A 59,117-nucleotide genomic window follows, 5' to 3' on the forward strand; every position below is an offset into this window, starting at 1 on the left:
AAAATGTGGCTTAAGACAGGATTTAATAGCAGGACTGTTCCACAGCTGAGGTGCCTACAGCAAATCCTCGATTATCCTTTTATATTAACCCAGACAATGGAACAACTAGCTGGCCTAAACCAGCAGATTTCAGGTCTTTATGTACAGCAGGAAGTTCACTGATGTACTCTGGCGCCTGTCCATATAAAGCCTTGTGAGTCATGAGAAAGATTTGAAGTGATTTTAAAAGACATTGATAATTAGTGCAGCAAAACTAAATGTAAGAGTGTTTGGTCTTAGTCTGGCTGCAGAGTTCTGCACAATCTGGAGTTGAGCTACATCTCAGGTACAGAGACAGGTAAACTTAGTAACAATAGTCCAGGCGTGAGGAAATAAAAGCATGAATATTTTTCTCTCTGTTGCTTGAAGATAACATTGCTTTGATTTTGTAAAAGTTGCCAAATTCTAGGGAGTGAAAATAGTACATAATTTTAACTACTAGACCACTATTTTTTTTTTTTTCCTGTGCACCTTTCTCTATTGCACATCTGCCGGTCCTGGGAGAGGGATGTAAATGCTCTGTATTTGCCTTTCTAGTCTTTTCGACCACTCAAAGCGCTTTTACACTACATCTGCATTCACCATTCACACACTGAATCTAAGTTCAGTGCCGGGATTGAACCACCGACCTTCCGATTAACAGCCAACCCGCTCTACCTCCTGAACCACAGCCGCCCCTCCTCTGTTGCTCCTCCTGAGGTTTCTTCCATTTTTCCCCTGTTGAAAGGGGTTTTGGCGGGGTTAATTTGTCATTTGTGATATAAATAAAATTGACTTGGCCCTAGAATTCTCTATAAGCTCAGATTTTGACATCTTCATACAAAACTGACATGCCCATATGTACACTGGAAGAGTTCTTGGTCGCTATAATTATTCCTCCTCCCCATTCTTTGCCTGAAAAGATCCCTTCCCAACATAACCCCAACATAATTCTCATTTTGCACAAAAAATACATTCTATAGTTCAGCTAAGGTGAATATGGACGGTTTTGATCCTTGTTATTCATATTCCTCTATACAGCCCACATCTCAGCCACTCATTTCTCCACCAACAAAGTTCAGAAACTGGATAAGATACCACATTAAGCTCTATCCATGTTTTTGAAACCTCACTATAGTGGCGTTACAAAAGGGTCACTTCAGTGCCAGTATGTAGAGAAGAATAACTGCAGCAAACAATAACTTATATTGGGATTTTTTAAGATAGACTTCAAAAAATCTGATTATATCCCTAGGTCCTAAAAGGGTTCTTGGACCCCACCTCATGAATAGAAACTACTGTATCTGTGTTATAATAATATTACTATTCAAGTTAATAAAACTCAAGCCCTTCTAGCTACTTGCTTCCAGAATTAAAAATGTAATAAAAACTGACTATATTCAAAGACAATGTAGTAAAAAGTGTATTCTCTATAAATATCAAGTAAAGGTTCTGTGACATGTTCTTCAAATTAGTTTCAGAAGTGTGTTCAATAGCTTGGCTTCTTTAATTATCTAATTTAATTGCTGCCTTTGTAAACTTACAGGTACAATCAAGATACAAACCATACATGACCTACTCGTCAAAACATAGTTCTAATTCCACTCATTTACATTTCACCTTATTTCACATGTAAAAAAAAACAAAAAAGTATTTTAACCCTAATAAGTTTTAAATAGTAATACATAAATAAAATGTCTCCTTTTATATTTATTATTCATTTTATATGTATTTATTTATTTATAAAGTGCGGTTGTTCTGTTTCTAAATTGGTAGTCACAATTATCATTTTCCTAACAAGGCGGACCAGGCTTTTTCAAGTCTGTCCAATATTTCACTAACTCTTGTGCAGACCCAAGAATGTAGGTGATGATCTTGGAGTATTCACAGCGATCATATCTTGTGTTATAGGCCTTGAACTGGGATGGATTTGGCGGTGATGTGGGAGAAAGTCCTAGTTTTTTCATGCACATTCCAATATAAGCGTCCTCTATGTTAAATGGTTTGATTGATTTTGAGATCTCCACATATTTGTTTGGAAGATCGTTGGAGAAAATGTATCCCATGCCCAGAGTGTAGGTCGGGTATGTGGGTTCTGGGTACATTTCCTCAGAGACGTACCACTTTGAGTTCTTTGAACGCAAAACTGGCCTGTTCCACATGAGCATCCCTGTCAGGTAGTTCACCCTGGGGATTTGTGGCTTCTGTAGCATGATCACTAAATTGTCAATGTTAAGGAACATGTCAGAGTCAATCTTCATGGCATATGCTGCTGTAGGGCACCGTGTGGCCAGCCAGTCCATGATCACCATGGTTTTGATGGTCAGATTGTTGTAAGTGTCCATGAAGTCACTCTGGATCAGATCATTGTGCTTCAGATTCTCCTGTTTGAGCTTCTCCTGCAGCTGCTCAGCATCAGCTTTTCCAGAGATGCCCAGGGATGAACAGAGTAAGCACGACCTCGCCCTGAACCAGGCTTTCTTTGCCCCATGTCTGTCGGATGGCGTCCCGAGCTGCTACGTTATTTGGTGCCACTGGAACCATCAGGACAAGGAAAGGGGTCTTGGTCTTGCACACCTCACTGTTATCCATAACAAAGTGGTAGTTGCGTGGATAGGCTTGGTGGTACTGAATACCTGTAGCTGGTACAGTAGGGTGTTCTGTCGTTTCATGGATCTCACTTAGTTTAACTTTATGCTTTGGATGGATACGATAAGAAGGAGCCTGATTAACCTTGTTAGTCAGATTGAAAAACCTCTGATAGTGGACATGGAGTGGAAGGTTTGTCCACCATAACAGAGAAGTGTCAGACACAGCATATAACAAGATGAAGACCACTAGACTCAGCAGGAGCAGGAACCGGAACCAGGAGTGAAACAAAGTCTTCTTCTGATGAGATAGGCTCTCGCCAAGTTGTCTAAAAGAACAAGAAAGGCAAAGTTAACAACTTAAAAACATGATGATTCTCATGCAAGTTCTATGATTATCTTCCTGTTCCTGTGTCACTCATCTGTTCCCTCTGCCATGGACAATAGACAAGATGAATCAAAACAAGAATATTATATAACACACTGTGGCAGAAACCTTGAATCAGAATCAGAAATCACAATCTTTTATTGCCAAGTAGTTTTTACACGTACAAGGAATTTGTTTTGGAGATAAGGTGCTACATATAGACAAAGAAAATAAAAATATACAATTGACATAAATAAGTTTAGAAATATATAAATATGGGATAGATTGATAAAAACATGAAATATAGAAGAATTATGATTAACACTTAACAACAAACAACAAATACTGTATGTGCAATATACCGGGTATGTACAATGATGTGAAATTAAATAATATTTACATGTGCAAAGATATACAGTATTTGAGAGGGAAGGGGGGAGTGTCAGTGGGGGACCCAGGCCTTGTTAATGAGGCTAGCTGCAGAAGGGTAGAAGCTGTTTTTGTGGCGAGAGGTTTTGGTCCTGATGGACCGCAGCCTCCTGCCAGAGGGGAGTGACTGAAACAGTTTGTGTCCAGGGTGGGAGGGATCTTCTTTCCTGTTCACCTCAGAGTCCTGGAGGCATACAGGTTGAAGAGATGGGAGATTGCAGCTAATCACCTTCTCTGCAGAGCAAATGATAAACTGGAGCCGGTCCTTGTCCCTGGCGGTGGCAGCAGCGTACCAGATGGTGATGGAGGAGATGAGGATGGACTTGATGATGGCGGTGTAGAAGTGCACCATCATTGTCTTTGGTAGGCTGAACTTCTTCAACTGCCGCAGGAAGTACAACCTCTGCTGGGCCTTCTTGGTGTGGGAGGCGATGGGGTGGTGGGGCTGGGCTCTTTCTGAAGTTCACAACCATCTCCACTGTCTTCAGAGTGTCCAGCAGGCCTGAGTCCTGTAGGCGGACTCATCCCCACCACAGATGAGCCCAATGAGGGTGGTGTCATCTGCAAACTTCAGGAGCTTGACGGACTGGTGACTGGAGGTGCAGCTGGTGGTGTACAGGAAGAAGAGCAGAGAGGAAAGAACACAGCCTTGAAGTGAACCGGTGCTGAGGGTCCTGGAGTCAGAGAGATGTTTTCCTAGCTTCACGTGCTGCTTCCTGTCCGTCAGGAAGCATGTGATCCACCTACGGGTGGTGTCAGGAACGTTCAGCTGGGAGAGCTTGTCCTGCAGCAGGGCCAGGGTGATGGTGTTGAAAGCAGAGCTCAAGTCCACAAACAGGTTCTTGGTATAGGTTCCAGGGGAGTCCAGGTGCAGGAGGATGTAGTGAAGGGTCATGTTAACTGCATCTGCAGGGGGTCCAGGGGTGGATCTGTGATGGATTTAAGGTGGGACAACACAAGGCGCTGATGGCAGGGCGATGGTTCTGTAGTCATTTAGTCCTGTGGTCCTTGGTTTTTTTGGGGACATGGATAATGGTGGAGGCTTTGAAGCAGGTTGGCAGATGGCATGTGGTATTGAAGGAGAGCCACCTCAGCCCCTGCCTGAAGATTGCTTTGACCATGGAAGACATCACAGCCTAGAGTCTAGCAGCTGGTCACTGCTGGGACCAAATACACCCCACGCCCCTTCCCTCTCCCTACTCGCATTTTCTCTCAGCATCCTGAGGGGGATTAAGGGGAGAGAAAACAAAGTTTTTAAGGCCTCAGCTAGTTTGGACACATTTGTCACAGTTACGACAGCCATGCACACTAAATTTATCTTTATTAAATATCAGGTCTTCCGCAGGAAAACATTTGGTTAACAAAGATAAGAGTGCAGCTGTCGAGTCTAACGCTCCCAACTTCCGTTTTATGAGTAAAGTTCGAGTGCATTCCATTTTGTTTAATGACTACCTTCAATGCAAGACAATGTCTTATTGAAATTTTGCTTCTTTTGAATATGTGGCTCTTCAGTTGAATTCCTCTTCTCTGACAATATAAATAAATATCTTCAGGTCACCTGAATATGGTGAAACATTTTTTTTAAGACTTTACTGAATTGCTGTCTATAATCTGTATTGACTTTGACTGTGTAGTTATTGTTGGTGATTTAATATCCATGTTGAACACGACAAAGGGACAGGACAAAAGAACTATGTTGTGTTCTTGATAAACCTGAGATTTTCAGGCAGGGGTCTCATGTCTCTCCTTGAGACCAGGCTGAAATCAAAATGGTTGACTTTCTGCTGTTGGTTACTGCAATAGCATTTTTATGGACATTAGATGATCATCCAAAGTCCTTAATAAACTACAGTACATCCAGAACTCTGCTGCTTGTCTGCTCACCCATACCCGCTCCCGTGACCTTTACAGCTTCCACAACTAGGTCTCTTCCTCTGGAACTCTCTGCCCACACACACATCTGAGACTTTACTGATCCGTCCATTTTTAAATAACTAATAAAAAACATCTTTGCAGAAAGGCTTTAAATTTGTGATTAATTGTTTTGAGTTTTGAATTGTGTGTTTCTATGACCTTTTTAACCTATGCATTTTAACTTATGTGAGCGCTTTATAAATAAAATGTATTATTATTATTATTTTTACAGAGCTTTTGCCGTCAGGGCCCCAAGGCTCTGGAATGGCCTGCCACGAGAAAACTAGGCTGTCTTCTTTTTGGTCTCTTCTAAAAACTCACTTTTTTTCTGAGCCACCAGTTCATTTTGACGTCTAACTTTTTATCTCTTATCATTTTCTTTTTCACATATTTTGGGGTTCACTGTGGTATTTTATTTCATCCTACTCTCTGTGTCTCTGTAATGCACTTTGCTCTATAAAGTTTATTATTGTATAACACCACACACAACAAGGGCCAAACTCTGGACTAATAAACTCCAACAGTCTGAACATTTCCAAGGTTGTGGTGACTAATGTGTCTCTCTCTGATCATTCCTGCGTTTTCTTACGAATAATAAATTACAAATATATTAAAAATGTTATTTATGCTATTGCACCCACTAAGGTGAAGGCAGTCTCTGGTAAGAAAAGATCTCCATGGAGAAATGCCGGGCGGTAATAATAGAAAAAAAGCGTTGAAAATGGGTGTAAATGAACAAAGATCCAGGTCAAAGATTTTATAATTAGGGCCCGAGCACGAATTGTGCGAGGTCTCTATTGAAACTGAAGGGATTTTTTCATTTTTCCTGCAAATTTACCTCAAGTTTGGGGAGCAAATATGCTCCAAAACTCACCAAAACCGGTGAAAAATTTTGCATTTTAAGGGTTTGGCAAAATGGCTCGCTAGCGCCTCCTACAGAGTAGCCCCCGGACAAAGTTTCACCCAAGTGCACAAAATTTCTGTGGTACGTGTATCCTGTCCAGACGCACAAAAAAGCCTCCTGGAGACATTGCCTAAACCTAACTGGAAGTTGGCCATTTTAGATTGGCGTGTCATCATAAACCAGGAAGTTATTGTAACTTCAGTCTACATGCTCAAATCTGTACCAAATTTGGAATGTACTATAAAAGTCCAGGTCTGAACACATCCACATGCCAATATTCACTCAAAGTCAGAGCACCACCTCCTGGGAACGGGAAATGACACGTTTTATGTTGTAATGTACTACTCCTTGCAGGTTGGACGTATCAACTTCAAAACTGTCCCAGAAAACCCATAATGCATTGATGGAGCCATGTTTTAAAACTTGTGACTTTGCAGTAGACTCTTCGCCATGACACAGGAAGTTGTAGTAACTTGACTGTACATGCTCACATCTGTACCAGATTTTACACGTTTGAAAAGAGTCCTGCCCTAAACACATGTACAAGACAACATTCACCCATAGTCATAGCGCCACCTACTGGCAACAGGAAGTGATCTTCAACGCAGCCCCCACGGCACGTTTTACCTACATGTACAAAATTCTGGGGCACATGTAGGATGTCCAGATGTACAAAAAAGCCACAACAGGAAGTCGGCCATTTCATATTTTATGGTTATTTCAGGATTTTTTACAAACTTTAACAAACTCCTCCTAGAGAATACTACTCTAAAGCCACTGACGATTAAAAGTTGTACAAACGGTTAGTTTTCATGAAACGCTGTGCCTATGGTATCAAAAATCAATGAATGAACTGCATCAAACTTTATGTGCTTGATAAGAGTCCTAACAACATCTACATTTTCATTTATAGGCGTAGTGCGAAGTGCTATGTAGCACCATAAAGGGGACAAAGGAAGTGGTGATTAACACGTTTGTTCAGCGTCTGAAGTGCGTTGGAAATTCACAGCCACACTGGCAGAGCTCCAGAACTTGTAATGCGGCCGCCTCACAACTCGACATTTATTATTTAGAACTGAGATATGCAAGGCAGTCCTTCTTTGACATCATCACCAAAAACAATGATAATGCACGTGCCTTGTTTGCTACTGTCGACAAGCTAACAAGCCTTTGCCAGTAGCCTCTGAACTTCTATACCAGGGTCTGCAATGAATGTTCCCATATCAAACATCCTGTTTTTAAATAAAGTCACTGAAAAGGCAATTTTTCCACAGCTAAGCAACTTCCTGGCACTTAACCACTGTTTTGATGTCTTCTGGTCAGGATTTCGACCACACCACAGCACTGAGACTGCTCTTGTTAAGGTCTTCAATGACATTCATTTAAACACAGAGAGTGGCAGAAATTTAGTCGTAGTAGCCTATTATTGGATCTCAGTGCTGCAGTCAACAACAACATATTACTAGACCAACTGGAAAGCATGAGAAATGTGATTTTTCGTCGTTCTTTCTTTTTTGTGCCCATGTCCCCTTAGGGGCTCCATATTTTATTAGGCTACAGTATTTTGTCTTTTCATCAAAATGCACAAAACACTGCATAAAATAATATAAGAAGAGATCATCAACATGAAAAGACCAGATGAGTACAATAGCAGCCAGCAGGTCACAACACAATCCCCAAACAACCCCCTGCCTGGACACCTGCTACAAACAGGCATCTGCAGCAACCCTTAAACTAAAACAGCCACTGCATGGGCTTAAAGCTGTGTGAAGCAGTGATCCCCTGCTCTTCGGTGGAGAATAATCCCAAGACTTGCCGTCAATTTTACAACATGGGCAGGGGCCACAACAGGCCCATGTTGCCCATCATGGCCCCTGCCTTAAGCGCCATGAGGGATGTTGTTGGTGGACAAGTTTACAGACCTTTTAGCAGCATTGATAGTGGGATCTCAGGAGTGGGCATTATCAGAGGTAAAGTTGGCAACGCTTGTTGTCTTAACTGCCTCACGAGGAAGGGTGTGTTCAATAGACTATAGGCCTTTAATGATTAATTATGCGGTATGTGTGTGATGGCAGGTGGTTGGAAGAAAATGCCATTTAAGGGCCATTTCATTAAACTGAAACAAACCTGACAGAGACGTCCCTATTGTTTGCTAAATTCAATTTAATTTCATTGTATTCATTTCAAATGAACATACTTTTAAGGGGCATTTTGGGGCAAGTAGTCTGCAAAACAACACATTGAAACTATGGCAATGATATTAAGATAAAAATGTATTATCATTCTCAACACCAGCAGGTACAAGGCTTTGCTTTCTGTTACTAATGGTGAGTTCCAGTACAGCTGAATAGTTAAATTGGTTAACTTAAAGTAAAATATTAGCCAAAATGAACATTTTAACCCTGACACTGAGCAGCAAAAGAGAGCTAGGAGAGACAGTGACGTACTAAAGGTCTAGCCTCGCTCATTACCATAAACAAGAAAGAAATGCATGTATGAATGTAGAAATAAATCCAAAGAGAAATATGCAGAATAAAACTAGAGAAACCTATAAAAATATTTGTTTGTTTCCCATTAATTAATTTAATTATTTGTCTCTTTTTATTTAAAAGTGCATGTTTATGTATTGATTTATTTATTTCTGTGTCATTTTGGGGTCCTTACAGAGTCAGTAGACAATACAAAAGGTACAAGATTAGCACCTGGTATTTTCTACACTATTTGTTTAGCATTAAGCATCAAAATAACCTGAGCAGACAAGTTTCCAAGGCTGGATTACTAACTAGGCGTGAGAAACTGGCCCAGCTGGTCCTACATGCCCCAACATTCCAAAGTTCACTGCATGTCATTTTGTAGAGAAACCCTGTGTAAAAAAATTGTTTAAATGATCTTGGTTCATATTGTGTTTATATAATGCTATATATTCCTAAATAAAGTTGTGTTTAATCAAACTACCACAACCTAAATCGCTGCCTCCAAGTTCCCAGTAAGTCATCCAGAACTCCTGTGCTGAAATAAAACTTAACATGTTTGTATGTGTACACTGATATTGTACTTTAGTGGTACATGTGTGACTACAATTAAGTCACCCAGTTGGTTATTCAGCCTTGGGCATAATATCAATATCTTTAGCATAGTGGAAGAAGACTACATAAAAAATGAAAATAGGCAAACAACAATAATGAATTTTATTTTAGTGTCAGACACCCAAAGGTGCCCAAGACACAGTAGCTTATTTAGTAGGGGACTTTTACAGTGAGGCTGTACAGTAAAATGCACAGTAGGCCTAAATGGGAAGGAAAGGAAAAGTAGCTAAAAACCTCCATAGACTCTGGAGGGACCAGGAAGCTCGGCGCTTGACGTTTTTTTTTTTTTAAATTAAAGATAAAATGTTCAAAATAAAGCCGCATATAGGCTATCGAACAACAGCACAAACGCGTAGTTAGTTTGAAGAGTAGGAAGTGAAGCGGGTGTTGACAGTTGAACTGACAAGCAGAGATAAGCGGGGATAGGCTATAATATCGATGTTTGTGGCTACAGAGAAAATTATCATTTGGCTGCGTGTGCCCTAATATAACCTACGGCAATATATATGAAACAGTTTTTTTTAAATCTAGGCAATTTTTTCATCAAACTTATTAAGATTATGAACAATAACAAGTGTGTCTCTTTGTATTTAAAATGGGTCTACCTGTTGCTTTACTCATCAGTCCGGTCAGCTGTTAAGCAGTCGGAAATAGGATCAATTTAATTTTACCAAGGTAAAGTTCATTTGTCTTATCTGAGTTGTGACTGTGGGATGGCCTACTGGTATGGGAGGTTTCTACAATGTTTTTAAATCCTAAAAACTATGGCACCGGCTATTCGCTGTGGCACATTTATTGGGCATTATATTTATGAGCCAAATAGGTTAATAATTAATAAATAACTCAGTAGCCTACTAAGGACATTGTCTGCACTGGCCAAAGGGTGTGTTTTAGTTTGAAGGGAGTTCAATGATTTTAAGTCCTTACCTTTCCACCCCGTCCACACCTGAGCCAGCGATCCCCATGGCTGCTGCGATACCTCCTTCCTGCTTCTCCGATCTTCTATTGTAGTCCTTGGCTTCCGCTATGAAGTTAATCATTTAAGTAGCCCAGCGTGCGACGGGCTTAGGCTGCTAACTAACCATAACTTCATGAATCACGAACTTCTCGACTGCCCATGGTGACAGGACTCAGACAGTTTGGGACTGTCGACGATTTCAGAGAGAGAAACAGAGGGAGTGGTGATGGAGCGGGGAGAGGCTGTGTCAGAGCGCTTGCTTCACGAATCGCTCCTTCCTTGAAGAGCAAGGCTTTCCAAAGGTTCACATGGCGCGCGCGCGCGCACACACACACACACACGCAATCTACCCCCAAGTTAAAACCAGCGCATCCTTCGTCCAACTCCACTGCAATCTGAAAATTTACTGCATGGGGTCATGCGGTTTGTTCTAGCTTATAAGTGTGTGTGTGTGTGTGTGTGTGTGTGTGTGTGTGTGTGTGTGTGTGTGAGGGGGGGTGTTGTCACCACAGTTCTTAAGAATAAGGGAGGAGACACATTCCTGAAACTGGGAACACCAAACTTTTGTCTATCTATCTACTGTGAAAGCTGTTTAGAAAAGTAGCCCACTGTAGATTGATAGATTGTTTTGCATAGGCTATAAGCTCAATAATGTTTCATCCAAATATTTTGGTGACAAATTGTGAAAATTAGCTCCCTGTCATTTTCCATACTGATGTAGATGGTGATGTTGCAAACTGTCAATGGCAGGTCTTTAGGCTTAGGCCTACTAACTGCAAAGGGAATTTGACCATATGCAAAAGCTCTGATAAACTTCTTTTCAGAGGAAGTAAAAATGTTTATTGTAACGGTTGACTTCCTCAATACATTACTCTTTTATTGTGCATAAGCTCTTAGCAGTGCTGTTAACGCCTTTATTTTTGCGCACCAAATGATTGCATCCTTTGTGATCAAAGGCTTATGTTGCAGTAGGGTCGGATTTCACCAGGCAAAATATACTCACATGACATTGCAAAAAACTCAATACTTATATACCCAACAAACTGTGTAGGGTATATAAATATAAATTATTAAAACTCTTAACTCTACAGTTCCTCCTTCCTCTACAAAACCTGCTCTAGTACTACCATCCACCTCCCCAACTGAGAAACCAAAGAATCATGTCAAGCAAGAAGTTTTGCATTTTTATATGGAACTGGTTTTATGTGAAAAACCTGTTTAACACGTCATAATACCATTTCTATCCCTTCTATGGGTGACTTGACTTGTAACCATGTTTTTGTGCTCGCTGGAGCTATTGACATCAGTCAGTTTGTCGCCTTTTAGTTCCAGTAAAGGAATAATTTGACATTTTTTGGAACATGTTTTCACTTCAGGGTGAGCATGGAGAGATTTAACTCTCAAACAATGCATGCTAGAAAGTCGTCTAATATGGTAACTGTTTTTTTTCCAAATCTTAATTTCAGATTCTAATGAACTCTCAGCAGTAGTTCAACTCATTATTGAAAAATGTAACACTTCAGGATAGGATGGCAGATTTTATTACCTTTGGCCAGAGCCAGGCTAGCTTTTTACCTGTGTTTCCACTCTTTATGCTAAGCTAAGTTTACAGGTTACAATGTATGAGGTTGATTGTTCTTATGTAGTATGTATGATGCTTTGGCAATATTGTTATTACACATTCATGCCAATAAAGCTAATTTGAATTTAATTGAATTGGTTGCTGGCAGTAGCTTCATATTCAGTGAATAGATATGAGAGTGGTTTAAACTGACCACAGTAGTAGGTCTCAGTCTTTGGAAAATGTTGAACTTTAAAACTAGTAAACCTGAAACTGAAAAGATCAAATCTAGAACCAGCCACTGAAACTTGAGACGGAAAATGGACTTAAATTAAATAATGGAAAGAAAACTTTAAATTACCAAGACTTAGGGGAAAAAATCACATACTAGCCTACTACAAATGTGTCTTAGGCCAATGAAAGTGAAACCAAAAAACAAACAAAACTAATGCATTAATTCACATTAATTCATCGCACAACTCTTACCTATTGTGAGTTTATATTTGCTACAACATCTGTGACATAATTTCTCTAAAGTTCTACATGCAGTTGAAAAATCAAATAAAACATAATCTATAAGGAAAGTTTTCCCAGACACGCACAGCATGAGATGTAGACTTTTAACATCAAAAAACAACAGGAGAGAGACAAGAGTTTTATTTTCATTTGTTTGTGTTTATTGACGGAGTCATTTAGAGATATTTTCAGTCAACAACACCGGTGACATCCTTGGAAAATGTTGCATTGGCCCTGATGTACAAATCACATCTGTTGTCAAGTTATTAAATTTAAGTTTTCTAAAATTTAATGAAAAGTACATTTATACACTTTACATTTGTGTAAATATTTTTCATATATTGTGTGATATATCTCAGTTGAAACACAAGGCACTTGGACACCTTTTGAAATACTGATTAGGATAAGTCAATGTGCAAACAAGAATACAAGATAATTCAACAGAGATACTGGCCACATGCGGCCATTGTCAAACATTCGCCCTTCAATGATACATCAAGACAGTTTTTTAAACCATTGTTTTGCTTCTTTTTGTGTTCATTTTTTGTGTTTTACCATTCATATAAAGCAAATGTGTACTAATTGGCTTATACACACCTTTGTCTATTGTGTTCCTACTTGACTGCTGTCCTCAGTTTGCCTTGTCTAAAATGCAGGGCTGATCCTGTCTAGATCATTGTCTTGGAATGATTAATAAAGCAAAGAATTACCTAAGATTACCGGCAAGCAAAGGAGTTAACCTTAAACCTACATTCAGTTGCGTCAACACAGTTTTTCATCTTTCTTCTTGTGACTTTTAAAATCACATGGTCAAACACATTGCTCTGTGTGGATTATAATCTTTCATCACACATCGTAGTGTGGTAAATATCCTAAACTAATCTGAGTCAAGGTCTCTCTGAGCTAAAACAAACAACTGAGCAGCTAGCAGTGAAATGTAGATCACAAATGATTAATTGGCATTAGGGCTTAGGACGTTTCCGTTTTCCATTTTCCTCAAGGGGGCTGATTATTATGTAAATTAAGAAAATGAAGTAGGTAAAGGGGTCATCTCAGGAGCACCTGTTGCACATCACAACTAATGTACCAGATTAAATCCACAGAAACCATTTTTAAGTTTAAGTCAGACATTGAAGGGTTTGATTGTAAATTGCATTAAATCTATTTTGTGACCAGAGGGCCGTGTAAAATCTGTTTTAAAAATAACAATAGTATCTTCTCAAACACAAATATTTTGTAAACAGTTGTACTATAATAACAAAAAAAGTTGTCTTCATAGTTAGATCTCAATAGAGTCTACAATGCATATTTTTTTATGTTAAATTTAGTTACTGTGTATGGACTATATTTCTCATTGCTCCCCACAATCGTGCTTTTCCCCATATTTATGTGAGTAGAAAAATGGGTCTGTGGAGGCAGTCAGTGGGGGTTGTCAAACAAAAAAACTACAACATGGATAGTGCACCTGCTATTTTCATGACCTGGTTGAGAAAATATACAGGTGATTGTCCATTGTAAAATGTTTTTTGACCATAAAGTCAAGGTGTAGATGAGTGTGAGGAGGTGGGTGAATCAAGGAATATTAAAGGGCCAATTCACCCAAACTGCAAATCTTTTTCACTTTTGTGGTATCAAGCCATACCGATATATGTGATTTTGTGTCTCGAGGTAAATATTCAAAATATTGTCATTATACATTGTCATTTCTGTGGAAATCTCAGAAGAACTCCAAAGACAGTAGCAACCATGAATGTTGATACAAAATTAAATGGCAATCCATTCAATAGTAGTTCAGATATTTCAGTCTGTACCAAAGTGGTACAGGCACAGGCATCAATATCCCTAGCGTGGCTAGAAATTACATTTAAAAATCTCGAATAAAGAAACCTAGTAAAGCCTGTGGATCATCCAAAATAACAGGGACTTTGTGGAAAAACAAGATAAAGTTCAAACGTCCTTTTTAATAATGAGAATTAAAATGTCATAAAATGAATCTCCATAGCCAGATACGACTATAGGTGATTTAATTTATTTCTTTGTAATTTGGGTTAACTGACTTTTTAACTTTCACGACAGCTGAAACATAATGGTGCAAAAATGTCTTGTAAGCCAACACTCAAAGGTCTTGTTTAGGTTCTGTACACTCAACACAAAGGCTTCTGTACTTTTCAGTCTTTCTTCACTTGTGTCTCGGCTGGAATGACTGAAGTTGCTTTTTATGGCTCTGGAGGTGAGCCTTTCGTTGAACCCTCACATGCGCACACAGACACACACACACACACACACACACACACTCACACACTCATATTCATGCTTGTATGTCTATGTGAACACACACACAAAGACATACTTGTATGCAAACAGAGACACAGCAAAACCACAAACACACTCCCTGGTTCTATGCATCCGGGAGTGCACACCCTAGCTGACAATAGCTGGCTTGAGGAGAAGTGACCGTGGGGGAACAACCACCCAGGAAAAAGGGTCACTTCGCCTGGGACCTACCCCTGCAGACAGGTTCAACACTTCCCCCTCCTCTTCTTCTTCTTCCTCTTCCTCTTCCATGTCCTTCCCTGCCATTCGCCCCAGAGCTCCAAGTCCCAACATCGATGCAGCTGAAAGTCCAAAGTGTATCAGAGGGGAGTCCGAGAGGCTGAGCGGCCCCATGCTATTGCAGCCTCCTCCGCCCAAGGAGAAGAGTGGTGCCCCATGGTGGCCCAGGGCTCTGGCATGGCAGAAAGCAGAGAGAGGCAAAGAGGTCCCAAGGCCCCCAAGAAGAGCTGCAGCAGCCCCGGGGATGATGATATGGGCCCCGCCTACAGATGGCAGTTGAGCAGCGCTCTGGTGCCCATGGAGGCTTAGCCCTGACCCCTGTCTGCTCAGAGTGCCTTGCTCCTGGGTAACAAAGTGCCCGTGGGCTTTGATGTGTTTCCGTAGTGAGCTGGGATCTGTGTAGCGCTTCAGGCAGCCCGCCATCTTGCAGTAGTATGGCTTGTCAACGTAGTGGGTGCGGGTGTGTTTGAAACGATCACTTGAGTTGGAGTAACGTTTGCTGCAGCCTTCATAAGGGCAGATGTAGGGTTTTTCACCTAGAGGAGGAAAAAGAGCGAGACAAGGACAAAAGAAATGAGAATCACAGGAAGGGAGAAAGAATAAATTACTTGATTGCAGTATAATTGAAAACACAGCCAGAGAAGGCTGCTTTGAATAGGTTTCACTGCATGTGTAAAAGCCACAGAAAGCAATATTCCGTCATTTGTTGTGATAAAACAAGCTAAAGTTAATAGGCACAATTTTATCAGGCTTCCCGTATTATTCTACAGCTGGCCCGTTGAGAGAAATATATATTTGCACAAGGTGTGTACTGTGTAAAGGTAGTTCCATCGGTGTGGAAATAATCACCAGGATATTTCAGTTGTCTCACAATGAGTAGATCCTGTTCATGTTGCAATGAATGCCTTATTATCATTATGCCACTGCTGTTGAAATACAACTTCTGTTCTGTCAGTAACTACCTGGTGGCCTGGTCAGAAAAGATGACATACCATAAAAGAAAAAGGGAGTCTCCTTTTGGAGCCTTATGACCTTTTTGTATGCGTCAGACAACTGATAGTAAGCAGGTGCTGAACAAAAAAATTTGAATACACTTAATTTTTCAGTATAATCTTTGAAATTGGAGTAAGTAACTGATTCCTGAAGATTTATCATCTGTCACTGCTTTACATTCCTGAAGATTTATTATGTGTCACTGCTTTACAAGGACTTTAAAGTGGTACAATTTGGTATCACGCTTCCATAAAGTGAAAGATAAAAAAAGATGAAAAAGAGATAAAAGACAGAGAAACATTTTCTGGCCAAATTATTCTAGCAGAGGCGGACATGTCTTGAATTTTAGTTACTCCCTATTATGGGTCAGGCTCAAAAACATCTGAATCCTAGTCTGTGAAGATTCTCAGTCATCCAGGTCATATGGCCCTTTTCCACCACATGGAACCAGCTTGACTCGCCTCAACGCTACTATCCTTTTTTGGTTTTACATTGGGGAAAAGTTGTACCTGGTACTTTTTTTCATATCACCTCTGTCGAAGGAGCTGAGGTGAGAGAGAATCATCACTATTCACTGCATATTCATCCAGGCGTGTGCCAGCAACAGAATATTTTATGTACATGCTATTTCATCATTAAATCCACTTTTATAATATAATTATATAATTAGTCATTTAGCTGACGCTTTTATCCAAAGCTACTTACAATTGCTATATATATATATATATCAGAGGTTGCAAGCCTCTGGTGTGTCTTGCTCACGGACACATTGGCGGATGTCGTGATGGAAATCGAACCCCAATCTCCCACACTTGGGGAGACCATTTTCTTCAACTGTGTAGATTAATAATATCGGCAGTTTTACGGATCAAAAATTTGCGTAAACGTTTTCGGAGTTGGAATGTTCATTCAAGGCTGAGAGAGAACATAGAAACCTAGACTGTGTAAATGATGATGCATCCCTTTGCTCAGTGCCAGACGCCCGATGCTGCCCTAGGCGGCAGGTCTCTGGACCAGCTGTATGTGTTTTAGTACTTCTCTGTTTATTCTCTTTTGTTAAATAAATTCTTCAAAGACAACAGTTGGTTGTTACTCAATTCTTTGCTCAACCCCTCACCAGGAATATAATTTCCACGACAGTACCCAGAGATAGTACGTAGCTTGTCGTCATTGCAACACTACACACAACTGCCACGACGTAATGTTCAATGCGACACACAAACCAGTGATCCACACAGCTTTCTCTTTTATAAGTTAAAACGTTTCAACATTCCTCAGAATGTAAAGACAGATAAGCGGTATGAAAACCTTCCAGCTGTGTTTTCCTCTGCCGTTGTTGCTGCAGCGGTCTGTGTGACGGCGGGAGCAGAGGGCTCTGTGAGCGGGCGGCTGGCCTGATGCAGTGGCACAGGCTTCCCCCGCAGCCACTTGCGGAGCTCCTCAACTCCGAAAATATTCACATTGCACATTTTTGTTCCGCCATCACTTTTCCTAAAACTGTCAATATTCGAAATCTACACAGCTGATTTCTCACCTCAAAACTTCTCAGAAGTAAATTTAGTGATGAAATTCCATATGAAAACTGTCAAATATAAAACCTTCTGTTGCTGGCCTCTGTGTAGTGCAGCAATGATGATGCAGTGAATAGTGAATATTCTCTCTGACCAATCAGCAGTCTCGTGTTTTCACGTTACATTTTAGGATCGCCTTACCTCAACGGAGATGAGGTGATACGAAAAAAAAGCACCTGGAAGCAGCTACAGGTACAACGTCTCGGGTTATGTCTGTAACCCTTGTTCAATGAGGAGGGAACGAGACACTGCGGGGAACTCTATGGTGAAGCTCCTCGAGCGTCTGCCTCTGAAGTATGAATGAAACTAATCCAATCCTAATTGGTGTTGTGCCATGACGCATCATGTGACGGCAATAGGGAGCGCCCGGGGACCAACTCCAGATGTATATATCAGTGTCTAGTCAGTGGCACTGACTGGAGTACCTAACATGTTTTGGATGGTGGGGGAAACCGGAGCACCCAGAGGAAACCCATGCAGTCACAGGGAGAACATGCAAACTCCACACAGAAAGGCCGGGATGACCAGGGTTTGAACCCACAACCTTCTTGCTATGAGGCATCAAGGGGCGTGGCAAGATGACGCAGTGTCTCGTTCACTCCTCAGGGAACAAGGGTTACAGACGTAACCCGAGACGTTCACCTTTCGCAGGGAACTCAACACTGCGTCGTTGAAAACGACTCTATGGGGATCGAATACCCACTAGGCCACGCCCCGAAAGACCTGCCCAGGGTGAAACTAACCCCAGGGCCCAGTCAGGACGCGAGCACTTGTGTGCCAGGCGTACTAGGGAGGTGCAGACTATAAAACCTGATAAAGGTGTGCGGGGTAGCCCAACCAGCCGCCTCACAGATCTCACTGGAAGCGGACAGCTCGAGCATCGGGTGGTCGCCGCGGGCAGAGGAAGCCGCAGAGCAGGCCTCTGAATCCTGAGCGGGCGCCACAGAATCCTGAGCGGGCGCCACAGAATCCTCGGACGATGAACGAGGAAGTGCCTCAGCAGCCTCGTTCACATCCGCGAGATCCCTTTACTCACACTGAGTGTACAGCTGTTTCACACTCGCCATTCAAAAAAGTCTCACGACAGACAGCTCACCAGAGAAGAGGACAGTTTCACAGAGAGCGCTTGCTGAAGAGCGAAAAGCTGTTGTATGTGTGTGCCAGCGTCCTTTTATGCTTCCGGGTATGCCATCACATGATGTGCCACAGCACGACACCAATTAGGATTGGATTAGTTTCATTCATACTTCAGAGGTAGGCGCTCGAGGAGCTTCCCCATAGAGTCGTTTTCAACAACGCAGTGTTGAGTTCCCTGCGAAAGGGAAAATTTCTACAATGAAAAACCAAACATAGGCGAGTCGAGCCAAAGGGCCTCCGCTCAGACTAGCTTGGTTTGAGGGCGTGCCTGACCCCGCCAGCCGCTTGGCAAGCTTTATGATGCGTTTTCATTGTGACGTCACAAGTAAAGGAAGTGATGGTTCAGAGCAGAGCTTTCTATGGGAGATGGGAACTCCCTTTGGACTGGACTCTGGGCTTTTTCACTTTGCAAACCTGTTTACAAAAAAGAGATATAACTCAATAAAGGCGAGGTGAAAAGCCAAAAAGCATAATACCACCTTTAACATTTGCAAAGCTGAGGCTCATGAAATGTCATTAGCTTTGTAGATATGAACCAAATATATTGGACAAACCTGATGATGGCTGTTGATGAAAAGGTCATGGGATCATAGTCCTCTTAGGACCCTGAATGTTTGTAAGTATGTATGTATTTTTGTAAGTTTATATTTCTTTCATTAAATGTCACCAACTGTATCTGCTCTGACTTAAGTGTCTGCATTTGGGCCCATCCCTTTGTCTAAGATTGACATCCTGTAACCAGAGCTGTCAAGATATTTCAGGCTGGACCAAAGTGGTGGACTGACTGACCAACAGACAAACAGACTGACCAACATTGCCAACCCTAGAACCATGCTAATTGCATGGCTAACAAGCAGTTGTAGGGAATTTTAGTGTCTTGTTACGTCAGGAAAACAGGTATAAAGGGATTTTGGGCTCAAACGCAGGACAGAACAAATACAGTTTCCAAACAAAAGGTAAACAAGTTTTCTCAGTGTGGAGGCAGGCCAGGGTCCAAAACAGAAGTACAATCCAAACAAAAGATAGTCCTAAATCCATAATCCAAAAGACATCCAAAAACACAGGTAGGAAACAGAAGACTGGTACAGTCACAGACTTAAAGGGGCCATGTGTGGTTTTCAATGGCCTCTAGGGTTAAGGTTTCAGATTGCAGCCACTGCGTTTCTTTGGTGGAGTGTGTCTTACACTAGAGAGGCTCAGCAATGTCAGCATGGCTATTGGCTGATAATGAAAACGGTTAGTGACCTGAGACTGTTGCCAAAACAAATCTGGTGAAAATCCAATTCCATGACAAATACCATGATTTGGAGCTAACAACAACACAGCAAGTAATGTAACTAAAGTTAGCTATGTTGTGGGTTAGCAAACTGTCGTCACAGATGCTGCTGCGAACATGCAGAGAGGACGAGACGGCCCCAGAGCCAAACACACCAGCTCCAGACAGTGATACTCACAACTCTCCTGCTACTATAGCTAACGTCACAACAGCAGTAACCTATATCTTAGCAAACTAGAAAGTAAGGTGAATGTCTTTGGGTAAGTCGTTGAAACGTTAGCTGACACACAAATCATGGCTGGAATGAATAGAATAGAATAGTGTTGTGTGGTGAGGCGTGGGCCACTTTGTTTGTTTCCTCTTTACAGAGCCAGAGCTGTGTACAAACACAGTGCACACAGAATGGACAGCTAAAAGGACCGTGAGAAGATATTTGCTGAGTTTGACACAAATATGTGATTTGGATTATTATCGCTCACCCTACCTTTAAAAAATGACAGGACAAAAACATAATCAAAAATATAGAGCGAGAGAACACAGAGACAGGAAGTGATTTAAACAGACACAAGAGGAAGGGTTTAACAGAATAAAACAGGAAGCAACACTAAACCTTTTTGTCTTTACACTTGTTAAAGCACTTTGTAACTTGTTTTTGAAAAGTGCTCTACAAATAAAGATTATTATTATTATTATTATTATAAACCCAAAACCATGGCAAGTAAGATCCATTGTTCTTAGAGTGTCACCAAACCTGGAGCTAAAAGTCAATATAGTCAGTATATTGGTTTTGACCATTCTTTTAAAATTATTATTAATTAAAATTTGTCCCCAGGAACAATAATAAACATCCTTTAAAAATGCATGGTTGCATTTTCTTTCATTGTGAACTCACCTGTGTGTGAGCGGGTGTGTATCTTCAGGTTCTCCAGACGTGAAAAGCTCTTGTTACAGGTGGGACAATGGTGTGGCTTCTCATTGGTATGCGTGCGGATATGAATCAGCATTTTATACCTATTAAACATCAAACAAATTCTTTATAGAATACACACACACATACATTACTTTTCAAATGTTAAGTATCTTTTCTGAGGATGTGGCTGCTGATATTAAAGTATCGTAGAACCAGTTGTGTTCTACAAGCCTACGGACAAGCCTGCCGGAATGGTGACATTGTATCTACAAGGTCATGATCCAGTCTAACAACCTGCCTACCTCAAAGCCGTAGCCTTATTTAACACTCATTTCTTTTCTCTCTGTCATACTTGCTGCACAACAATTGCCCTCAAGATAAAATTGTGCATACTTTTTTATTTATTATTTACAGTGACCCAACAATTCCCACCACGAGCAAGCACTGGGCAATAATGGCCTTTTTAAAGGCAGAAACCTCAAGCAGAACCTAGACTCAGGATTGGTGACCAATTGCCTCGAAATAAAATTAATAGGGGGGAGAGAGAGAGCAGGACGAAAGATGTAAATGTACAGCGCCTTTCTAGTCTTTTCGACCACTCAAAGCGCTTTTACACTACATCTGCATTCACCAGTCATACACATTCATACACTGAGCCTAAGTGCTCAAACGGAAACTAACATTCACACTCACTCATACACTGGCGGAATAGCCACCAGGGGCAATTCGGGGTTCAGTATCTTGCCCAAGGACACTTCGACACGCAACCAGGGGGAGCCAGGGATTGAACCGCCGACCTTCTGATTAACGGCCAACCCGCTCTAAACTCTCCCGCAGCATGTGTTACACATGGCATGCAGCCTGGCATAATTTACATCGAATGACTATAACGCAGAGACCTTACATTATAATACAACAGGTGTGTATTTAAAACACACCTGGTGAAGCATATAGGAATAGCATGCTTGTTAAGACTCTAGGAGTGGTTTCAACTTGTTTTTGTTGGTTTAGTTTGCAGCATTGTTATGCAAATATGTTTCAGTTGGTGTTCCTCTTCGCTGATTGAATTTCCTGTCTTCAGCAAATGTCCTAATGATTTGGATTTTAAACCTGTCACATACCCCAGCTATTGTGGCTGCAGTTTGGTCATTTTATGCTAAAACTCTCTAATAAAAATAGTGACTGTTGAATCCCCATTAATGTTGATACATACGGATAATTTGAATTAAGTTGTGTATATTTATGTGAGTATACAGGTCGGTATATGTATGTTTGTATTTATGAGTTTAAACTTGTAAGTGCTGTATAAATAAAATCTATTATTATTATTATTATTATTATTATTATAGTTGGTGTTGTTGTTGTTACGAGTTATTTCCAGACAGAATTTGGAGTTCTGCTGGTGGACATATTGTCTTGTTCATGACATTTTGTAAACTATAATATAAATCAGTTTATCAAAAAACTAATCCACCAAATTTAATTGACAAAAATCATTAGCTGCTTATAACTGTGATTCACAGAAGTTTTGCTCAACATTTTCTTAACAAGACTGAAGCTTAACAAATAACTTCAAATAAAACATAACACATTTAAGTGAGAACATTATGAATATACAGTACCTGGCATTGAAGCCCCTTCCGTTACGAGCACAGCCCTCCCATTGGCAGCAGTACCCAGAATCCTTTTCAGGTTTGACGTGGAAGTCGTTGATGTGATCTACCAGGTCCTGCAGCGAGTCAAACAGCAGGTGGCACTGGAGGATAGAGAAGGAGAGAGAGATTATACAGTGACTGAAGTCAGTCGATAACATGGTGATCAACAATACTGCAAACATAATTTTTTCATTTAATAGTTACAACAGTTTACATCATACATGTTTTATGTAATTTCAAATTAATAATACCACGTTTTATTAGTAAAAAGAAGTAGGTCAGAAGTATTTTGACCTGAATGGATTTTCCTCTATCCATTAAAACCTCAACACCATTTTTACTCATGTGAAAACACTTTAAATTAAGACCTACAGTAAGTTGTTTTGTCATAGTTGGAACGTATTCTAACTTTTCTTACAGTATGTCTAATTATTTGCTACTTGAGCTTTTACACTGTGAAGCACCTTGTAAAAGTGAATCATATAAAATTTCAGAATATACTGGAAAATCACAATTTTATATAACAACAATCTACTTTTCCACATTTCAGCACCAATTTTTCATATTCTACAGTAAACTTGTTGTCTTGATTCATTATATTTTTTTCTCAGCACCACCTAGTGGTCAGGGTAATAGTTGCCGTCTTTTTCAAGCAGCCCTCTATGATATTCTTACAGTATGAAGTGCATATGGTCCTTATTTATTAATTATTGTTATTGATTGATAAGGGCTGGATGCTCAACTGAGACTTTTTTGTGTATTTTGTATGAAATCATTGTAAAGCAAACCTGATGAAGCTTGTGGCAAAATGCATAGTTTGCACAACTGATGTAATTTATCATCAATTGAAAAGAATACTGACACAAGCCCCTCAGTGTATGCTGACTTATTTGTATTTTTGGTTTCATAATTATATTTACCTTCCTCCAACGACAGGCCAGCTGACCGTCCAATGAGGGCTCTGGTGAAACGTGCTTCTCTCTGTTCTGACCTATGAACATGGAGGAGGGAAAGCTGTACGCCCTCGGTGGGCTTCCAATCGGCAGATAAAACGGATAACCCTGTGGTGAAGCTCCGCCCTCCACACCTCGATGACGAGCTGGTTCCTGGAAGAGGAAGGTCATGTCAACCATGTTGCTGTGTTGACATCATTCACGATGCCATTATGAGAAGTGGAAAACCTGTGATTATCAACATCCGACTTGGGATTCAGAGGGGATATCTGACAACGTGGCTAAAAAGCCATCATTGCTGGCAGATAGATCCAAATAAAATCCAATATTATCCAATACTAATAAAATCTATTCAGTTTATTTACTAGGAACAATAATGTTTAGGCTTTTATTTTATAATTTTGCTTAAATATTTGGGGGACATTTTTGTCCAATTCACCCTGCAATAACAGGAAATATATCTGGTAGCACTACCGTTCTTCTCCAGTGGAGACTGACTTGACATTGATCTTTTGTCTCTGGGAAATTTTCCTTTACTGTTTTCTTTCTCTGGCTATTGGCTATCATCTACTGTATAGTATAGTAATAAGTAAAATGTTTAAACAAATTAGCTTTAAACTGGTATTAAAATATTTTAGTTTTAGAAATTACTGGACTTTGGAAGATGTACAGCAAAATAAAAAGTTTGATTTATCTTATTAGAGATACAGGGTTGTTGTACCTTCCTTTGTTTGTCAAAAGTCAGACAGTATTCATAACTTATGCCCCTGATACTGGTTATACAATACTGGATGAAAGAAAAAGATCATTTCATGTTTACATTTTGTGTCACTAAGTTATAATAAAACTGTAGCATATCCATCACTGGCAGAGAAGAACACATTTTAAAGTGATGTTTATTTCATTGGCTGTTAGTGGGAAAATGTCAGGATAACATTGGGATTGCAGTCAAATTAAATGACAATCCACCTTGAGATGTGAGATAACAACTAGGTCTAGTATTGAACTCTTGGTAACCACCTTTGACCTTACTAAAAAGAAGGAGGCTTTATTACTAGTAATTTGAGAAGTTGATAAAAAAAAAAAGAATACCACTATATTTATTTAACAACTTGTTCTTTAGGGATAAAGAAATCAATGTGTTTTTAAAAGGTGGTTTGAGGTTCTGGATGTTTAAAATTGGAAGGCAAACTCACAAGTGAATTATTATGGACAAGAAGCTTCTGCTAACAGTTTCAAAGACATCTTTGAAGTTTGTGTGGAGGGCATAATGAGTGTTCCTAACTTTCCATGTTAAAAACTTTATTTGGTACTTTCTGAGATAAAAGATGAACCTGGTCCAAGAGGTGAAATTTGATGCTCTAACAAAGAAGCTGTGTGTTTCATGTTTTACCACTCAAGCATGGCTAGAATTTCATTTAGACGGAATCACTGGACAATTGTGTGCTGTGTGCAGACAATGCACCAACAAATTAGATTCCCTCCCAGGATCCCAATTCAATTCAATTCAATCTTGTTGGAGAAGAGTGAAGCACATTCAGCCACAATAATGTTGCTGTCTGGATTTTTCTGAGAAGACTGGACAGGATTAACTGCTGACATGAAGATACACACACACACACTCAAGTGTACCTTTGTGAAACAGAAGAGTTACATTTTTATGACCAAATTTAAAGCAGCTATAATCTTATTTTTAATAGCAATGTTTAAAATGACAACGTGAGAAGACTGGTATGGAGAGCTGGCTCAGTGGTGGGATCAGAGCTGGACTCTCTGGTGACAGTGGCAGAAAGAAGGACCCTGGACAAACTGCTGTCCATACTGGACAACGCCCACCACCCTCTGCACAACACCTTCATCGGACAGAGGAGTGTGTTCAGTAGCAGACTGCTGTCCCAGCCCAGCTCCACCAACAGACTTAAAAACTCTTTCGTCCCCCTGGCCATCAGACCGTACAACAGCTCCTAGTCATGGCAGTGAGGACAATAGACAAAAGAACAATTTCTACCTCCAGCTGTACTCTTTCCTTCCATTTGCACTCCATCTATCTATCTATCTATCTATGTGAAAACAAAGAGACAGTGCGAAAGGTGTTGCTTGTAGTGATGAACCTATAATTATCACCTGAATCTGCAGCTCCCATTCATTGTTTAGCCTTCCAGTCATTTTCGGCCACCACGTGCAGCTGTTTCCAGTAAAAAAGCTCTAAAAATGCACTATACACTACCTGAAGCTGTGAATAGGACAGTGGTGACAGTGTAGATGATTAGCTTATGTAATGTTAACAATTAGCTTAAGAGGTGTTGGTAGCCAGATTTTGTTCCCTTAGGACAGAGCCAGGCTAGCTGTTTTCCCCTATTCCCTGTTTCCAGTCTTTATGTTAAGCTAGGCTAAGCTGGTTGTAGCCTTATATTTACAGTACAAACATGAAAGTGGTATCAATCATGTGACTCCAACATGCCAAACTATCCTTTAATGGAGCTTATCATATGCAACCAGTGTGTGTTGCTCTGTGTTTTTTAATAGTAGTACTTGTATTGTTTTTGTATTATTGTCTTTTGGGTATTATTGTCACTATCTATAAATAAAGATTAATATTATTATTAAAGCATTTTGTAACTTGTTTTTGAAAAGTGCTCTACAAATAACGATTATTATTATTATTACCAGATATGGAGGTGGTAAGGCTGTAAAAATTCACTTTAAAATGACAAAAGCAACTGCTGTGACTATCACTATCGGATCTGAGGGTAAGACTCACCCGTGAGAAGAGATGTGGCTGAGGGCTTCTGCTGCTGTGAGGGGACTCCAGGGGTGAGGAGGGGGAGAAGGAGGAGGGTGAGGAAGGAGACGGGGAGAGAGAGGAGGCATGGCGGGAGGAGGGTGACAAGCTGAGGTCCATGGCTGGAGGACTGAAGCAGGACCCTGGTCGTTCTTGAGAGGAAGACTGGGAATCTGGAGATTAGAGATTAAAATGGTGGTGATGGCGCAATGGATAAGACTATGCCTTTGGTGTGAGAGACCCGAGTTCAACTCCCCACTGTGACCCATCCACCATTGTGTCCCTGTTATTGTTTCATAGCGTTGGTATTTGACATCCTGAGATGAGTACGTGTTGAATATTTTAAATAAAGTTTAGGAAAAAAGCACACACACACAAACCAAAACGATGGAGGCAAAGTTAAGAGAAAATCTGACACAGACTTTATTAAACCCTATCTCGCAGGCTCTTTAATTAGAATAATTTATATTTTTATTCATACAAGTGTGTTAGCTTGACTTGTTATATGAAGGCATCAGTCATTCAAATAAACAATAAAAAAATCCCCATTGTCACCTGAGGTACCTTAAAGCTGCATAACTTGATTTTTGGCCACTAGGTGTCAGCAGAATTCCACAATTAATGATACATGGCTCTGCACATATTACTTACTGCAGAGAGCCAAATAAAACCACAATTTCCAGGTATTTTTCCAGGAGTAAGAAAACCTAACAAGTTATGATAATGTAGCCTACTGTAAGTATGCCCTCTGTTGTTCTGGTAAATTTACTTGGAAGCAAACAGGCATTATTAAACAGCAAGAAAATACACAGAGTAGACAATAACACCCTTTTTACATTCTGCACATTGTTGAGCACTTGGGCTGTGAAGTATGAAGTTATACAGTCTATTCAGACTGTCACAGAGGCCATGTTGTGGTTATGTTTTGGGTCACTTCATGTCAGTGTCACGCTCTTCTTGTTATGACCCACATTTACAAATCTGTGGACAATGTATGTCTATTGGAGAACAGAAGATAGCTATCATTCATTGGATTTACAATATTGAGTTACTTGGAAAGTGAGAACACAGAATCTACTTATATACTATTGCATTATCACTTTAATAAACCTAATCACTGCAACATGGCATGAGCAAAATCATGTTGTGGGTATTAGAGAGTGTAGAGAAATGATGAGAGACTGTCGATATGTTTGTTGTTAAGAACACTGTATGTTGTGCTTCAGTTTTCCTGGTTAACTCCTACCTGGGGACGAAGGTGGAGAGGGAAAGGTTGTGTATAGCAGGCGTGGTCGTGTGGCACTCAGAGAGGTGCATACAGAGGAAGGATAAGGCCTCTTTCCTAATCTCATCGGACCATCTGTCCTTCCTGAGGGAAGCTTCAGGTCCAGCGGCTCGTCCACTGCCAGCATGGCTGCTGGTAACTCCTGCCTACCTGTAGGAGAAAAAATCAGCATGCATTCAAGTGGTCTTAAATACAGTAACTATAAATATCCATTTTCAAAAGGTTCAGTGTATGAAAAATGAAACTCTCTCTACAGGCTCTACAAAATATTTTGACATGTCACAATATAAACAGCACAGTTATAAATAATAAAATTCCGTCTTGGCTTATTGAGACACTTGAATAGAACAGAGCCATTGTTAATGTTATTAATAACACCTGTGTTTTTCAAATCAAACATGGCCACTGTATAAAAGGCCTATCATGTATCAAATGATCAATCAATAGGAGTGAGGAATGTAAACATTTTACATTCACAATCTAACACAAACTCTTAAGTGTGTTTACTATAGAAATATGTTAAAATTAATTTTCCTTATACAATATTACTTTCTCAATTTAACATAATTGAAATTAAATGCCAGTTTAACTCCTGACATTTCCTGTCCTGGTCCATGTATTCTAAGACCTTTCAGTCAATTTGAGAATGATAGCAGGGTCCAGTCCTGTGTTGTATATTTTAGTTGTTGCTCAGTTCCTGAGGGACAAACCTCTAAGAGGCATTATAATGTGGGTTTGTTATTGTGATCCTCTACATTTCTGTGGTTGGGCTTCACTGAGGGTGGAGCTTAACAAGATCTTGCAGTAGTTTTCCAACTTTAGTGGTATGATACTCTGTGTGAAGCATGAAACAAAAAGCCACCCCAGTCTACGACTCAACTCGTAAGTTCTTGTTAGATGGAAAGACTCAAGACCCAGATATCTGCTTCAAAGGAAAATAATTTCACAGGAGGAAACCAACTATGCAGTGAAGTGGACCAAACCTGCAAACAAATCCTTGACAGCTGCTGTGAAAGTTGACACAACACAGCACTTCGATTTTCAGAAACACTCTGCTTCTCACTCATTATGTTACACAACATTCATGCCACAGAGCAGCCTGGCTCATCCTCAGTCATCTGTTTGTTTTAAGATCATCTCTGCAACTCTAATACCTGCTCAGTTTACCATCACTCACGAGCTGTAATTTTGTGAAAATTTCAGCTTGTCAAGTCAAATCGATCAAGTATCAAGAAATTAGGAGTGCAGAAATGTCAAAAGGTATATGTTTGAAGTCATTTAGAAGACAGGGGTGCAATTGCGTAGTTTGTCCACCACCATCAATTGTGTTGAAATTGGTTTTACTTTATCATTGTTGTTGGGGGGTTTTAAATCCAAACTTGCGGAGAAGTATTAAAGTTGTAACCCTCCCACTGACCACAAACTGGGTTTCAACATTTGTGGATAGTGACAAAATACAGAAACAAGCATATAACCTTGTTATTACCCCAATTATGGAAATATTGCAGATTTTAAATGTTAAATGGGCTATGAATGAACAAAGGTCTATTCCTTTTGTTTGCCATAAACATTTTTACAGATGATTGTTTATTAGTTATTCGCATAAAATCATATCAATACTAATCATCAATTCTGGCCAATATTTTAGTACTGGCAAAGCACTGAGACAGTTCTCACCAGTACAAGTGTAAGATGTTGGGTTTTGTTTTCCCTAGACTTAAACAAACACGTTTCGTTGCCTTGACCAGATCTTAACATGACAAGAGCTTAACCATATGGGTGGTAGAGCAGAAAATGCTCGTGAATCATTTTTGGAACAGTTATATATGGGTCGTTTTGGGAGTTGCTGACAAACCACCCTTCTTCTTGTTGACAGCAGGTATGAGGGCTACTTCATACTGTATACTATACTCTGGATGAGAAGCTGTAAGGCTAAGACAAATTTAAAAATTGGCTGACATTTTGGCAAAAACACTTATTCTCTGTCTTGTCAAGAGTTAGGAACATGAAAAGATTAATAATGTGAGGTTGCTATATCAACCAACAAAGACTCCAGGAAGTTAAGGCGCCTGGCTGTTGTTCGCCAAGAAAATGTTACAACTTGTCACTTCCTGTAAATCACAAAATGTAATTTTAAAATGTATTTCTTTGTATGCATATTAAACAAACAAAATATGCTGTGTTGATGTCTATGCTTTATTGGTGTTTATAGGTTTATTTCTAAAGTTTGGACAAAGCTAGGCTACAAGTTTTCAGTCTTTAGGCTAAAAAGCTAAGCTAATCACCTCCTGGCTCTAGCTCCATACCTAACAGAACATGTTGGTGTGGTATTGATTTTCTTTCTTCTCAACTCTCAGAAAGAAAACTAAATTTCAAAACTTTACACCCACAACACCAAAATATTTTCAGATACCTGTTCTTATAGCCAATTATTATATATTTAGCCAGTATTGGTAACCAGTGGAACTCGGCGCCAGACGTTGGTTGCAAGTAGATTTGTGACACAACTGCAAAACCTTCATTGAGTGTCTCGCTATATGTCTCTTTAATGATAGCTGGCAGTAAGAGCATTCTTAATTTACTTTCACTGGCTGGATTTCCAAACACAGTCTGGGATTCAAACTGGCAACTTTCCAGCTACATGTACACCTCTTTAACTTCTAAAGTTGCTGTCACCACAGATTCTTCAACAATCACCAACAGGATCCCCGACATAATATGAGGCAGAGGCTAAACCACAATGAAGTCAGTGTTTAGGTCCTTCTGCTGGGCCTGCCAGCTACCTCACCACACTGGTTTCACATTCCACAGCAACCTCGCTAACTTCTCTGTCACACACACACACACACACACTGCTATTTGGAGGTATTGTGACGGCAGGCCCATATGTATCTAGGCACGCAGGCAGACTGAAGTCACATCAGGCATGCGCAAAACTCATAACCACACATGAGCCCAGCAGCTCCTCCCCCTCTTTTCCCTCAATGACCTGGCTTTGGGCAACATGCCCAGACCCTCTTATGGATCCCTTACTGCCAAGCAAAACACATACTTTGGCTATTCACACGCTTGCACATAAACATATGTACTTGTGCACACATACCTATCCCTAACCCTGAACCTAATTCTAATTCTTCTTAACCTTAAGACCATCTCTTCACCTTCAAACAGTTGTGGGGGTTGCATAGATAGCAATTCAACCCCCTTTACACACACACACACACACACACACACACACACACACACACACACATACACACACAGCGTATGCAGTGTGTGCATGAGGATTTATAAGCACATATTCTGAGGACTGCAGCTTTTTAGCGGACTTACAGTACACACTTATGGATGCAAATAAACATCAATTCACATTTAAGTAAACAACATAAGCAGAAACTAAACACTTTGCACACAGTTGTATGTAAAAGAATTCACACATTCAACACACGGCGTTGCTGATGCCTCCAACGTCTTCACGGAAAGCAGCAATGCAAATGCCTATATTCAGTCGCATCTGAAGTCTGTGCACTAGAGCCCTTTAGTGCACACAGCATATACATGCATATATACCTACAACATGCAAATACACACAAAATCTCTCTTGAAACTGAAACTATGAAACTAAATATTCTTTCACACAATTATATGTAAAATTGTACAGACACACACACACAGAAAGAATAACCCCCTTGGTTATAACATACACTAACACACACAAGAAAGTTGTCCCCCTCTCACAGGAAACCTTTGCTTCCATGACGCCCTGATCTGGCCTCTCCCTCTCTGTTTTTTTTATTTTTTTTACTCCTCTCTCTCTACTTCCCTCCCTCTCACTCCTTCCTGTGGTTTTCCTCTCCCAGTCCTCCAGCAGAGCATACCTCTCCTGTTCTCCTCCCCTCTCCTCAGCCCTCTGCACCTCCCACTCCCTTTTCTTCTCTCCCATTTTTCATTCTGCAGAGCGTTTTTGAACTTTATTTTTCTTCAATTTCATTTCGCTTAAATGGTGGGGGTAAAATTGAGAACACAGAATCTCAAGTTTCTCTTAAAAGTTGGTATTTTGGGGGGGGTTTAAATAAGAGGAATAGATTTCAGAGGGTGGGAGGAGTGACAGAAGACAGTTCATCACTCCAGGAACGATGACAGTTCTTGTTTTTTTAGGGGTTACATCCTTTGATCTTTCCATCCTGCATCCTTATAAGGTATTACGCAATGCTGCCGAAACAGAGAGGATGACAGGAGGCTTTGTTTTTGTGACTTGGAGGCATACAGAGACAGGAGGAGTGAGACTGACTGTAAAGGCTGAGGTGTATTCATGGCTGGAATTGGCTGAAATTGGACACCTGTTTGAACAGCAAATAGCAGGGAACATTTCAATGGATCCAAACAAAAAGACAGAGTCGTTTGTGTTGAGGAGAAAAAGGGATTCTAAAGACACTGAGACGCGGTGAGAAGCATGTAGAAAACATGAGAGGGTTCCTCTTACCACACAGACTGTGGTGAGATGGAGACAACAAACCAACATACTGTTTTCTTGGAGTAAAGTTTTTTTAAAGAAGGAAGATAAACAAGACCTCTGTTTTTTGTACTGACATCCAAGTAATTTTCACATTACACAATATGTTTTTGAGTGTTTCAGGGGACCAAGCCTACATAGATAATCCAAAATGATAATGAGCATATCACATTTCAAACTCAAGTCACAAAAACAAAACCACCACCACTGCAGTGAGGTTGTTTCTGCCGCCACGGCAGTGAAAGGAAATTTACTGTCAGTGTTCACAGCTTGTGAATGTGTTGAACCACTGTTTTATATTATGTCAGCTCTGATTCACAGCATGTTCTCAGTGCTAGCATTCAGGAGAGTGAATTTCTCTATGGACAAGAAAAGTGGCAATATATGGGAAGACAGAGTGAGCAGGCGGTGAAAATGGCAAATAGGAAAACTGAGAGAGAAGAAAGCAGGGAGGGAGGGAAAGACAGAAACTGTGGGAGTCAAAAGTGGGCTCCCACCCTTTCCTCTCCTCACACTTTTCCCATTATTCTGTCTTTATTATCCTCTCTCTCTCTCTCTCTCGTGTCTCGTGTCTAAGTGATGCAACTCTGCAGAGCAAGTCTGCAATAGCCACCAGTAGAGCCTGCAGTGTCTCTCGCACTGACACTGGCGTCTTTACCATTTAGGAGGGGAGTGGTGGTGGCTGTCAGGGGAGGAGGAGTGGGGGAGTCATCTCTCAAGACAGGGATTATTTACTTCTTCCCTTACAAAAATGCTCTTTCTGTAGACTTTCTGTAAATCTCAAAACTTGTTTTTGAATCATTATAAGACATTTTAGAAGTTGTCTTATCAGACAATTCTAGATTTTTCTAAAGTAAAGACACAGCTCGGTTGCTCACTACGTGCATTGGTTTTATCAAAACTGCAGAGCTTTGTTTGTAGCAGCAACTTTAGGACTCAAAATGCTCCAAATGTAAGAAAGGACACCAGATTTTCTTATTCTACTTACCAGAGAAAGTTTTTTTTTCCCTAAACTTACATAAGTCAGAAAGAACAGTGGTTGGAGTTGAGGAGAAAAAGGATTCCGAGGACATTAAGATGGGTTAAGAGGCATGTAGCAGCAGCCGTTCCTATCAGGGTCGGTGGTCTTCTAGTGTGTCAAGCAGGCTACAACAACTTTCACTTAAGTCTAAGTCTAATCTACAGAAAAAGGGAAAAAAAACATTAATTGTAATGTAACTTGCACTTATGGGACCTTCTTGGCGAGTTACTTAATCTTTGTGTCTCATGACATGGAATAAAGCACAACATTTTCCTCTGAAATGTTTGAACACTAAACATATGGTTTTGATGTTATTCTGAATATTTTGTTTTTCTAATGACAGAAGCAAACAGCCAGATTGCAGAGCATGTTGCATTCTCAGTAAGAGGCAGAGCTCCATTTTAATGAACTGTAAAATTCTACACTGTCGTATTTACTCTCCACACTTACAGAGTGAAACAAGTTCAGTCACAATCGCTGGATTGTCAGAAGATATTCTGGAAAATGCAGAAAATCAAACTAGAGTGCATTAGGCAGGTTTACAGGAATTGATTATTTACAATGCCTGTAAAGGTAACGGTTGTATTAACTGAGTATATAAAACTATACATTTTTTAAATTTGTTATAGAGTTAAATCTTAGACAAACAGTAGACAGAAGGCCTATATTTTACATCAGATGGGAAGGAGCTTAGTTGGGGTCGGTGGAGTGATGCAGCAGGGCTGTAATTAAGAATAAACCCACCTCATCCCACTTTATCCCTTTGTAGCTCAAAGATGAACTCAACCATGTATAGTCATGATATACAAACTGATACCATTTTGGAGCAAGTTTGTCTATCTTACTCTCTGACTCGTGGTGGTGACTGCTTCCTTTGAGGAGGACAGACTTAGGAGTTGGGGAACAAAAAAGAGCCACAGGGAGAGTGAAGATTGGACTTAAATATGTACTAATACTAGTTTTATTCATGGCATAGGCATAGAAGTCCATAGGGTCTGTTTTAAAATATAAATCATTATAGCTCTGAAAGTATATTTATCACTGCCAGGTGTACTGGCAGGGATAACATGGTGTACTTCATGTGAGTGTGTGTGTGTGTGCGTGTTATCTGTCCACAGTTAATCTCACATATTACTGAACAAATCAGCCTAATATTTTTGTGCACATTTATGACTGTATGCTCCAGGTTCTCTCGTGGTTGAGTGATTTACAAGTTTTTGAAAAAACTGTTTTATACACTAAGCCTTTCATAAAGCTCAGACTACGATATGCGTGACAACATAGCAAAAAGCAGTCGGCTAGGCTAAAAACAAGGCTTAACTAGTCAGTCTCAGGCCACATTTTGTCCTTTGTTTTGACCATTACACTATTCTTTACTACTATAAGACTATAATATACAAAAACACTTCATTAAAAACATTGCACACATCTATATATAAAAGTATACTATACAAAAATACTTTCTCCCCTTCATTCCACTACCCACATGCCTGCCAGATACACCTGGCAGAGATCTCTTCTAGTTATAGTTGAATTCAAACTCTCTATCATATCATCACTACAAACAGGGAGTTTGGGAGGAACATCACAGTGATCTAAAAAGAAAAAAACACCTCTGGTAATGGGATGTACAGAAGGACAGGAAGCAGGGGGTGATGCAATATGCAAAGATGGCATGCCTCTATTTACATCTATTGGTGTATTTCATCTTGTACCTTGAATCCTTGTTTTTAAATATGATTTAATCATGTTATATAATGCCACTAAATTAAATGTCTTTTTGCTACCTTATTCTTCCATAGTAGTAGATCTTCTACTCTTCTACTGGGACAAGGTCAACACACAACCCCCCTCGCCCCAATCCTGTCATCCACTGCCGCCCTCTGACGAGCGACAAGAGATTGCAGATATACTGGGCTGTGTTGAAAATATGAAGACAGCCACGAAGAAAGAGCGAAGGGACATTAGGAAATGAAAGACAGAGGAAGTTGGTGGAGAGAAAGACAGAGGGAGAAAAGTGTTTTTAACCTTTGTTGTCAGGCGAGACAGACGAGGCCAACAACAGTCTACATCCCCGAAATCTTTTTTTCTCTATCACTCATTTTCCTTCTCTTTCTTTCTGCTTTGTCTTGAATTTCTTTTTTCTTTCTCTTCATCTTCTTTCATTCCCTCAGCTCTGTCATCCAAACCTAAAACACACAAACACATACGCCTCACATTCCTACGTGCAGAGCAGATTCACCCAATTTGTTTCCACTGCATGAGTGTGTGTGTGTGTGTGTGTGTGTGTGTGTGTGCCAAGCCAGTAAATAATAACCAATCCCAGCTGTACTGTAGGCCGTTCCTCTCATTCTCGGTGGGGAAACAAAGAGGGAGAGAAAGGAAAAGGGCTCCATCAAATAACAGAGTAATGAGCTGGAAAAAAGTCAGTGGAGAGTTAAGCAGGAAGAATTAATAATGTTTTAATGCTCACAGACTTTATGAGTCCTGTGGAACTCGTAGTCAGTGGTTTCCGCGTATAGGACTTACATGCCATTTGTCACGTCACTGTCACCTTAATGCTTTTCCATCCTGCCAATAAGCCCTTTTTAATCATTAAATTATTTTCCTCACACTGGGGAATAAAATTTAATCTCAGGATTGATGTGAAGTCGCTGATCTTAATTGGGTCAGAATCTTAACAAATTAGAGTAGTTATTCCATTGTTGAGGGAGAGAAAGGAGTAGATGAAAACAAGAAATTAGGGGAGAAAAACAGAGACCACGAAAAGTGAACACTATGACGAAAGAGTGACAGATGCCAATATAATATATTATATACTGAAATACAGAGAATCATCAAGGAAAAAGTTCAAAGTTGACTTGAATGCTTTACTCAATATATTTTTCAAAAAAGAAACATGAGATACAAAAATTATTTTTTAAATTGACATCAGTTCATTTGAAAGCGATGCAGTGATTAGCAGATTCCCTCACACACACACACAGGCAGGTGTCCTTTTATGCCCTTTCGTCCCTAATTACTTGTATTTGGGTGGGGATCAGGGAGTGCTGAGCAGGCTGTGCGTCCACCGTATATGCATGAGAGTAGTGGAATCAAGGGGAGACCATATGTAGGTTACATTATCAAGGTGCAAAAGGCAATATGAAGAAAAAACCTCGGACTACTCCAAAACACCAGCGATGTAAAGTGAACAGTAACGTGACCCTGGTACGTCCCTAGTGGAAACAAGATTCCAAAGTGAAGCAGTTGTTGATGCAGCCCCTACTAGCGGGTTAATCGGCAGTCAGTGGCGGTATAAAACAAAGCAAGAAATAAAACAGGTATTTCAAAAATTGTGAATCACTGAAACCATGAGAGGTCCTTGAGCATACAGTGCACAAGAAATTTGCTCAAGATTAGCTGAAGCCAGATACAAACACATAATTCAACACACATGATCTCCTCCAGAATTATTTATGGCAAACATGGTGAGTTTAATCCATTAAATCACAAAATGGAGAAAAGTGCTTAGTTGATTGACAGAATATTAAATACCAACACTTTTGAAATTTGATTAATCATTTAAGTTATTTGTCAAACTGCCACACAGCTTGTCAAATGTGAAGATTGCTCTTCTGTTTTGGCCTATGGTAAATTAAAATATGAAAATATGGTAAGTGAAATATTTCAGGATTTTGGACACTTCAAACAAAAAAAGCAACTTTGTAGCTTCACCTTCGGATCGGGGAAATTGTGAGAGGCATTTTTCACAATCACATATTTTTCTATTTTATGGCCTAGATGATTGATTATTTGAAGATTTAACCATCTGATTACAAATGATGAAAGTATTCTGTAGTTGCAGCCCCAAGGAGCTGAAAACTTGTTGAGGCTGACACCAATGCAATGGGTCAACACATCATCAAAGTAGCCATGAGAAAAGAGAGCGATGAAAGAAGAAGGGAAATAAGCTAACAGTCTATCCATTGTACTCCACATCTTCGGGCCACTGGGACACAGAAGAAGTCAATTTCTGATTCTACGCCCATCTTTCATGGCACTTGATCCTCCTTTACAATCATAATTCCCTTTCTTGCCAAGACATCTTTTTTTCCTATATCCATTTTTCCCCTCTTTCTCTGCTCACGGTTCGCTCCCTCTCTTTGTCAGGCCTTTTTTGTGGAGGCCAGCATTTTGTTTGCCTCCTTCCTCAAACACAGGCCAAAAAGAAAGCGAGCGAGAGGCAGGGCAGCGAGTGGGAGGGAGAGGAGAAGAGGAGAATAAGAAGGGGGAGAGTAAGTAGGGGAGTGATGGAGGGGGGTATCGGGGTGGGGTTTGCGGAATTTGGTCTATGTTTGGTTTGGAAGTAAATGCCTCGGCAGTGGACTCTCAGGAGGATAATGGAAAAGAGAGGGAGAAGAAAGAGAGGTTTATGGATGTGTGTGTACCCTCACAGGTGGTCGGCACATATGGGGGGGCCAAAGTGTGTGTGTGCATGTCCGTGCGTTTACTGACATGTGTTGGCGAAGCAATGTGTGCTCAAAGCATGTGTGTATATTGGTCTCTTTATTTGCAGATGTTGGCACGGTTGCATGCAAGCTTTTAGCATGTAAGAATCAGAGAAGGAAGACAGAGAGAGGAGGTGAATAAGACATTCCTCAGATGGAGGAGGAGGAGGGGGGAGATGCAGGGAGCCAGTGGTTAGTTAGCGGTTAGAAACTAAGAGGAGAAAAATGAATGTCTGGTCCAGGGTTGGGCACAAAAACGATACCACAAGCAGCCAACGAGCCAAGTGAGAGGAGAGGAGAAACTAAAGTAAAAAAGAGTTATGTAAAAGAGGAGAATGAGGGGAGGCTTCCTCCTCCACCACCTCCCACCCTCCTCCCATATGAGGCCAGCTAACTCCTGCCTCTGCCGCAGGGGAGAAAATGGGGGAGTGGTGCTTTTATAGCTGAACTGAACCCGCTGAACCCATCATGTGCAAACAGCAGGCAAAGTATGGAGACAACAGAGGGCCAAGGCCAGCAGCCACACAGCTTCAGTAGGGGGTCTCATGGTTGGGTAGCGCAGGAGGGCTGGAGGTACGAGGAGGAGGAGCATGATGAAGGAGGAAGAGGAAAGTCATTGCAGGTCTCCCTCCACTCCCTGTTCATCTTCATCTTATTTATTTATATTTAATTATAATTATTATAAATTAGAACAATTATTATTATTTAATTCATTTTTCAGTACTTACCTTCTTTCTTTACTTCCTTCCTTTGGCTATGTCACTTTGTTCCTTTCACTTCTTTCCTTCCTTCCTTCCTTCCTTCTTTTGCCTGATTTTTATTGTCTGTCCTACATTTCTTCGTGCTGCCATTGTTTGTTTGCTTCCATTTTTTCTTTCTTTCTGATATCCCTTCTGTTGTTCCTGCTTTCTGTCATTAGCTGCATTTACATGGACCCTCCACTAATAATCCAAATAATCAGCCTAATCAGATTAAAAAATGTCTCATGTAACCAAATCAATCAGAAGAAAATGGCTCGATTGAAAGGAATTTTCAATCGGGGTTGAGAAAGGTGGTGTAAACCTTTGCTAATGAGTTCAATCATATAATTACAGGTGTTGTGCACTTGTTTCACTTCCTTCCGTCATTCCTTCTTTCTTCTCTTTACTTACTCCACTTTGGTAACTTCTTTTTTTTCCTTCTAGATTACTTCATTCTTTCCTTTTGCAAAATTATTAACCTCTCGTCCAAATCGCTGGTTTATATATTTAATGTTTTTGTTAACATTTAAATTTTGGACGGCAATGCCATCTATCGCTTCACAGGGGGCGGGACACTTTGTGTGCATCTTCTTGGATCAATTTATTTAGTGTCCACGTACACAGTTACATGGAATCTCAAATTACAATAATTTCACTCGGGTTGAAGAAAAGCTCATTTTTGTTTATTTAACTTTTTTCTTTGCTTTCTCGGCTTTGTTTCCTTCGCTTGCTATTCTTTTTTATATATTTCATATTTTATTTAATCCTTCGTTCAGTCATTCTTTTTACCATTCTATGCTTCCTTCATTTCTTTTTTCATAATTTGCATTCTTTTGTCTTCCACACTATTCTTCTTCCTTCACTTCCATTCTTTGCTTACTTTATTTCTGCCATTCTTTGCTTTCTTTTTTTGGCTTCCTTCACCTATTTCCTTCTTTTCTTTACATTTTTCTGTCCTTCCATTCTTTAATATCTCACCTTCTTTCATCTGTTTCTCTGCTTCTGTCATTCCTTCTTTCTTCTCTTTGCTTTCTTCACTTTTTGCTTTACTAACTCCACTTTCTTTCTACATTACTTCATCCCTCCAGTCGTTATTTGCTTCCTTAATTCTTAAGGAAGTACCTTCCCCTAGGAATTTTATACCTTTCGAAGAGAGTTGACAGAGAGCTGACAGAAAACAAGAAGTCTCTAGCAGGACTCAAACCAGGGACATTGCAGTTAGTTGTTGCCATAAACCCCTAGGCCACCAGAGTGTCCTTCCATTATTTTTGCCTTTTTTACCTCACTTTCTTCTTTGACTAACTTTCTTTAACCTCATTTTCTGTCTCTCTTTCTTTGGATATCTCCCCTTGTTTACTTTGGCCATTTATTTTTTTCTTCCCATCCTCTCTTTCTTCTTACTCTCTTTATTTCATTCTTATTTCCCTTCCCTTTCTTTCATTTTTTGCTAGCTTCCTTCCTCGCCTCCTTTCTCTCTACATACACATTATTTTGACACAGACACACTCATATATGCCATATGTATGAGCAACACTCCCACCCTGCAGCAGACAGTGTGGGTGGAAAGCAGACGCACCCAACAACAACAGGAAAGGAGTTTTCTTGGCTCCGGGCCTTTTTTAAAAATCCATCCATGAAAGTCTGTCCAACCTTTAGAGAACAGCATGATGCAATGAGCCGGCAACCTGCACAGCGCTGCCATCACACAAAAACCTCACATTCTCAAAAACACTTCACCCAGGCCACCATGATGCATCTCAGAAAACTAAGGAAGGGGTTAGGGTGGAGCTGAAACACCCACGGGTCAGTCCCTAAACCTCTTGGAATTTTCAGGAGGATGATGATTCATGATCAGTGATAGGCAGTCGTGTCATGGGGGGGGGGGACCTGTGGGATTTGATGAACCAAACTGCTGGGAGGAAAACTAGGAAAGTAAAGGTCTTGTCTCCACCCTGTTTCACTTGGGAGTTGTGGTCAGAAAGACCATCTCATAGGTCCCACTTTGGATCACTGAGAGATCATTCACAAACTGACATACTGTCCATTAATGCAACAGACAGCTCAAAAACCTAAATAACAAATTAGGTTGCATGGTAGTGCAAAATGTTCTAATAAGAGTGTCTGACAATTTTGGTAGCTTTTTCAGACAGACAGACCGACATCCATGCTTACATGGCTAAGTGTGGGGCTTTTTATAGTTCTTCACACAACTACTTCTATTACTTTCCTTCTGTATAATCAAGTACAACACAATGAATGCCTTTGTGTGCTCCATTATCTCCATTTGTATGATTCATTGCGTCTCACCCCTCTCTTTACTATCAGGCTTTTCATGCAGCCCTGAGTGTGACCATTCACAACATAAAAACTTTTGACTTTAGGCATGGTCAGATGACTCTTCGTGCAAACTACTTCCTACCTTGTGACTGAACATTATTATTTAATGCTTTATGAGTAAATTAATAATGCTGTTCCTGATGAAGACCAAATGTCTGGTGTATGTTAAGGTTCTTAACATCAACATATCATTCATAAATTACATAAAATATGTTTTCACCAAGCAGGAGTACATATTATATGGACAATAACAGAGGGCCCAGGGTAGACCCTTGAGGACCTCCGCATATCTGAGATGAGCTGGAGGAAGAGGAGCAGGTAACTAGGGCTGCAACTAGCAATAAGTGTCATTATCCATTAATTGGTTGATTATTTTCTTAATTGATTGGTTTTTCCATAAAATATCAGAATTTCTATTTCCCAAACTGCAATGTGATGTCTTCAAATATCAAACACTGAAAATATATTCAGTTTACTATAAGACAAAAAAGCAGTACATCTTCACATTTTAGAAAAACAGGAAATATTTTTGTATTTTGTGTTTTAAAAAATTACAAAAATGAAACAATTTATCAATAATCAAAATTACTGCTGATCAATTTCCTTTTCGACTGACAAATCCATCAATGATTTACATGCAATAGATGGTAAAGATGCACTCTTTTTTCATGCACATACAGGACCAATACCAATCTGAATTTATTTTGATCTTAAACCAGGTTTTATAAGAACAAGTTTTGATATGTCAAATCAAAGGCAAATCAAAACTAAGAGTGGAAACATTATTCTCCAGTTGACTTATGTCAACTTCAAAAAACTGTCACTGACACCAACAGATGTGCAAAACTACGGGTGGATTTGGTCTTGCGGTGTTAATTTTTTACACACCGATCACAGCTGTTTGTATTTATGTGTGTGTAAAATCAATAAGTGCCCGAATAAACTCATAACTGAGCAACACAGGCAGTAACAGCGGAACATCAAGCGATTGTTAAACTGATGTTTTTGTTAAGAGAAAGACGACGTGCCACCAGCTACATCTCGTTCAGATTTACCTTACAACCGCCTGTAGACAGTGCAGCCTCCTCTGCTCCCTGTAGTCTGTCTCAAGATGCTTTCGAGCCTCCAATAGACAAACTGAGAACACAAATGACCAAAATCAAGCGAGTTTGTCCGTCGTTTCCCGTACCATCTTCGACTAAGTTATCAGTCTCTGGCTGGAAATCGGTATTTTGAAATCAAATCCTCCCACAGGGGATCGTTCAATGCCTGTTGCGAGTGGTCAGTTTTCAGATATGCAACTGAAAACCTTGTCCTGTTAATAGTTTTCTCTCAAAATTAGACTGACGTGTAAGTTAAAGAAATCACTGACGAGGGGGGGGAAAATAAATGTCATTGAGATTGTGAGGGTGTCGGCTGCGATGTCAAATCCGCTGCAAAAAGGTAGGCTCTCCGGGGAGGTGCATCGCCCAGTTGCGACGCTGGTCAACTGAGCTTCCAGCGGCGGTGAGAAGGGAAGAGGCTGTCTGAGTGGGAGAGAGGAGGGGGGGGGGGGACGAATAGGCGAGAGAGAGTGCAGAGAGACATTGGAAGATTGGAAGAGAGGGCGAGAGAGAGAGAAATGCCAGAATACAGATCCAGCTTCCTCCGCCAGCTGTTGACTCTCACGATAGTCTGAACTATGTTGCATCGTGTGTGTGTGTGTGTGTGTGTGTGTGTGTGTGTGTGTGTGTGTTATCCTTTCACCTTCAGTGACTGATATTGAGCTGTTTGACACACGCTACTGAACTACTGAAAACAGTGAATAAATGTTTTATTTACAGTAATATTTTGCAAAACACTGAACCAAAGAAAACTAAAAATTTAAAGTAAGATTATGTGAAAAGTATCATATTTATTTGTACAATTTACAGATGACTGTAGTTTAAATGCAGATAAACTGCAATACGATAAGCAATACAATTCAGTAAAAATTATGTTTTTTTGCTAGGTAGATTATTTGATATACAGAAAGAAACTGTATTCCGTTTTACAAATTCATATATTATAATTTACAGATAAGAATATGTACAAATACAGGAAACCTATGTTAATATGACAGGCTTCGCTATTGTTTTATCCTTCAAGGATAGGCAAGGCACCTATAGGTGCAGTTTAGCAGTGCAGCAGTTTTAAGTTTGATCTCTTTCTTCAAATCAGAAAACAGGTCTTTTTGAAGAATTTGTAACCCAAAAGCAATGCATGCTGGGAATTATTAAGTAAACAATGTCTCTAAGCAAGCTGGATGTTTACTTAATTCATCATATCAAGTCGCAAAACCTGTGTTTATAAGTTCTGAAATGGTTGTGAATGTGATGTGATCAACAATTTAATTAAGATCTGACTTGAAACTGACAATCTAATATATATTGAGTAAAATGGATTTGTTTAAAAATGTACGGTGTAATAGGCCTAGTAGAAGAAGATTAGGCTTAGTATCTTTGGACAAGCCATAATCTTAACCAACTACTCAATGCATAACTAACAGGACAAAAAAACATCACTCAGTTTTGTGCAGGGTATTCAGTTGCTCCCTGAGGTTATGTCTGCAGCTTCCCCTTCACAGGGTCTATCAATCACACAAAACAACGTTGTGACAGCTTCAGATTTCTCTGCTCTCACTGGTAATTTTGACATTTCTGTGATGAGAATTGCCAATCCAGACTCAGTGCCCTGCATAATTTCTAAAGGGATTTCTTAAAAAGAATATGATAAAAGGGAAAATGTAAACAGCTACAGTACACTTTAATATGTAAATGACTAGTTTTAGTTGATATTTTAGAATAAACATGACAATAAAACGACAAGGTGAAAACAATGTGACATTGTCAAATAGGCCGCTTATGGTGATGAACCTACAAAGAGTTATCACCTGAATCTGCAGCCCCCCCCCGACTTTACAGAGCTTTATAGTGAGTTTCAGCTCATACTCTGCTTTGTAAAAAGTACATTTTGAATTTTTTCATTTCAAGTGAAGCATTGATGCATCTCGTCAACATACATTTTAATAATTATTTAATTTAATTATGATTCACCTTGATATATAGGATCCTCAGTTATCTATATTACTGCTCATGACGACTTTTTCATCAATTAGTAAAAGAAGTCAGATAAATCTGAACTCCCTTTATTTGGAAAGTGCTTTCAAAAATCTGACTACAACAGCCTATAATATAAAAAAACTGCATATTTCCAATACCAGTAGCCTATTTGCACGGCACCTGTCACCTGTGTAAAGGTTCCTGCTTAAATCTGATTTTGGTGCCACCTACTGGACCCACTAGTGTTCTGCAACCAAACAAAAAACCCATAAATGATTCACAGATCCATTCTGTCAAAATCACAGTAGTTCAAGGTCAATGTTGTCAATTAATAATCATATTCAAGCCTTCACACTAATCAACATATTTAGATTTTTCTTTAAATAATGTTTCATGTACTGTGGATAAGATCTGCTTATTATGTCAGCAGGGGAATCCGTGAACTAGAAGGTTCTTTATTGAACATTTCAAGTGAATTTTCTCATCTTGACAGCCAGAAGCCCGAGTATAAATTTTGGTATAAAATAAAGAGAAGTAGAGAGGAATATGCTGAAAAGCTGGCAAGGGCTGCAGGTTGTCTGGAGTATTATGACATTTTGAATGACTGCCACATCCTGAGAATTAAAAAGCTGAGGAAGAACGACTCAGCAGAATATGCATTCAGACTCCAGAAGGATGACAACAGACGGAAACGGTCTAATTCACCTGGAGTGACTCCGGTTGTCACAGCTATGTCGTTAGGTTAAATACCTGAATATGTTTAATAATTTGTTGCTTCCTCGCAGCAGTCAGCAAACTACACTCTGTCTGTATAAGAGGTCAGAAGACTGGTTCAGACCTAATGTGCACCTACTGAAACACATGGTCTGAACTGATGTAACGCTAAATAAGATGTCCACACTTGAGTTGCACACAAGGTTGCATGTCACCTTAAATTCATTATAATGCAGAGGGTACCATGGTGTCTTCATCTAGGTTTGTCTGTAACACAAGGAACAATCCTCCTGCAGTGTTTTGTTTTTGCTTTATCCTTCAGCTCCGCTCAAATCTGCCAAACATTTGAGGAGCCAGTTCAAGCCTTTGAAGGCTGTCTGTGTACCTTGGTGTTCACGCTTCTTGAACTACGACAACTGTTTGCTAATCAACGTAATCACCTAGTCCCAAACAATAAGGTTTCATCAAAATCTAACCAGTTATGTAGGAGCTATCACCTTTCCAGTTCTGCACTTTATGGGCCATGTTCTAAGCAATCAGTGTGTTTTATCAGAGGCTTTATTGTTTTATCAACTATGATGTGTATATAATTGCACATCAGTTCACCGAAGAGGGATAGTCAAGTTTCAAGGAACACATCTCTTACACATTTAGTGACCAATCCAACCATCTTTCAGGCAGTGACAAGTGACAATGACTCAGTCTGCAGTGGTGACAGAGGGCCAGAGAGTCACATTTACCTGCAGTACCAGCTGTCCTCTGACTGGCAACACAATCTACACCTGGTACTTGAAAAGTCGCCCTTTGACCCGGCTAGAGAACAAAATCAAACACCTGGTTCTAGACCCAGTCAGCAGTCAGCATGCAGGAAGCTACTTCTGTGCTGTCAAAACCCAGGAAGACATCAAATCTCCTGAAAACACTCACTGTTCAAGTGAAATGTTTATAGCCATTAGAAGCACTTTGATTTGAACCTGTAACAGAAATCTCTAATCCGTGTGACTCCAGTTCTAGTGAAGTCAAGGGCAATAATTAATGCAGTAAGACTCACAGCCGCATTACTGATCCCGATTCCTCAACTTCTCTTTCACCTGTGGATGAGGCAAAAGACTTGACAGGTTTTTACATATTTTTAGTTTTACTTTCTGTAATCAACTGTTTTTAACAATAGTAATTTAAACTGTCTGAACGATAAAAAGTACAAAATCAGAATACTAGAAACTGATGTGTCTGTGTGTGTCTTTCCCTCTGTCATCTTCTCTGTTTGAACTGCCTGCAGATGGATATGAGCGAACATCTCAGTCATGGTCACGAATATACTGCAGCATAGAGACTATGTATGCCACCAGCAGATGGCAGCAAGACAGTGTAACATCTGATTATGTATCTACACAGGATGATTCACACACTGTGCAAAAAAGTTGGTAAGAGATGATCTGAACACTGCTAAGGCACCTGTTAAGACACCACTATAATATGTAGCATGTATATTTTGTTGAATATTTACATATACCATTTTGGGAGTAAATAATGGTCATGTGAACAGAAACATGACTCCAAATTAAGAGGCCAAAAATTGAATGCAACTTAAATGTTTCATTGTTATGTTTGTTGTGTACTTACTCAAATAAACAACTATAATCATTATAATTGAAATATCACTGGAATTGTTTAAGCTACTTCATTGTTGACCTTTGGGCAGTGTAAAACTGGGCAGACATTGCACGTTTTATTAATATTTCCAATCAATACACATTTTAACTGACCAGCTGTATTCCCAGACAAGATCGCTGACGTAATCTGCACTCTGCGCATGCGTTGGCGTCTGTAGCCACCTGTCAGAAGCTCTGTCTTAAACTGAACTCTTATCCAGTTTTAATCCACACTTTTTCGTTACATTTTTTATATCCTTTTTATTTAACTTAAGTTTTTATCTTAAGTTTTAAGTGGGTTAAGGATTTTAGTCATCCGACATGGATTTTAAGCTAGATGACCGTAAATACGCCATCAACGCTACTGACCACAACAAAGCTCCGGTGACTATGCTAGCCGAGATAACTCTGCCCCCTGAGGACTGCTCACTCCTTAAGAAAGCGAACAAAAAGATAGCTGACCTTATGAAAGACATCCGACGACTTTCAGAGGAACTCAAAGAGAAAGATTCCCTGCTGACTGGCTTTATGGATGTGGCTTCAGTACAAGCCAGACAGATTGTTTCTCTTAGCGCAACCGCTAACATCCAGGACACCGTGTTTTGGGACCCCTCCAGCCTTCCGAGGCTTTCATCCTGCTCGACTCCGAAGCATCAGTCAACCTGGGCTGAAGTGGTGGTCCGTGGCTGCAAGAGAGGCTCGGATGGGGCTGCCTCTCCTCCACACATCGGCCTCTCCAACCGCTATGCAGCCCTGTCTAACAACACTCGTTAGACGGCTTCGAGTCTCCCTGATATGGATCTCTTTCGGCGCACAGTGCCTGCCGACACTGTTGCATCTCCTCCACCGGCTACATCTCCTGCACTGGGCCGTCGGTCTGCCGCAGAGGTTCCTCACCAGCAACAAGAGAGTTTTAACCAGTTTTATCCCATCGACTTGTCTGAGCTTTTGAAAACAGTATCACAAATGAGAGTGTCCTCCAGCCCACTTGATGTAATACCTACAAAATTTTACTGAAAGTAATAGATTCTGTTGGGCCCCATTTGATCTCTGTTTTCAACAGCTCCCTATCTACTGGTTGTGTCCCTGATTATTTTAAAATGGCTTGCATGAACCCACTTTTAAAGAAACCTGGTTTAGATCCCTCCCTCCCACATAATTTTAGACCAATTTCAAAACTGCCTTTTATTGCAAAGATTCTAGAAAGAATTGTGTCCAAACAGCTGCTCACTGTGCTGGAAAATAACAAAATATTTGAAACGTTTCAGTCTGGTTTTAGGAAGTACCACAGCACTGAGACTGCCCTGCTTAAAGTCATCAATGACCTTTTAATGTCTGCTGATGAAGGCATGTGCTCAGTCCTGGTACTCCTGGACCTTAGCGCTGCTTTTGACACCATTGATCACAACATCATGTTAGACAGACTGAGGCACTGGGTGGGGATCTCTGGTACTGCCCTAGAATGGTTTTCATCCTACCTGTCAAATAGGAAGTTTTGTGTGTCTGTAAACAACTATGACTCCTCATTCTGTCCAGTTAAATATGGTGTGCCTCAGGGGTCGGTCTTAGGACCCATTTTGTTTTCCTTGTATCTGCTTCCCCTTGGACATATTATCCATAAACATGGCATTTCTTTTCATATTTATGCTGATGACACACAAATATACTTGCCCGTCAGATCCACAGACCCTGGAATGCTGAGTTCACTTAACAACTGCCTTTGTGAAGTTAAAAAATGAATGTCAAATAATTTCCTCCAGCTGAACTTAGACAAAACAGAAATCCTGGTCATCGGGTCTCAGCAGATGGCAAATCAAATACTGCCATCTGCTGGTTCGCTAGTAAATCACATTAAGCCTGTGGCAAAGAACCTTGGTGTTTGGTTTGATAGTAATTTAAATTTCGAGCAGCATACCACAAAGCTTGTTCAATCATGTTTTTATTAACTTAGAAATATAGCAAAAATTCGATCTATGTTAACTTTTAAGGACACCGAGACCATTTTACACACCTTCATCTCATCACGCCTGGATTATTGCAACAGCCTTTTCACCTGTTTAACCCAAAAATCTATTGATCGACTCCAGACTGTCCAGAACTCAGCTGCCAGGCTTTTAACCAGAACAAAGAAATATGACCACATTACTCCTATTTTAGCTTCATTACACTGGCTCCCAGTATGTTTTAGAATTGACTTTAAAATTCTATTGATCACTTTTAAAGCTCTTCATGGCCTCTCGCCTTGTTATATTTCTGACCTTTTAGTCCCATACGCACCAGCACGTACCTTGAGATCCTCGGGCAGAGGTCTGTTGTCTGTTCCAGAGTCTCGACTGAAAACTAAAGGGGACAGAGCGTTTGCTGTCAGGGCCCAGAGGCTCTGGAACAGCCTGCCCGAGGAAATCAGGTCGGCTGAGTCAGTGAACTCTTTTAAGTCCCTTCTTAAAACATGCTTTTATAGGAGAGCCTTTCCCGATCTTATTTGACTTTATTTTATCCCTTTTATTTTATTGTATTTTACTAATTTTATATTTATCTGTATTTTAGTCTTTTCAATGTTTTCTTGCTTTTAACTTGTATTGTTTTTGTATTATTGTCTCTTGGGTATTATTGTCTTTACACTTGTTAAAGCACTTTGGAACTTGTTTTTGAAAAGTGCTCTACAAATAAGGATTATTATTATTATTCTGCACTGACAGATCCCGCAGCTTTTATACTAACATGAATGGATCAATTGAGCTGCCATCAGATGTGGATGCTCACACTGAACATAAACACGGAACCCCATGTCGGTTCTGTACATTGACCATTCCAATAAATGTTTATTCGGCATCCTTAATGTTAACAAAAAGAAAGAAAGGTAGCATTACTTTGTGCCTATTATGAATGGAAAGTAAGAAGACAAAGAAAAATACTGAGCTGCAAATTGCTGGAAGATCGTCTGGACTGCCAGAAATCCATCCGTTAATCCGAGAGCCAGATCTCTGATGGTTCAGGCAATTACAGGCAAAAGCCTCAAACAACCACCATTCTGGCAGAAATTATAGATTTATTTTGGGCGCAACCAATTTGTGGCTACTAAGAAGAAGTGTCAGGATGTGTGGTGTGGTTGAGCAGGTAGGTGGACCCAAATGCAGGACACAGAGCGGAGCAGGTACAGTTCAGAGGATTTATTAAAGCAACACAAAGCGAGCACACTTTAAAACTGATTGGCTGAGTCCAAGTAATCCAAAAGAATAAACAATCCCAACGAAACAGGTAATCCAACAGAAATAATCCTACGGGGTACAGATCCAGGACAGGCAGGGCAGAACAGAGCAAAACTACACATGACATGAGACAGAGCAACAAACAAGCTACAAACCACTACAATGACCCAACAAGGACTGAGGGAAACAAGCAAGCACATATACACACACAGGGCTAATGACAGGCAGGCAGAGAGACAGCAGGGAAAACAGAGAGACAGGCAGGCAAAGAAACACAGAACTAGAAGTAAATACTAAGACATGAGCTAAGGCACAGGACCAGGAACTAAGACACCGAACTAAGAACTAAGATAAGGCACAAGACAGATACTAAGTAAACTTAAACATGCGAATGAATACAATAATAAACAAGGCTACACAGAGAAACACAAGACAGGATTGTGACACTAAGTCTGAAGGCCTACATTAGTCTACATTACTATTACCGTGCTGATCTAATCAGCATGGTAATATTGTTTTAGCTTTTACATGTTTAGCTTTCAGGTAATGTTTACCTTTCTTACTTAGTTTGGCGGATCAGCACACCAACATTTGCTAATCAGCACTTGCACAAATTACAGCTGATGCTGATGAGACGTACTTTTGCGAGAATTTAGTTATAAATTACAGTATTGGGAGTATTGTTTTGTGGAGAGCCACATACATAGGTTATGTAGAAATGTACAAAAACACAGTAGATACATTCTTCAGGGATGTATCTTGTTGCTAAAGGTGAAAGTGAAATTTTGTCTTGATATTGACATTAGATGAAATGCTAGGGGACCACCAAAGTTATTCCAACTCATGCTGCTTGCATGACTAAAAACCATTTGACAAAGGTGAAACAAATATTGCTTATCCTTTTCCATGATATTTGAATACTTTGGGGAATATAGATTAAAACATCAGTATCAAGATATTGTTGTGATACATAAACAAATCTAAGACTAACAAAAGATTATAGGAGGTGAAGTCTGCAGCTTCCTCTTCACAGGTCTAGAAGGACAAGCCAACCACAAACAACACTTTGATCATTGACACCTTTGCATTTGTGGCATTGTGATCTGTTTCACACCTTTTCGGTGAATATGTATTGCTGTTTAAGACTGCTGCACTTTGCATCAAGATCCAAAAGTACATAGAGGTACATAGACTATTAAAAGATGGTTCTTGTTACTAACCATAATTAAATTAAGAGGAAGGAAGTGAAGTTCAGAGCTGCATGCTGTGTATTCACCACCACAGATCAACAGTCCTCTTCAGCTCTTCTAAGTAGACCGCCATTGATTTTGACCAGAGGTTATAATTTGGAATAATACCTTTTATACAATCACCATTCTGATTAGAAGTGACTACAGCCATGTTGTTGGGAGAAGCTGCGAGCACGGTCATGTTTTTCATCCTGTTTATCTCAGGTATTAATTATTGTTCACTTTATATCCATCACACATTCTTTGTAATTATTAAGTATAAACTAATAAGTAATAATAATAATAACCATGGATCACTTTTACTGTAGTCTATGAGTTTTAATGTTAACAATTAGCAACTCATCTGCTTTAAAAAGGCTGTGGACATCTACAATTTTTTTTCAATTGCTAACATGCAACATTCAAAACTGAAGCCACATTTTTCAAAACTCTTCACATAGTCTGCATTACCACCATGCATCTTGGCCAAACAGTTAATCTCACCTCCAAAAGTCACTCAAACCACCAAAACACTTGGTTGGTTTGAACCAATTCTGCTAAAATACAAGCACATTTCCTGCTTTACACACAGCCTGCAGTTTTACAGTAAAAACACATTCAAAACACTTCATACATATCTCTATGCACATACGTAGATCAATGAACAATGTACATAAAAGTATGTAATGTACATACATTTTTTCAATATTTATCTATCCAGTTACTGCAAATATGCAGGGATATATTTGAATGTGATTTTAACAGCTTTGGACAGTGTGTTACATTTACAAAATGTGCTGCAGATATATAGTGTTTTGCAGGTGGTGAAGTAGTGAAGAGAAAAGAGTTTTTGAGAGAGATTTTGGAGAGAGTGGTCATTGAATGCATTTTGTGTGAAAGAAACGAAAAATAATTTATAGTTTAGACACTTCTGTTTCGCTGACTGTGTAAAGAGTTTTGACAATGTGACTTCAGTTTTGACCAGTGCAGGTTAGCAATTGAAAAAAAAAACTACACTAAACTGTAATTACTTTATAATATTATTATTATTATTCGGTGATTAAATTTTCATGCTCTTATCTTTTTTTTGTATTATTCTTTACACTTGTTAAAGCACTTTGTAACTTGTTTTTGAAAAGTGCTCTACAAATAAGGATTATTATTATTATTATTATTATTAATATAAAGCCATATATTTGTTCCCATGTTAGCTGATATTGGTATTTGGGGACAAGCAACCAGTATCTGTGCCTTAAAAGGCTCATCGGTGGAGCTGCCCTGCTCTGAACATCCCACTTCAAGCAAGACATGGTATACTCTACACTGGGAAGATTACAAAGTTATTCAAAATGAGCTCTCTGAAGACGGACATCGAGTGACATACAACATGTCTGAGGGGAGTAACTTCACTCTAACAATCAATGATTTAAGAGAGACTGATGAAAATGTTTACTACTGCGGAGAGAATTCAGAAAACTCCTGGCACCGAAGAATTCAGCTTTATGTTGCCGGTACAGTGGCTGTCAGTACTTCATTACTTCAAAAATCGTATATTTATATGAAAACTAATTTAGTATACCACTATCCAGACCTGCAGGTAAAGGTTATTCCTGCCACAGAGGGACAGACAGTAACACTGATGTGTAACACCAGCTGTCCTCTGACTGAAAACCCTGCAGCCTACATCTGGTACAGGAACAGAGAGTTTCTCTATCAGGACTGGTCTCCCTGGTACCAACAGCTGGTCAGCAGTGACAAAGCAGTCAGATACTCCTGTGCTATCAAAGGCTACGAGGGTCTCAGAGCCCCTGAAGTCTCAGTGGGTGAGTGACAACATCTAGCTCCTCATCATGTTACAAAAAAAAAAACTGTGAAAAACTGTTGTATTGGCTCAAATAAAAATGCTCAACGCCATCTTTTGGCCCAGATTCTGTTACAACAGCCTGCTTTAGCGTGACCTACGCTAAAGGAAGAATGTGTTTGTATAATCAGAAATCAGAGGATGAGGCATGCTCCATCATGTATCCCAGAGGTGAAGTTTTCTCCACATTCCACACTCCACAAACATTTACAAACACAAATAACACACCTCCTGAAAGACCCCCCCAACCTAAATAAAATACTCGCTACTGGCAAAGTTACTGTTAAATATATTCTGCAGTTTTCAATAATTGTCTCTCAACAGAAATACATGTTCAGAAGACACTTGCAGAGGGCTTTGTCATTCTGACCTGTATCACCAGCTGTCCTCTGACTGACCCTCAAACCACCTATAGGTGGTATCAGAACAGACAATTGCACATATACACTGAGAGTCAACAGTTTTTAGTTTCCCGCTCATCTGATAAAAGACTCTCCTGTGCTTTAAAAGGTCATGAGGATCTGCTCTCGGCTGAAGTCTGTGAGTATGAACCAACTTGGGCAATTTCACCATCTGTGTCAGTTCATATTACTGCAAAGATTCGTTTGGAGTGTATTATTTGTTCATATCCAAATAATGTATTCATATTTATTTATATCCGTAAAAAGTTAATTGGGATTAAACAGTAGATTTTTTTTCAAGTATTTATTTTAAAAACATTTTTTCGTCTATATTTCAGGTACTGAGGATAAAAACTGCTGGAGTGTGAATTATTTCAGCAGGAGAATTTGTGCACCAGAAGGTTCTTCAGTGAGCACTTCAAGTGAATACTCATACCCTGATGACCAGCAACCCAAGTCTAAATTATGGTATAAAATAAAGAGAACTAGTGAGGTGGATGCTGAAAATGTGATTGGGGCTGTAGGTCGTGTGGAGTATCATGACAACATGAAGAATCGCCACATCCTTAAAATTAAAAAGTTGATGAAGAATGACTCGGCAGAATATACGTTCAGACACCAAACAGAAGAAGGAGGACAAAAACAGTCCGATTTACCTGGAGTGACTTTGGTTGTCACAGGTATGTAATTCTCTAGAATAAATACTTGTATGTCTAATTGCCGACAGCTAATATGATCTGTAGCCGGCAACGCTTGTCATTTTAACCAATGATAGCAACAGTCAGTGCTGGCTAAAAATGAGAAGCTGGTGACAAAACACAGTTCAGAAACAGAAGTTCAGTGAAGAAATGATTGCAGTTTGATTTGTTTTAGTTTATACCTGTCTATCAAAATATACCAGGATTAGCCCTGATATAGAAGCTGAGGATTGGTTCGGGACACCTCTATTTATAATGTGTTCCTGACTATAGGTGAGCATACTCAATTGACACAGACATGTTTTGAACTTCCTAATTCTTAAAGAATATTGATGGAGCCAGTAAGTTCTTGTAAACATTCTTGTAAGACTCAACCTTGCAAGATTCCCAGAGAACACCATATCTGCTAGCCTGACGCCTGAGCTACTGTCTCTACCTTATCAGTCTAACTGTTGTCTCCCTAACAAGGACAGTTACATGTGAGAAATATCTAGAGCTGGAAGGTCAGTCAACACTTGTAAGGTCAGCTAATGACTCCAAGCTAGACCTGTCTTACTTTTCCCTGTTACATCAACTAAGCCCCTTAAGAATTAATTGATCTATAGAAGTTTTTTTTCAGGCCTGAGAGTGAAGTTTACTCCTTCTGCAGAGGTGACAGAGGGCCAGAGAGTCACACTGACCTGCAGAACAAGCTGTCCTCTGACTGACAACACAAACTACATCTGGTACTTAAACACACGACCTTTGACCCTGCCAGAGAACCAAAACAAACACTTGGTTCTAGACCCAGTCAGCAGTCAGCATGCAGGAAACTACTCCTGTGCAGTCAAAAACAGCATCAGTTCACATGAAAGGACTCTCACTGTTCAAGGTGGGCATAGTTTTTACTATGAACTGAAATGTTTTTAGGCATTATAGCAGTTTAGCATTTTAAACTCAAGCATTTTAATAGGAAATAAGACATATGCAATACTCTATCTCTCTTTTGTTTAGGGAAATCAATGGCAATAATTAATGCAGTTAGACTGACTATTGCATTAATGATCCCAATTCCTCTACTTCTTTTCCACCTGTGGATGAGGTAAAAGACTTGACAGTCTTCTGTTTAAAGGCTTTTACCTTTACTTGATATAATCAATGTGTCCTTACTGACTAGATGGGTTTGTTTTTAAAAATAGTAATTTGCACTGTCTGAACAAAACACATCCAGGAAGAAGAAAACTCTGACCTCCACTGCTGAGCCTAGTGACCAAGGTAAAAGGTGAGTATAGAATTTGAAAGCTAGAAATTGTCGTATGTGTGTGTTTTCCTCTTGTCATCGTCTCTGTTTTGCAGATGAACTCATAATATGAGAACATCACATTCCTGGTCATGAATCCTGTGACTGCAGCACAGAGACAACCAAAGCAGCAGGAAGACGTGTAATGTCTTTGTTAATTTGGTCCCTTTTGGACAGGGATCTTTTGAGCACTCGTTACCTTAGGGTGCCTTTAAATTTTGAAAGCCTGACCAATATGGGATTTTTAAGTCCGATACTATTTGAGGATTTTAAAATCCGAACGCGATATATCAGCCGATATTCTTTTTCCCTTAATTTTAAGAAACATATAACAAAAAAGATTATCCTTAACATTTGTTATGTTGATACCTCACCAAGATACCATGACATAATGCAGTTTAAAAATAAAGTTTGTTATTGTCAGAAATAGTACTTTGAACAAAAGTACAACAAAATATATTAAAGTTTTGATAAATAAGAGTCAAATGTATAAAACTACAGAAAACATTTTAAAATATCTGATTTATTATAAATTATAGAGTACTCCTACTAATGAACATTGAATTAAAGAGGTGGTATTGTGCTTTTCGGCTTCCCCCTCTCCTTTATTGAGTTATATATCTTTGTTGTGCATGTACTAGGTTTGCAAAGTGAAAAAGCTCAAAGTCCAGCCCAAAGCGAGTTCCTATCTGCCACAGAAAGCTCTGCTCTGAACCGTTTGAAAACAGCTCGTTTGCAGTCCAGCCATTTACCTTCCTTCACTGTGAAGTCGCAATGAAAACCGGGCCAGGCCCTTTGATTTTAGTTGAGCCCCTTTTCCACTGCACAATACCAGCTCGACTTGGCTCGACTTGCCTTTGTTTGGTTTTCTATTGTGGAAATGTTGTACCTGTACCTGCTTTCGAATATTGACAGTTTTACGAGAAGTGATGGCGGGACAAAAATGTGCTTGAATATTTTCAGAGTTGAGGAGCTCCGCAAGTGACTGCGGGGGAAGCCTGTACCAACCCGCAGGAGGAGCGTGTGAGGCCGGCCAGCCGCCCACTCACAGAGCCCTCTGCTCCCGCCGTCACACGGACCGCTGCAGCAACAGCGGAAGGCTTTCACACTGCTTATCTGTCTTTACATTCTGAGGAATGAAACGTTTTAACTTAAAAAGAGAAAGCTGTGTGGATCGCTGGTGTGTGTGTCGCATACACACATACTTAGTCCCATTGGACTAAGAAAGTCTTTTTACTATGTGAGTTTTAGAATATACTATGTCTGGTAGCTATCCATACAACTTACAAGCTCATACTCCTCAGTTTTTTCTACTACTGTTACCTCTGTCCTCTTCCTTTTACAATACTGTAGGATGCTCGTCTCTGTGTGAACGTTTTGACTACTTTCAGATCGTTTATGGACACGTAGCAGAGACACATACACAACACAAGTTTTTAAGGTCAAGAATGGTCTCAGACGGAGGCAAAAAAGTGGCCCAGTAGTTTGTCCCTGGTCAGCCCACTCTTTAGACAAAGCATTTGTCAGGGCCTCTGGGTCTTTAGAGACCTTTATTCCTGCATTCTTGAGAATTTTATGCAAGTAGAGTACATCACTAAATTAACCTTTAAAATATTTTCAAAACTAGAAACACCTCTTTAACTATCCTAAAGTACAGAAATCAACTCAGCTGAGCCCTACAATACAATAAATAAATAAGGCATATCATCATCAATCTTACCATAAACTGTTGCTTTGGACTGTGCTGGCTTTGACTGTTGCCCTCATCTCTGCTGTCTGTCTCATGTTCACCATGTCAGTGTTAGTACTCGTACCGCTGGCCAGTAGTGGGTAGAGTAGCTACTAAAAACCTTTACTCAAGGAAAAGTACATGAAGTACATTTTGATTTCTCCTAAGTTGTTTAACACAACTAGATATGAATACCAGGAAATGAAAGCTGAAATTCTGAACTCTTGTCTCATCTTTTGATCTTAAACCCAAATGTCTTCAGTGAACAACAAAAACAAAGGAATTTGCCTTACAGTTCCAATACTTTTGGAGGGGACTGTATGTATTTATTCTTAAATTCATTCATTCTTTCTTGAATATATTTCCGCATTTATATTTATTATTTTATTCATTTATTGATTCTTCTGGCACTTACCAGCCCCGTACACAGGATAAGCTGTTGTCAGTGAATGTAAGGTTTGTTTTGCAGTTGCTGCTGTTTCAGCACTGTGGAAGAAGAAAAATGAAAAGCATTTCTCTTTTGCATTTAAGTTAATTACAATGATCACAGAATATTTATTTTATTCTGTTCTAACTGTTTGGCTCAGGTGGAATTAGGCATTTGCATGTTGCATTTGCACTTGTTTACATTTGTGTGTAAAACGTGATTTAAACGTCCACTGAAGAAACAAAAAATGGCTTTAGACTAAAACATCAGTTTTGCGTGGATCGATGAGGAGACAGCAACCTTCCTCACATTAGTCCATGAAAGAAACATTAATTAATTAAGTCTATCATGCTCTCTACATTTTCTTTCCATCATTTGAGGTTCGACTGGCACCCTCTGTTTCTGCAATAGTTTCATAGCACCTGACTGAAGAATTAGCACCACCTACTGCTTATGTCAATGAGCAAACTCCCAATAATCATATAACAATAGTGGATAGAAACATGCATAAAATCATATTTTCTGTTGAAGGTTTTCTGAAAATTTGGCTATTGTGGTTATAAGTGGGGAACTCACAACTTGGGCAGTCGTGGCGTAATGGTAAGAGAAGTGAGCTTGTTGTAGGGATTTGGTTCAGTCCCCAGACCGGTAGGATAAGTCTAGGTGGGGATAGTGAAAAGGCAGTGCTTGCCCCTCCCTCATTACCTCATTTGTACTGGGCAGCTTCCATGTGTGATATGTTTATCTGTGCAAATGTGACCAGCGCGTTTCCGCAAAAGAGAGACTCCTCCTGTCCATTTGGCCATTGTGGTCAGAAGTGTGCTTTATTGAACACGTAATCACCCAGCAGTGATCTCACAGTGTACTGGAGTACACCAGAACATCTCTACAGCAAAAGGGAAAACTTAAACCCCAGGAGGTCAGCAAAAACAGGATTTTCAGGGAGTGTTACCCTGTATTAACTCACTACCACCTTAAATTATAAAGCTTAGTGTGAAATAGTGTGTCAAAGTTTACCGATTAAAATACTGAATTGAACTGTCATTTCCTTTCATTAAGATTCTGTCACACTTATCTGCTTTCATGTGACTTGTGCTAATGGGAGAATGTGTTTGTACCACAGACTCTTGTACAAGCAAATCAGTTGCTCCATCACACTTAAGCTGATATGTAAGTTAATATGAAGAAGCCGCAAACAGTTGCAAGGAAGTGAAATATGTCCATATTTGGCAGTTGGGGTTGTGGAAATATACTGGGAGATCAAGCATTAGGGGCTTTAGACTAGATATTTAGAAATGTTAAACACAGTAGACATTTTGTATGTAAGGAAGCTTTCTCTGTTAATTGCTGTGGGAGCTTGTGTCTGTCTGAGGCTAGTTTGAGACATTTTATCATCATACCTTTTGACCTTTTCTGCCTGTGCTTGACTTTGTATTCTGGCATTGTTCTGGCATCATTGATAGATACCTAACACCCACTTTAGGTGGGATAAGCCATTCAAATCCACATCTTTTTGTCAAATTAGCTTACTTTCTACTTTGCCAAGATATACTATTGTTGTGATGTTAGCTATAGTTCTAGGAGAGTCATGAGTATCACTGTCTGGAAGTGGTGCGCTGGGTCTGGAACAGTCTCGTCTTCATTAGCATTCTCAGTAGCAACTGAGAGAAAGAGAGAGAAAGAGTTTGCTAACTAGCTAATGTCAGTTACATTCTTTGCTGTGTTGTTGTTCGCTCTATATCATGGTATTTGTCATGGTGTTGGATTTCATCAGAATTGTTCACTCCACCTTTGACTAACTTGTGCTGTGTTTATAATGCTTATAAACAATTTCTATTTTAAGCTAGCCTACATTTACACAGCAAAGGCAAGATTTTCATCCATCCATCCATCGTCAACCGCTTATCCTGCATACAGGGTCGCGGGGGCTGGAGCCAATCCCAGCTTACATTGGGCGAAAGGCGGGGTACACCCTGGACAGGTCGCCAGTCCATTGCAGGGCCACACATAGACAAACAACCACTCATACTCACATTCACACCTAAGGACAATTTTAGAGACACCAATTAACCTAGCCTGCATGTCTTTGGATGGTGGGAGGAAGCCGGAGCACCCGGAGAGAACCCACTTGAACCCACAACCTTCTAGGCAAGATTTTATACTTGGAAAATTCTTTGTGTTTCATTATTTCTCATGTTTTTCCTGACTCAAATTGTATTTTTTATTTTATTTTATTATGATCGCTTGACCTATTTACCTAAAATAATATTCTTTTGATTGT

At 39.8% G+C, this 59,117-nt stretch overlaps 1 protein-coding gene, 1 long non-coding RNA gene and 1 pseudogene across 2 annotated transcripts; 1 reads left to right on the forward strand and 2 right to left on the reverse strand.

Annotated features, from left to right (window-relative positions):
- Positions 1–502: 502 nt before the first annotated feature.
- On the reverse strand, positions 503–10,676 carry LOC119898651 (annotated as a pseudogene).
- Positions 10,677–12,479: 1,803 nt separating this feature from the next.
- LOC119898652 (zinc finger protein GLIS2-like) lies at positions 12,480–42,050 on the reverse strand. The gene is made up of 7 exons (XM_038712826.1): positions 41,613–42,050; positions 27,418–27,606; positions 26,151–26,344; positions 23,357–23,542; positions 22,404–22,537; positions 20,764–20,882; positions 12,480–15,430 (listed from the first exon to the last, which is right to left on the reverse strand). Exons 2-7 carry the CDS (start codon positions 27,581–27,583, stop codon positions 14,763–14,765), a joined length of 1,467 nt encoding a protein of 488 aa, XP_038568754.1. The 5' UTR covers positions 27,584–27,606; positions 41,613–42,050; the 3' UTR covers positions 12,480–14,762.
- Positions 42,051–51,660: 9,610 nt separating this feature from the next.
- LOC119899992 lies at positions 51,661–54,488 on the forward strand. The gene is made up of 5 exons (XR_005443976.1): positions 51,661–52,264; positions 52,369–52,842; positions 53,042–53,383; positions 54,021–54,272; positions 54,395–54,488. It is a non-coding gene; the product is annotated as an uncharacterized LOC119899992 (long non-coding RNA).
- Positions 54,489–59,117: the final 4,629 nt, after the last annotated feature.

This window comes from Micropterus salmoides, unplaced genomic scaffold (genome assembly GCF_014851395.1).
Source record: "Micropterus salmoides isolate LMB-PRFRI ecotype aquatic unplaced genomic scaffold, ASM1485139v1 Ms_hic_scaffold_12, whole genome shotgun sequence".
Classification (NCBI taxonomy): Eukaryota; Metazoa; Chordata; class Actinopteri; order Centrarchiformes; family Centrarchidae; genus Micropterus; species Micropterus salmoides.

What these genes read in the sequence shown, in the direction of transcription:
- LOC119898652 (XM_038712826.1), bottom strand. Translation starts at nt 27,583, where the DNA reads ATGCTGGCAGTGGACGAGCCGCTGGACCTGAAGCTTCCCTCAGGAAGG. An exon ending in TGGCCTGTCGTTGGAGGAAG is followed by an intron (nt 22,538 to 23,356) that starts GTAAATATAATT and finishes TCTATCCTCCAG; the next exon opens with TGCCACCTGCTGTTTGACTC. An exon ending in GGAAGGGGCTTCAATGCCAG is followed by an intron (nt 20,883 to 22,403) that starts GTACTGTATATT and finishes GATGTTTAATAG; the next exon opens with GTATAAAATGCTGATTCATA.